This window comes from Drosophila simulans, chromosome 2L (assembly GCF_016746395.2).
Source record: "Drosophila simulans strain w501 chromosome 2L, Prin_Dsim_3.1, whole genome shotgun sequence".
NCBI classification, from domain to species: Eukaryota; Metazoa; Arthropoda; class Insecta; order Diptera; family Drosophilidae; genus Drosophila; species Drosophila simulans.
Genome location: NC_052520.2, coordinates 22,275,966 through 22,348,054, shown reverse-complemented (window position 1 = coordinate 22,348,054; position 72,089 = coordinate 22,275,966).

Below are 72,089 nucleotides of genomic sequence, written 5' to 3'. Positions count from 1 at the left end.
GACGTTCATACGGACAGACGGACAGTTGGAAAGACGGATCGACTCGGCTATTGATCCTGATCTATATGTATAGTCGGAAACCCTTCCTTCTGCCTGTTACATACTTTTCAACGAATCTCGTATACCCTTTTACTCTACGAGTAAGGGGTATAACAACCATCCCGATTGCGGCCAATAATCAAAATAAATATATGGTACAATTTTTCTTTCATTATATGGTTAAACTTGCTGAATTAATTTCAGAAGTTCGATTTCCAAGTATGATTTTGATAAAATAAAAAGTGTAATTGTGTTATAATTTGTATTTATGTCTGTTTGTGCTTATGTAAATTCTTCATAATACCGCATACTATGTCTCTTTGATTAGATTAAAACTAAATTCGTCAGTAATTTTTGGCTTTTGCTTTTTGGCGTCAGAATACCACATACCATACCTGGGTTTGAACTCCGGCCGGCGGTAGTGCTCTACTGACTGGGGTGTCGGAGCTCTACTCACTCCACTACCGCCGGCGGCAATGGCATAGCATTCTGGGATAAACTTGAATTTCGTCTGATTTGAAAATAATTTCGCAGCCTACTTATAAAATATAGCTTTCCTGGAAATAAAAATCGAGCTATAAATACTTAAAGCGCAACTGAAAGCATTATGTCATAAGTACACGTATCGCGTTCGAGCAAGTGGAGCCGGTCTTTTATATGAGCCATTGACAGATCGCCTATGAGGTAATGAACATAACCAGCCTTTTGAAGATGTTTAGAATTATTTGAAATCTTTATATATAAGTTAAGACACTGCAGTTTCCCTGGTGTTGTGAACCCGACGACTCGCTGGTTGACCCTTTCCCTCCTTGAGCATTCCTTCCCCCTTACGCCCTCCCGCTTTTAACAACCCAACTCACGCCACTAAAAGCGACTGTCGACAATCACATGTTGGTCTTTCGATCCAATTCAATTTGCTGACAAACAAAAAGTCGCTCATTCGCTCGACCGACCGAATTGCGCAACGAGCGCAGACATGGCCGAAAAGTCTGATCAGCACTTAAACTGGGCTGGTAGAAATATCCAGCGGTCAGTTACAATTAAACTGGAAACGGGTCAACAGAACTTTCAGATGAATAAAACATTATATTGTCAAAACCTATTCCTCCGAGACTTTAAATTGAAGTCATTGTTTTCCAAGGATACAACGCCGAATATTCTCCGGAACCTTAGGTATTATCGGCGCGGGCATGCGGCAGAAGTCTACCAATATGGGACGACTTAGCTGGTGCCCGAACAGGCACGTTTTTTTTTGAAAGAACGTTATTTATAGAGACATTTTGGAATTTTTTTTAGGTGTGCAATGAGTGTGTGTAAAGTGCAAAAATGAAAAAATATCAAATTAAAGAAAGCAAATGTACAAATTAAAGTAAGAAATTTTGAAAAGTGGTTCCTCGATAGTACAGTGGGGACCAGGTTTCAATTCCCCGTCGGGAAAACCAAATTTTTGAAAGTGACAAAATTTGAAACGAGAATGGATGTTTAACAGTAAATATAAAAGTTTAAGTTAGAAGTAGTCAACAAACATTGCATTGTTTAATAACAAAAGAGAGAATGCTGTTGTCGAGTTCCTTGACTATCAGATATCCTTTACGCAGCTAGTGTGAATGCGAACGCGAAATTTCCTGATTTTTCTGGGATATCGATAGATATTTGGGGGAAAAAAATAAGGAATAAAATGAACAAATTTAAAAATTGTTCAAAAATGTGGGAGTGGCAGTTTTGGGCGGTTTTTGTGGCGTTGAGTGGACGTGGCAAAAATTCTTTTTGGAAATCGATAGAAATTTACAAGATTAATAGAAATGTGCATCAACACATTTATCAAAAGTGTGGGGGTGGCAGTTTTGTGCGGCTTGTGGGTGTTAGAGTGGGCGTGGTAACATGGGTGCCCTAGGTCCTTGTCTCTAGAATTCAGAATGCTGAATCTTCAAATTCTAGCTATTATAGTTCCTGAGATTTCGACGTTCATACGGACAGACGGACAGTTGGAAAGACGGATCGACTCGGCTATTGATCCTGATCTATATGTATAGTCGGAAACCCTTCCTTCTGCCTGTTACATACTTTTCAACGAATCTCGTATACCCTTTTACTCTACGAGTAAGGGGTATAACAACCATCCCGATTGCAACCAATAATCAAAATAAATATATGGTACAATTTTTCTTTCATTATATGGTTAAACTTGCTGAATTAATTTCAGAAGTTCGATTTCCAAGTATGACTTTGATAAAATAAAAAGTGCAATTGTGTTATAATTTGTATTTATGTCTGTTTGTGCTTATGTAAATTCTTCATAATACCGCATACTATGTCTGTGATTGATTAGGTTAATACTTAATTCGCCAGTAATTTTTGGCTTTTGCTTTTTAGCTTCAGAATACCACATACCATAAAACCTGGGTTTGAACTTCGGCCGGCGGTAGTGCAATGGCATAGCATCCACTACCGCCGGCGGTAGTGGAGTGAGTAGAGCTCCGACACCCCAGTCAGTAGAGCACTACCGCCGGCGGCAATGGCATAGCTTCCTGGAATAAACTTGAATTTCGTCTGATTTGAAAATAATTTCGCAGCATTCTTTTCCCCCTTACGCCCTCCCGCTTTTAACAACCCAACTCACACCACTAAAAGCGACTGCTACAGGTACAAAAGGCAAGCCATTTTTTAACTAGTGGTGGTATTATCAAAATAGCATCTCTGTATCTTCCTCCAAATAAGGGTTGGACTAAAAACGATTTTGATCAGCTACTGATCACATTGGGCCCCAAGTTTTTAGCAGGAGGGGATTACAATGCTAAGCACCAATGGTGGGGCAACCTAAGGGCATGCAGTCGAAGAAAACGACTACAAGAGGCCATCATAACTATTTCTAGCGAAGTTCTAGCTACAGGTGAACTTAACTTTTACTCATCTAACACTAGACTGACGCCAACAGTTTTGGACTTTTTTATCGTAAATAAACTTTCAATAGAAACAAAATACGATCTATTTTCTGATCACCTACCTATAGTAGCAACATTAAGCCACACTCCCCAATATAAATCCAGAAAGAAATCCTTACTAGCTTCCGGCTCCTCTATCGAAACATTTAGGAATGTCCTAGACAGAAGCATTAACCTAAACATGGACATAAATTATCCAGAAGACATCGAAGATGCTATAGTGATGTTCATGGACATGAACACTGCGTGTTCCGTGGCTGCGACACTTGCTACACCAGGAAGCAGAAATTCTCCTACCCAGAGTAGACGCAGTGTACTTCCACAAAACGCTTTAATTCTCATACATCTCAAACGAAGAGCTAGACGAGAATTTTCAAGAACAGGAGACGCACGCGCCCACAACATTTACAAAAGGTTATAAAATCGTCTTAACAAAGTTCTGGTGAAAAACAAACAAGACCACTTTGACCAAATGCTGGAAAATGCAAGTCCTGATGCATCGACTAATTACTCGCTGTGGAAACTCACGAATAACCTTAAAAGACAAGTTATTCCAAAGGCTCCCATCAGAAATCCGGCTGGTGGTTGGTGCGGCTCCAGTCAGGAGAAGGCCGATATCTTTGCAAGCAGCTTAGAGGATAGATTTAAGCCACTGAATCTTACTCCGGCAGAATACCGAGACAGGGTGCAAACTCTCTTGGACCAACCTTTTCAAATGGCCCTTCCCACAAACCCTGTTACTTTGGAAGAGGTAGTAACGCAAATCAAAAAGCTCAAACCTAAAAAATCGCCTGGTGAGGACCTCCTAGATAACAGGACGCTCAAACTCCTTCCCATCAAATCTGTACTTTTCTTAGTCCTACTGTTCATTAGCGCTCTAAGGCTGGGACACTTTCAAGCAAATGGAAATCAGCAATCATAACGATGATTCCGAAGCCTGGAAAGCAACCCACTGAAGTAGATGCATATAGGCCCCTTAGTCTTCTACTCGCGCTAGGGAAACTGTTGGAAAGGGTAATATTAGAACGCATCCTCAAACTTTTAAGCGTGAGCCAAGCTCTTCCAAAGTGGCAGTTCGGTTTCCAAAAAAGTCATGGCACTCCAGAACAGCTTCACCGAGTGACAAACTTTGCTTTGAAGGCAATGGAGGACAAGATGTATACAACAGCTGTATTCATGGATATACAACAAGCCTTTGATAGAGTTTGGCATGATGGTCTTCTAAGAAAGCTTAAGACCATTTTTACGCCACAGCTATTTTTTCTTATCAAAAGCTTTCTATCGAACAGACAGTTCAGTGTGGTTGTCGATGGCGACAAATCGTCTACGCGTACAATCTCAGCAGGCGTACCCCAAGGCAGTGTTTTAGGCCCGACTCTTTATTCGCTGTATACTTCTGATATGCCGGATTCCTTGTGCTGTACAGAAGTTGAAGACGAAAACGTTCTTATTGCAACCTACGCGGATGACACCGCGGTAATGGTCAGGAGTACAAGCATAAGTGATGCAACCAGGAGCCTACAGGAATATGTGACGGCCTTCGGGAAGTGGGCAACGGAATGGAATATCGCATTAATTGCAGCAAATGTGCTTGCGTCACATTCACAAAGAGGCCTTTGAACTGCTCTGGAATTTCCATGCTCGGCTCCACACTTCGACACGAGACCTTCTACAAATACCTCGGGGTGATTTTAGACAGAGGACTAACGTTTCAAAGACATACGACTATGATCAAGCAAGCAGTACTTTCAAAGGCTGCAAAAATGTCGTGGCTCTTATCGCCGAGAAACAAACTCTCATTGGCAAATAAAGTTCGGCTGTATAAATCCATCCTGACCCCAATTTGGAAGTATGCGTTGCAAATATACGGAATTACGGCCAGAACTAACTTGAATAAAATAAGAGTTGCTCAAAGTAAAGTAGTTAGATCACTATGTAACTCCCCCTGGTACATGAGAACCAGAGATATAGAAAGAGATCTTAATATTCCAAAGAAAGGCGATGTATTCAGGACCCATGCGGAAATGTATATGCGGCGACTAGGTTCCCACCCCAACACCCTGGCGAGAAGGCTTATCCATCCCCCGAAAAAAAGAAGGCTAAAAAGATTCCATCCACATGATCTCTCATTGAGATTATTATAATTATTTGTTCATGGAAAAGAAATCAATTAAATATTGTTAGAATAACTTAATTTATAAAGTAATGTATAAGTAATGTTTATATTGGTATGCCTATGCTGTAAAATTTTATGTAAAACCTGGTCAAGTTGCCACATAGGTAGCAGTAAACTTGTTTAATTCCAATTAATAAAATTAAAAAAAAAAAAAAAAAAAGAACTGTGTGTAAAGTGCAAAAATAAAAAAATATCAAACTCGATAGTACAGTGGGGACCAGGTTTCGATTCCCCGTTGGGAAAACCAAATTTTTGAAAGTGCCTAAATTTGAAACGAGAATGGATGTTTAACAGTAAATATAAAAGTTTAAGCTAGAAGTTGTCAACAAACATAGCATTGTTAAATAACAAAAGAGAGAATGCTGTTGTTGAGTTCCTTGACTATCAGATACCCGTTACTCAGCTAGTGTGAATGCGAACGCGAAATTTCCTGATTTTTCTGGGATATCGATAGATATTTGGGGATGATAGATATTTTGGGGAGGAAATGAGGAATAAAATGAACAAATTTAAAAATTGTTCAAAAATGTGGGAGTGGCAGTTTTGGGCGGTTTTTGTGGCGTTGAGTGGACGTGGCAAAAATTCTTTTTTTGAAATCGATAGAAATTTACAAGATTAATAGAAAGGTGCATCAATACATTTATCAAAAGTGTGGGGGTGGCAGTTTTGTGCGGTTTGTGGGCGTTAGAGTGGGCGTGGTAAAATGGGTGCCCTAGGTCCTTGTCTCTAGCATTCAGAATGCTGAATCTTAAAATTCTAGCTATTATAGTTCCTGAGATTTCGACGTTCATACGGACAGACGGACAGTTGGAAAGACGGATCGACTCGGCTATTGATCCTGATCTATATGTATAGTCGGAAACCCTTCCTTCTGCCTGTTACATACTTTTCAACGAATCTCGTATACCCTTTTAATCTACGAGTAAGGGGTATAACAACCATCCCGATTGCGGCCAATAATCAAAATAAATATATGGTACAATTTTTCTTTCATTATATGGTTAAACTTGCTGAATTAATTTCAGAAGTTCGATTTCCAAGTATGATTTTGATAAAATAAAAAGTGTAATTGTGTCATAATTTGTATTTATGTCTGTTTGTGCTTATGTAAATTCTTCATAATACCGCATACTATGTCTCTTTGATTAGATTAAAACTAAATTCGTCAGTAATTTTTGGCTTTTGCTTTTTGGCTTCAGAATACCTGGGTTTGAACTTCGGCCGGCGGTAGTGCTCTACTGACTGGGGTGTCGGAGCTCTACTCACTCCACTACCGCCGGCGGCAATGTCATAGCATCCTGGGATAAACTTGAATTTCGTCTGATTTGAAAATAATTTCGCAGCCTACTTATAAAAAGCTTTCCTGGAAATAAAAATCAAGCTATAAATACTTAAAGCACAACTGAAAGCATTATGTCATAAGTACACGTATCGCGTTCGAGAAAGTGGACAGATCGCCTATGAGGTAATGAACATAACCAACCTATTTAAGATGTTTGGAATTATTTGAAATGTTTATATAAGTTAACACGCGCAAGCTTAAGTTTGCTGACAACGCTGCTACGCCGGATGCCGTCGCGACAAAGTTGCAGCCGAAACCAGAAACCCGCACGCGCAAGCTGCCTGACTGCCCGTTGCAGACGCTGACTCAACATTCAGCCGACTTTCCAGCGGCAGCGGCGGCTTCGTGGTCCGGCGGAGCTGGCCCTAAGTTTTAGTTTTTAATTTTGTTCTCCAAAGGTTCTTACATACCAGAAATAAAAACAAATAAAGTTACTTGCTAAAAAAGACTTATTTCAATTGGCGCCCACACGGAAAGTAACCCAGTTACTCTAACTCTTCGAGCTAACGCAAAGAGTCGCGGTACGGTTCAATAAAGTGAATAACAAAATCAACAAGTGAACAGTTACTCTATTATCTAACCGAAATAACTCTTCGAGCTAAAGCAAAGAGTTGCGGTATGATTTAATAAAGTAAACAAAAAACACAACAAATCCAATTTTGTGGAAAAAAAAACCCAAAAATAGTGCAAAAATACGCACACAACAAATACAAAAAAATTAAGAACCCCAGCCAAAGAGCTGAGCGAGTAAAAAAAATCAAATCAACAAGTACGAGCGGCCGACGGGAAACAGCATATCGCAGCGGCCACCACACCACTTGATCGAAGTTCGAATTTCATATATAAAAAAAATGTAAGTGAGATGTTCATTTTTATTTTTCGAATAAAGTAAATAAAATGCTCAGAGCTGTCAGTGTGAGATCTCAGTGTTTATAAAAACAAACTTAAATAAATTTCTGCCTGTTGCAATAAAGCGTTAAAGAACCTCTATAAGCTTAAACAAAAAATTAATTCCGAAACGATTTGAGTCTTTTTATGTTGCGTCCAGGGCAATACCAAAACAGAGCGGGCGACAGTAGTGGCGACGAACTAATACCCTCATACTTAGAGCGGACTTTAGAACAATCAAAAAAAATGAATGCTGAACAGGTTGCCCGAATGGAGGCAAAGGTGCAGGCAGCCCTTGAGCAACAAGCCCGATTATTTGACGAAAAGATAGCCTCCCTGACAAACCAGCTTGGTAAAGCTAGAGTTTCTGCACCACAGATAGAAATTTTCCAAGAAGCTGAAATAGTGCCAGGGACCCGCTGCGATGAGCCCTTAGATCTAGCAAAGTCCATCCCCGAGTTCGGCGGAAAGATAGAAAACTATGTTTCGTGGAGGCAAGCCGCTTCCGCAGCCTATAAAGTCTTCGAACCATACAGCGGCACCTCAAGACACTACCAGGCAGTAGCTATAATCAGAAACAAAGTAAGGGGACCAGCAGATGCTGTGCTGGCATCATTCAACACAGTGTTGAATTTTAAAGCCATTATTGCTAGGTTAGATTTTACATACGCGGACAAGACACCGGTTCACGTAATCCAACAGCAACTAAGCACTCTTCAGCAGGGCAACTTGCCACTAATACAATATTTCGACGAAGTCGAAAAAAAACTCACACTATTGACAAATAAAACACTAATGACGCACGACTCCGTCGCAGCAGCTATATTAAACGAAAAATTTAGAAACGACGCGCTTCACGTTTTCGTCTCAGGATTAAAAAAATCCCTGAAGTGGGCAGTCTTCCCGGCGCAACCCATAGATCTCCCCTCAGCCTTAGCTCTAGCCCAAGAGGCTGAATCAAGCAATGAGAGAGGCTATTTCGCAGCAAATTTTGCAAGACACCTTGAGGAAAAACCCCAAAAACAAAATTCGCCAAAGGGTCAGAACTGGCGTCAGAACGCCCAACAGGCAAAGGAAGAAAATCCTCAAAACAGGAATCCCTACTTCCAAAAGAACCAAAAAGACAGAAATGACCAGCAAAACCCAAATAGCGCAAAACAGCGATTTAACAACCAAAAGTCCCAAGGGCGGGGTCCCGAGCCAATGGAGGTAGATTCCTCCTCGCGCTCCAGGCAACCCACACAGGGTTACTGGAACAATCAAAGGTACGGCGACCAGTCCATGAGGACCCAACAAAACCTAAATCATCTACCCCAAGAAGAGAGTAGCGGTGACTACGAGTCACGATCACAGCATGAAACGACACAGGTTGAGGACGATTTGTCCGAAGTCGAAAGCTGTAATTTTTTAGCGGAAGCTCCCTGCTTCCGTTCATAAGACGAACGGTTGCAGGGCGAATTATCAGACTTCTGATAGACACAGGGGCCTCAAAAAATTATATAAAACCCCTTCCCGAACTGGCACATTGGGTGCCAGTTGACAGCCCTTTTCAAGTCAAATCAATTCATGGGCACACTAAGATCGAGCAGAAATGCCCCATCCACCTTTTCGGTGTAAAGTCCTATTTTTTCATGCTAGAGTCACTTAATGACTTTGATGGCATAATTGGCCTTGACCTGTTAAAACAGATCAATGCCCAAATAGATCTGACAAACAACGTCATTAAACATGACCATGGGATGGAAGAAATCGAGTTCACTAAATGTCAACAGGTGAACCATATTCAAATTAATGACGCAGATGTCCCTCCTGCTATCAGACCCACTTTTGATAGTATGATCAAAAAAATGGTAAAGGCATTTGCGGACGTTAACGAGTCCCTACCGTACAACATAAATACGGTTGCCACCATACCAACGGATGACGAACCAGTTTACTCAAAACTGTATCCGTATCCAAAGGGCGTGTCTGACTTTGTCAATGCAGAGGTTAAACAACTTCTAGCGAATGGCATAATACGACCGTCAAAGTCCCCTTACAATAACCCGATATGGGTCGTCGACAAAAAAGGCATCGACGAAGCGGGTCACAAACAAAAGCGTCTGGTTATTGATTTTAGGAAACTAAATCATAAGACAACCGACGACAAATACCCTATCCCATCCATTTCGACTATATTGTCAAATTTGGGCGAGGCCCAGTATTTCACTACGCTGGACCTCAAGTCAGGGTTTCACCAAATCGAATTGGCTGAAAGAGACAGGAAAAAGACAGCGTTCTCTGTCAACAACGGGAAGTACGAGTTTTGTAGACTCCCCTTCGGGCTGAGAAATGCCCCAAGTATTTTTCAACGAGCCATCGATGATGTGCTCCGCGAACAAATTGGTAGGATATGTTATGTTTACGTCGACGACGTAATAATTTTCTCCAAGTCCAAAGAAGACCACGTCAGAGACATTGAGTGGGTCTTGAAAAACCTTAGGGACGCAGGCATGCGGGTGTCTCAAGAAAAATCCAAGTTTTTTAAAAAAAACGTGGAATACTTGGGATTTACAGTGTGCAGAGGCGGGATTCAGTCCTCGCCCGATAAAATTAAGGCTATTAAGGACTTTCCCCCACCAAAAACCCTATTCGCTCTAAGGTCATTTTTAGGTCTAGCACGCTATTATAGCTGCTTTATAACGGGCTTCGCCAACATCGCAAGGCCCCTAACAGATATCTTGAAAGGCGAAAATGGCAAAGTAAGTGCCAACTACTCAAGAAAGGTGATAATCGAGTTGTCACCAGAGCAGAATGAAGCCTTCGATAGGCTAAAAAATATACTGGCCTCCGAAGATGTAATGTTGTCCTACCCAAATTACAAGAAGCCTTTTGACCTCACAACAGACGCGTCTGGCTGCGGACTGGGAGCGGTACTGTCTCAAGACGGCCGCCCGATAACAATGATCTCGCGAACACTGCGAGGTAACGAGGTAAATTTTGCCACAAATGAGCGTGAGCTTCTCGCCATTGTATGGGCACTTAAGAACCTCAGAAATTACCTGTATGGTGTTAAGAATCTTAACATTCATACAGACCACCAGCCATTAACCTTTTCGGTATCGGACAAAAACCCGAATGCCAAAATAAAGCGTTGGAAAGCCTTCATTGATGAGCACAACGCAAACATAATTTATAAACCCGGAAAAGAGAACTTGGTAGCAGACGCTCTGTCTCGCCAAAATGTCAACGCACTAGAGGACTCAGTAGACTCGGATGTCACCACCATCCACAGCGAAGAATCCCTCACGTATACCATTGAAGCCACAGACAAACCAGTGAATTGTTTCCGGAACCAAATTATTTTGAAAGAAGGAACTATTCCCCAACAGAATACGCTTATTTTGTTTAAGGCAAGAACTCGTCACATACTACATTTTTCTGATCACAGCACATTATTGCAAAGCATTAAAGATGCAGTAAATGCTGACGTAGTCAACGCAATTCATTGCGAGCTACCCATACTGGCTTTCATCCAACACGGACTGGTTATGGCATTCCCTTCCACCACCTTTAGATATTGCAAGAACTTGGTAACAGACATTGTAAACCCAATGGAACAGAGGGAAATTGCGACGGCCGAACATAATCGCGCGCACAGAGCAGCCCAAGAAAATGCGAAACAAATACTTAGGGACTACTTTTTTCCAAAAATGGGTCACTTAACATCAGAAATAGCTGCAAACTGTAGAATTTGTACTATGAGCAAACATGATCGGCACCCAAGAAAGCAGGAATTAGGAAAAACCCCGATACCGTCGTTTGCCGGAGAAATGTTGCACATAGATGTTTACTCCACTGCTGGTAAATATTTTCTAACCTGCATCGATAAGTTTTCCAAGTTTGCAGTAGTACAGCCTATACGGTCTCGCGCAATTGTGGATATAAAAGCTCCACTTTTGCAACTTTTGAACATGTTCCCCGAAACAAAGGCAATTTACTGCGACAACGAGAAATCCTTGAACTCGGAAACTATTAAATCAATGCTCAGCAATAACTTTGGCATCGTGATTTCAAACGCCCCACCCTTGCATAGTCTCTCTAATGGACAAGTCGAGCGGTTCCATGGCACTCTTGGGGATATAGCACGCTCTTATAAGTTGGAAACACGAGTAGAGGACACTGTCGAAAACATTCTCTTTGCAACTATAAAGTACAACAGGTCAATTCATTCGGTGACAAACGAGAGACCCATAGACGTAATTCACGCAGCCTCCAAAGATAGTACAGTGCAGATCAAAGAAAAAATTGCATCAGCACAGCAAAAGACACTTGACCAAATGAATAAAAAAAAGATCTATAAGTCGTATTTGGTAGGCGATCGGGTTTGGATAAAAAACAATAAGAGACTAGGAAATAAACTATCACCCCTATTCACAGAGGGTATAGTGGAAGCAGATCTAGGTACGACGGTTCTTATTAAAGGAAGGGTGGTCCATAAGGACAATCTTAAATAGGCTCTTGACATTTGAAAAATCATGACAACTATTTTTAACTAATTACATTTTTATTTAGGTTGTATCTTTTCAGTTTAATAATAGCAGCCATGACCTTGACCGAAGCGACATTGAGACTCAACGACTACTCCCACGCGGACTACATACCTATAGTTGACGGAGACGTAACAATCTGGGACTCGTACACTTATTTGGGACACACGACGAACTTGACATCGTTCGAAACTTACATCGACGAGACATGGAAATTAATAGACAAACTACCCAAAGACCATATGAGACAGGTACTGAAAACGGACGTACAGCACATAGCCACTTTAATAACTTCCCTGACCGTTCATCACCGACAAGCACGTAGCATTAACATGATAGGTAGTGCCCTTAAGGCAATTGCAGGAACCCCAGATTTTGATGACTGGGAACAAATAAAATTCAAACAAAATCAGTTAATAGAATCCGAAAGTAAGCAGATAGAGATCAACACTAAATTCCAAGCAAGACTCAATGACGTTTCAAGGGCCCTCAATGCAATTTTGAAACCAGATGCAGAGGTCGAACATTTTTATGCAACTATTTTGGCAAAGAATAGAATGATAATTACAAACCTCGAGGACTTAATCCTCACTGTTACACTTGCAAAAATAAATTTAATCAGCCCCCTTATACTAGACAGCATCGACATTAAAGAATTATTAAATGAACAACTCACCAATACTAGTATAACCGACCTTTTAGAGGTCTCCCATATAAAAGCTTTTCAAAATTCTGAATTATTGTACTTTCTGATCAAATATCCCAAACCTCTGTTAAGCTGTAAAAATAGATATCCTTCCTGTCCAGCATAATAACATAATATTAGATCTAGAAGAGGGTAATACGGTGGCCGACTGCGGAACAAAGACCTTCGCTGTACGTGACTGCGCTGCTACTGTGAGCACCACTTTCTGCAGAAGACTACAAAATACTTCATGCGCTCAACAACTGGTATCTGGAACTGTCGCTCACTGTGCCACACGCCCCGGTCACCTGGCGCCCGTGATAGTAATCGGAGAGGGTATTGCAGTAATAAACAACGCGACCATGAATGTAGTGGACAGCACTGGACACAAACAGATAATCGCGGGAACTTTCCTCGCGACTTACGACGATTACGTCTCACTAAATGGCACCCGTTACGTGAACCACCGAGGCATCCTGAAGAAGAAACCTGCTGTATCCACGTCAGCCGTGGTCAACGTCACCCTTTTCAGAGAACATCTGAGCCTCCCATTTCTACATGACCTAACCATGAAGAATCTCCGACATATCGGGGATCTTAGAACAGGATTATCTTCACGATCGTATGGCGGCTTAGCACTCATCGCCCTATTCCTACTCCTCCTGGGCACCTGGAAATTGTACCAGTGCAGAATGGGAAAGAAGAAACCCGAGGACGCGTTTCAAACTAGTAGGGGAGGAGTTAACACGCGCAAGCTTAAGTTTGCTGACAACGCTGCTACGCCGGATGCCGTCGCGACAAAGTTGCAGCCGAAACCAGAAACCCGCACGCGCAAGCTGCCTGACCGCCCGTTGCAGACGCTGACTCAACATTCAGCCGACTTTCCAGCGGCAGCGGCGGCTTCGTGGTCCGGCGGAGCTGGCCCTAAGTTTTAGTTTTTAATTTTGTTCTCCAAAGGTTCTTACATACCAGAAATAAAAACAAATAAAGTTACTTGCTAAAAAAGACTTATTTCAATTTATATAAGTTAAGACACTGCAGTTTCCCTGGTGTTGTGAGCCCGACGACTCGCTGGTTGACCCTTTCCCTCCTTGAGCATTCCTTTCCCCCTTACGCCCTCCCGCTTTTAACAACCCAACTCACACCACTTAAAGCGACGGCTACAGGTAGTAACAACAAAAGGCAAGCCAATCAGAAGTTGGTCTTCCGATCCAATTCAATTTGCTGACAAACAAAAAGTCGCTCATTCGCTTGACCGACCGAATTGCACAACGAGCGCAGACATGGCCGAAAAGTCTGATCAGCACTTAAACTGGGCTGGTAGAAATATCCAGCGGTCAGTTACAATTAAACTGGAAACGGGTAAACAGAATTTTCAGCTGAATAAAACATTATATTGTCAAAACCTATTCCTCCGAGACTTTAAATTGAAGTCATTGTTTTCCAAGGATACAACGCCGAATATTCTCCGAAACCTAAGGTATTATCGGCGCGGGCATGCGGCAGAAGTCGACCAATATGGGACGACTTAGCTGGTGCCCGAACAGGCACGTTTTTTTTTTTGAAAGAACGGTATTTATACAGACATTTTGGAATTTTTTTTTAGGTGTGCAATGAGTGTGTGTAATGTGCAAAACTAAAAAAATATCAAATTAAAGAAAGCAAATGTACAAATTAAAGTAAGAAATTTTGAAAAGTGGTTCCTCGATAGTACAGTGGGGACCAGGTTTCAATTCCCCGTCGGGAAAACCAAATTTTTGAAAGTGACAAAATTTTGAACGAGAATGGATGTTTAACAGTAAATATAAAAGTTTAAGTTAGAAGTAGTCAACAAACATTGCATTGTTTAATAACAAAAGAGAGAATGCTGTTGTCGAGTTCCTTGACTATCAGATATCCGTTACGCAGCTAGTGTGAATGCGAACGTGAAATTTCCTGATTTTTCTGGGATATCGATAGATATTTGGGGAAAAAAAATAAGGAATAAAATGAACAAATTTAAAAATTGTTCAAAAATGTGGGAGTGGCAATTTTGGGCGGTTTTTGTGGCGTTGAGTGGACGTGGCAAAAATTCTTTTTGGAAATCGATAGAAATTTACAAGATTAATAGAAAGGTGCATCAATACATTTATCAAAAGTGTGGGGGTGGCAGTTTTGTGCGGTTTGTGGGCGTTAGAGTGGGCGTGGTAAAATGGGTGCCCTAGGTCCTTGTCTCTAGCATTCAGAATGCTGAATCTTAAAATTCTAGCTATTATAGTTCCTGAGATTTCGACGTTCATACGGACAGACGGACAGTTGGAAAGACGGATCGACTCGGCTATTGATCCTGATCTACCATATATGTATAGTCGGAAACCCTTCCTTCTGCCTGTTACATACTTTTCAACGAATCTCGTATACCCTTTTACTCTACGAGTAAGGGGTATAACAACCATCCCGATTGCGGCCAATAATCAAAATAAATATATGGTACAATTTTTCTTTCATTATATGGTTAAACTTGCTGAATTAATTTCAGAAGTTCGATTTCCAAGTATGATTTTGATAAAATAAAAAGTGTAATTGTGTCATAATTTGTATTTATGTCTGTTTGTGCTTATGTAAATTCTTCATAATACCGCATACTATGTCTCTTTGATTAGATTAAAACTAAATTCGTCAGTAATTTTTGGCTTTTGATTTTTGGCTTCAGAATACCTGGGTTTGAACTTCGGCCGGCGGTAGTGCTCTACTGACTGGGGTGTCGGAGCTCTACTCACTCCACTACCGCCGGCGGCAATGTCATAGCATCCTGGGATAAACTTGAATTTCGTCTGATTTGAAAATAATTTCGCAGCCTACTTATAAAAAGCTTTCCTGGAAATAAAAATCAAATCAATATCGCGTTCGAGCAAGTGGAGCCGGTCTTTTATATGAGCCATTGACAGATCGCCTATGAGGTAATGAACATAACCAACCTATTGAAGATGTTTGGAATTATTTGAAATGTTTATATATAAGTTAAGACACTGCAGTTTCCCTGGTGTTGTAAGCCCGACGACTCGCTGGTTGACCCTTTCCCTCCTTGAGCATTCCTTCCCCCTTACGCCCTCCCGCTTTTAACAACCCAACTCACACCACTTAAAGCGACGGCTACAGGTAGTAACAACAAAAGGCAAGCCAATCAGAAGTTGGTCTTCCGATCCAATTCAATTTGCTGACAAACAAAAAGTCGCTCATTCGCTCGACCGACCGAATTGCACAATGAGCGCAGACATGGCCGAAAAGTCTGATCAGCACTTAAACTGGGCTGGTAGAAATATCCAGCGGTCAGTTACAATTAAACTGGAAACGGGTAAACAGGATTTTCAGCTGAATAAAACATTATATTGTCAAAACCTATTCCTCCGAGACTTTAAATTGAAGTCATTGTTTTCCAAGGATACAACGCCGAATATTCTCCGAAACCTAAGGTATTATCGGCGCGGGCATGCGGCAGAAGTCGACCAATATGGGACGACTTAGCTGGTGCCCGAACAGGCACGTTTTTTTTTTTGAAAGAACGGTATTTATACAGACATTTTGGAATTTTTTTTTAGGTGTGCAATGAGTGTGTGTAATGTGCAAAAATAAAAAAATATCAAATTAAAGAAAGCAAATGTACAAATTAAAGTAAGAAATGTTGAAAAGTGGTTCCTCGATAGTACAGTGGGGACCAGGTTTCAATTCCCCGTCGGGAAAACCAAATTTTTGAAAGTGACAAAATTTGAAACGAGAATGGATGTTTAACAGTAAATATAAAAGTTTAAGTTAGAAGTAGTCAACAAACATTGCATTGTTTAATAACAAAAGAGAGAATGCTGTTGTCGAGTTCCTTGACTATCAGATATCCGTTACGCAGCTAGTGTGAATGCGAACGCGAAATTTCCTGATTTTTCTGGGATATCGATAGATATTTGGGAAAAAAAAATGAGGAATAAAATGAACAAATTTAAAAATTGTTCAAAAATGTGGGAGTGGCAGTTTTGGGCGGTTTTTGTAGCGTTGAGTGGACGTGGCAAAAATTATTTTTGGAAATCGATAGAAATTTACAAGATTAATAGAAATGTGCATCAACACATTTATCAAAAGTGTGGGGGTGGCAGTTTTGTGCGGCTTGTGGGTGTTAGAGTGGGCGTGGTAACATGGGTGCCCTAGGTCCTTGTCTCTAGAATTCAGAATGCTGAATCTTAAAATTCTAGCTATTATAGTTCCTGAGATTTCGACGTTCATACGGACAGACGGACAGTTGGAAAGACGGATCGACTCGGCTATTGATCCTGATCTATATGTATAGTCGGAAACCCTTCCTTCTGCCTGTTACATACTTTTCAACGAATCTCGTATACCCTTTTACTCTACGAGTAAGGGGTATAACAACCATCCCGATTGCGGCCAATAATCAAAATAAATATATGGTACAATTTTTCTTTCATTATATGGTTAAACTTGCTGAATTAATTTCAGAAGTTCGATTTCCAAGTATGATTTTGATAAAATAAAAAGTGTAATTGTGTTATAATTTGTATTTATGTCTGTTTGTGCTTATGTAAATTCTTCATAATACCGCATACTATGTCTCTTTGATTAGATTAAAACTAAATTCGTCAGTAATTTTTGGCTTTTGCTTTTTGGCGTCAGAATACCACATACCATACCTGGGTTTGAACTTCGGCCGGCGGTAGTGCAATGGCATAGCATCCACTACCGCCGGCGGTAGTGGAGTGAGTAGAGCTCCGACACCCCAGTCAGTAGAGCACTACCGCCGGCGGCAATGGCATAGCTTCCTGGAATAAACTTGAATTTCGTCTGATTTGAAAATAATTTCGCAGCATTCCTTTCCCCCTTACGCCCTACCGCTTTTAACAACCCAACTCACACCACTAAAAGCGACTGCTACAGGTACAAAAGGCAAGCCATTTTTTAACTAGTGGTGGTATTATCAAAATAGCATCTCTGTATCTTCCTCCAAATAAGGGTTGGACTAAAAACGATTTTGATCAGCTACTGATCACATTGGGCCCCAAGTTTTTAGCAGGAGGGGATTACAATGCTAAGCACCAATGGTGGGGCAACCTAAGGGCATGCAGTCGAAGAAAACGACTACAAGAGGCCATCATAACTATTTCTAGCGAAGTTCTAGCTACAGGTGAACTTACCTTTTACTCATCTAACACTAGACTGACGCCAACAGTTTTGGACTTTTTTATCGTAAATAAACTTTCAATAGAAACAAAATACGATCTATTTTCTGATCACCTACCTATAGTAGCAACATTAAGCCGCACTCCCCAATATAAATCCAGAAAGAAATCCTTACTAGCTTCCGGCTCCTCTATCGAAACATTTAGGAATGTCCTAGACAGAAGCATTAACCTAAACATGGACATAAATTATCCAGAAGACATCGAAGATGCTATAGTGATGTTCATGGACAAAATTCCGTGGCTGCGACACTTGCTACACCAGGAAGCAGAAATTCTCCTACCCAGAGTAGACGCAGTGTACTTCCACAAAACGCTTTAGTTCTCATACATCTCAAACGAAGAGCTAGACGAGAATTTTCCAGAACAGGAGACGCACGCGCCCACAACATTTACAAAAGGTTATAAAATCGTCTTAACAAAGTTCTGGTGAAAAACAAACAAGACCACTTTGACCAAATGCTGGAAAATGCAAGTCCTGATGCATCGACTAATTACTCGCTGTGGAAACGCACGAATAACCTTAAAAGACAAGTTATTCCAAAGGCTCCCATCAGAAATCCGGCTGGTGGTTGGTGCGGCTCCAGTCAGGAGAAGGCCGATATCTTTGCAAGCAGCTTAGAGGATAGATTTAAGCCACTGAATCTTACTCCGGCAGAATACCGAGACAGGGTGCAAACTCTCTTGGACCAACCTTTTCAAATGGCCCTTCCCACAAACCCTGTTACTTTGGAAGAGGTAGTAACGCAAATCAAAAAGCTCAAACCTAAAAAATCGCCTGGTGAGGACCTCCTAGATAACAGGACGCTCAAACTCCTTCCCATCAAATCTGTACTTTTCTTAGTCCTACTGTTCATTAGCGCTCTAAGGCTGGGACACTTTCAAGCAAATGGAAATCAGCAATCATAACGATGATTCCGAAGCCTGGAAAGCAACCCACTGAAGTAGATGCATATAGGCCCATTAGTCTTCTACTCGCGCTAGGGAAAATGTTGGAAAGGGTAATATTAGAACGCATCCTCAAACTTTTAAGCGTGAGCCAAGCTCTTCCAAAGTGGCAGTTCGGTTTCCAAAAAAGTCATGGCACTCCAGAACAGCTTCACCGAGTGACAAACTTTGCTTTGAAGGCAATGGAGGACAAGATGTATACAACAGCTGTATTCATGGATATACAACAAGCCTTTGATAGAGTTTGGCATGATGGTCTTCTAAGTAAGCTTAAGACCATTTTTACGCCACAGCTATTTCTTCTTATCAAAAGCTTTCTATCGAACAGACAGTTCAGTGTGGTTGTCGATGGCGACAAATCGTCTACGCGTACAATCTCAGCAGGCGTACCCCAAGGCAGTGTTTTAGGCCCGACTCTTTATTCGCTGTATACTTCTGATATGCCGGATTCCTTGTGCTGTACAGAAGTTGAAGACGAAAACGTTCTTATTGCAACCTACGCGGATGACACCGCGGTAATGGTCAGGAGTACAAGCATAAGTGATGCAACCAGGAGCCTACAGGAATATGTGACGGCCTTCGGGAAGTGGGCAACGGAATGGAATATCGCATTAATTGCAGCAAATGTGCTTGCGTCACATTCACAAAGAGGCCTTTGAACTGCTCTGGAATTTCCATGCTCGGCTCCACACTTCGACACGAGACCTTCTACAAATACCTCGGGGTGATTTTGGACAGAGGACTAACGTTTCAAAGACATACGACTATGATCAAGCAAGCAGTACTTTCAAAGGCTGCAAAAATGTCGTGGCTCTTATCGCCGAGAAACAAACTCTCATTGGCAAATAAAGTTCGCCTGTATAAATCCATCCTGACCCCAATTTGGAAGTATGCGTTGCAAATATACGGAATTACGGCCAGAACTAACTTGAATAAAATAAGAGTTGCTCAAAGTAAAGTAGTTAGATCACTATGTAACTCCCCCTGGTACATGAGAACCAGAGATATAGAAAGAGATCTTAATATTCCAAAGAAAGGCGATGTATTCAGGACCCATGCGGAAATGTATATGCGGCGACTAGGTTCCCACCCCAACACCCTGGCGAGAAGGCTTATCCATCCCCCGAAAAAAAGAAGGCTAAAAAGATTCCATCCACATGATCTCCCATTGAGATTATTATAATTATTTGTTCATGGAAAAGAAATCAATTAAATATTGTTAGAATAACTTAATTTATAAAGTAATGTATAAGTAATGTTTATATTGGTATGCCTATGCTGTAAAATTTTATGTAAAACCTGGTCAAGTTGCCACATAGGTAGCAGTAAACTTGTTTAATTCCAATTAATAAAATTAAAAAAAAAAAAAAAAAAAAGAACTGTGTGTAAAGTGCAAAAATAAAAAAATATCAAACTCGATAGTACAGTGGGGACCAGGTTTCGATTCCCCGTTGGGAAAACCAAATTTTTGAAAGTGCCTAAATTTGAAACGAGAATGGATGTTTAACAGTAAATATAAAAGTTTAAGCTAGAAGTTGTCAACAAACATAGCATTGTTAAATAACAAAAGAGAGAATGCTGTTGTTGAGTTCCTTGACTATCAGATACCCGTTACTCAGCTAGTGTGAATGCGAACGCGAAATTTCCTGATTTTTCTGGGATATCGATAGATATTTGGGGATGATAGATATTTTGGGGAGGAAATGAGGAATAAAATGAACAAATTTAAAAATTGTTCAAAAATGTGGGAGTGGCAGTTTTGGGCGGTTTTTGTGGCGTTGAGTGGACGTGGCAAAAATTCTTTTTGGAAATCGATAGAAATTTACAAGATTAATAGAAAGGTGCATCAATACATTTATCAAAAGTGTGGGGGTGGCAGTTTTGTGCGGTTTGTGGGCGTTAGAGTGGGCGTGGTAAAATGGGTGCCCTAGGTCCTTGTCTCTAGCATTCAGAATGCTGAATCTTAAAATTCTAGCTATTATAGTTCCTGAGATTTCGACGTTCATACGGACAGACGGACAGTTGGAAAGACGGATCGACTCGGCTATTGATCCTGATCTATATGTATAGTCGGAAACCCTTCCTTCTGCCTGTTACATACTTTTCAACGAATCTCGTATACCCTTTTAATCTACGAGTAAGGGGTATAACAACCATCCCGATTGCGGCCAATAATCAAAATAAATATATGGTACAATTTTTCTTTCATTATATGGTTAAACTTGCTGAATTAATTTCAGAAGTTCGATTTCCAAGTATGATTTTGATAAAATAAAAAGTGTAATTGTGTCATAATTTGTATTTATGTCTGTTTGTGCTTATGTAAATTCTTCATAATACCGCATACTATGTCTCTTTGATTAGATTAAAACTAAATTCGTCAGTAATTTTTGGCTTTTGCTTTTTGGCTTCAGAATACCTGGGTTTGAACTTTGGCCGGCGGTAGTGCTCTACTGACTGGGGTGTCGGAGCTCTACTCACTCCACTACCGCCGGCGGCAATGTCATAGCATCCTGGGATAAACTTGAATTTCGTCTGATTTGAAAATAATTTCGCAGCCTACTTATAAAAAGCTTTCCTGGAAATAAAAATCAAGCTATAAATACTTAAAGCGCAACTAAAAGCATTATGTCATAAGTACACGTATCGCGTTCGAGCAAGTGGAGCCGGTCTTTTATATGAGCCATTGACAGATCGCCTATGAGGTAATGAACATAACCAACCTATTGAAGATGTTTGGAATTATATGAAATGTTTATATATAAGTTAAGTCACTGCAGTTTCCCTGGTGTTGTGAGCCCGACGACTCGCTGGTTGACCCTTTCCCTCCTTTAGCATTCCTTTCCCCCTTACGCCCTCCCGCTTTTAACAACCCAACTCACACCACTAAAAGCGACTGCTACAGGTAGTAACAACAAAAGGCAAGCCAGTCAGAAGTTGGTCTTCCGATCCAATTCAATTTGCTGACAAACCAAAAGTCGCTTATTCGCTCGACCGACCGAATTGTGAAACGAGCGCAGACATGGCCGAAAAGTCTGATCAGCACTTAAACTGGGCTGGTAGAAATATCCAGCGGTCAGTTACAATTAAACTGGAAACGGGTAAACAGAACATTCAGCTGAATAAAACATTATATTGTCAAAACCTATTCCTCCGAGACTTTAAATTGAAGTCATTGTTTTCCAAGGATAAAACGCCGAATATTCTCCGAAACCTAAGGTATTAACGGCGCGGGCATGCGGCAGAAGTCGACCAATATGGGACGACTTAGCTGGTGCCCGAACAGGCACGTTTTTTTTTTTGAAAGAACGGTATTTATACAGACATTTTGGAATTTTTTTTTAGGTGTGCAATGAGTGTGTGTAATGTGCAAAAATAAAAAAATACCAAATTAAAGAAATCAAATGTACAAATTAAAGTAAGAAAATTTGAAAAGTGGTTCCTCGATAGTACAGTGGGGACCAGGTTTCAATTCCCCGTCGGGAAAACCAAATTTTTGAAAGTGCCAAAATTTGAAACGAGAATGGATGTTTAACAGTAAATATAAAAGTTTAAGTTAGAAGTAGTCAACAAACATTGCATTGTTAAATAACAAAAGAAAGAATGCTGTTGTCGAGTTCCTTGACTATCAGATATCGGAAAGATATCCGAATGCGAACGCGAAATTTCCTGATTTTTCTGGGATATCGATAGATATTTGGGGAAAAAAAATGAGGAATAAAATGAACAAAATTAAAAATTGTTCAAAAATGTGGGAGTGGCAGTTTTGGGCGGTTTTTGTGGCGTTGAGTGGACGTGGCAAAAATTATTTTTGGAAATAGATAGAAATTTACAAGATTAATAGTAATGTGCATCAACACATTTATCAAAAGTGTGGGGGTGGCAGTTTTGTGCGGTTTGTGGGCGTTAGAGTGGGCGTGGTAACATGGGTGCCCTAGGTGCTTGTCTCTAGAATTCAGAATGCTGAATCTTAAAATTCTAGCTCTTATAGTTCCTGAGATTTCGACGTTCAAACGGACAGACGGACAGTTGGAAAGACGGATCGACTCGGCTATTGATCCTGATCTATATGTATAGTCGGAAACCCTTCCTTCTGCCTGTTACATACTTTTCAACGAATCTCGTATACCCTTTTACTCTACGAGTAAGGGGTATAACAACCATCCCGATTGCGGCCAATAATCAAAATAAATATATGGTACAATTTTTCTTTCATTATATGGTTAAACTAGCTGAATTAATTTCAGAAGTTCGATTTCCAAGTATGATTTTGATAAAATAAAAAGTGTAATTGTGTTATAATTTGTATTTATGTCTGTTTGTGCTTATGTAAATTCTTCATAATACCGCATACTATGTCTCTTTGATTAGATTAAAACTAAATTCGTCAGTAATTTTTGGCTTTTGATTTTTGGCTTCAGAATACCTGGGTTTGAACTTCGGCCGGCGGTAGTGCTCTACTGACTGGGGTGTCGGAGCTCTACTCACTCCACTACCGCCGGCGGCAATGGCATAGCATCCTGGGATAAGCTTGAATTTCGTCTGATTTGAAAATAATTTCGCAGCCTACTTATAAAAAGCTGCTGAATCTTAAAATTCTAGCTATTATAGTTCCTGAGATTTCGACGTTCATACGGACAGACGGACAGTTGGAAAGACGGATCGACTCGGCTATTGATCCTGATCTATATGTATAGTCGGAAACCCTTCCTTCTGCCTGTTACATACTTTTCAACGAATCTCGTATACCCTTTTAATCTACGAGTAAGGGGTATAACAACCATCCCGATTGCGGCCAATAATCAAAATAAATATATGGTACAATTTTTCTTTCATTATATGGTTAAACTTGCTGAATTAATTTCAGAAGTTCGATTTCCAAGTATGATTTTGATAAAATAAAAAGTGTAATTGTGTTATAATTTGTATTTATGTCTGTTTGTGCTTATGTATATTCTTCGTAATACCGCATACTATGTCTCTTTGATTAGATTAAAACTAAATTCGTCAGTAATTTTTGGCTTTTGCTTTTTGGCTTCAGAATACCACATACCATACCTGGGTTTGAACTCCGGCCGGCGGTAGTGCTCTACTGACTAGGGTGTCGGAGCTCTACTCACTCCACTACCGCCGGCGGCAATGGCATAGCATCCTGGGATAAGCTTGAATTTCGTCTGATTTGAAAATAATTTCGCAGCCTACTTATAAAAAGCTGCTGAATCTTAAAATTCTAGCTATTATAGTTCCTGAGATTTCGACGTTCATACGGACAGTTGGAAAGACGGATCGACTCGGCTATTGATCCTGATCTATATGTATAGTCGGAAACCCTTCCTTCTGCCTGTTACATAATTTTCAACGAATCTCGTATACCCTTTTACTCTACGAGTAAGGGGTATAACAACCATCCCGATTGCGGCCAATAATCAAAATAAATATATGGTACAATTTTTCTTTCATTATATGGTTAAACTTGCTGAATTAATTTCAGAAGTTCGATTTCCAAGTATGATTTTGATAAAATAAAAAGTGTAATTGTGTTATAATTTGTATTTATGTCTGTTTGTGCTTATGTATATTCTTCGTAATACCGCATACTATGTCTCTTTGATTAGATTAAAACTAAATTCGTCAGTAATTTTTGGCTTTTGCTTTTTGGCTTCAGAATACCACATACCATACCTGGGTTTGAACTCCGGCCGGCGGTAGTGCTCTACTGACTAGGGTGTCGGAGCTCTACTCACTCCACTACCGCCGGCGGCAATGGCATAGCATCCTGGGATAAGCTTGAATTTCGTCTGATTTGAAAATAATTTCGCAGCCTACTTATAAAAAGCTGCTGAATCTTAAAATTCTAGCTATTATAGTTCCTGAGATTTCGACGTTCATACGGACAGACGGACAGTTGGAAAGACGGATCGACTCGGCTATTGATCCTGATCTATATGTATAGTCGGAAACCCTTCCTTCTGCCTGTTACATACTTTTCAACGAATCTCGTATACCCTTTTAATCTACGAGTAAGGGGTATAACAACCATCCCGATTGCGGCCAATAATCAAAATAAATATATGGTACAATTTTTCTTTCATTATATGGTTAAACTTGCTGAATTAATTTCAGAAGTTCGATTTCCAAGTATGATTTTGATAAAATAAAAAGTGTAATTGTGTCATAATTTGTATTTATGTCTGTTTGTGCTTATGTAAATTCTTCATAATACCGCATACTATGTCTCTTTGATTAGATTAAAACTAAATTCGTCAGTAATTTTTGGCTTTTGCTTTTTGGCTTCAGAATACCACATACCATACCTGGGTTTGAACTCCGGCCGGCGGTAGTGCTCTACTGACTGGGGTGTCGGATCTCTACTCACTCCACTACCGCCGGCGGCAATGGCATAGCATCCTGGGATAAACTTGAATTTCGTCTGATTTGAAAATAATTTCGCAGCCTACTTATAAAAAGCTTTCCTGGAAATAAAAATCAAATCAATAAATACTTAAAGCGCAACTGAAAGCATTATGTCATAAGTACACGTATCGCGTTCGAGCAAGTGGAGCCGGTCTTTTATATGAGCCATTGACAGATCGCCTATGAGGTAATGAACATAACCAACCTATTGAAGATGTTTGGAATTATTTGAAATGTTTATATATAAGTTAAGTCACTGCAGTTTCCCTGGTGTTGTGAGCCCGACGACTCGATGGTTGACCCTTTCCCTCCTTGAGCATTCCTTTCCCCCTTACGCCCTCCCGCTTTTAACAACCCAACTCACACCACTAAAAGCGACTGCTACAGGTAGTAACAACAAAAGGCAAGCCATTTTTTTAACTAGTGGTGGTATTACCAAAATAGCTTCTCTGTATCTTCCTCCAAATAAGGGTTGGACTAAAAACGATTTTGATCAGCTACTGATCACATTGGGCCCCAAGTTTTTAGCAGGAGGGGATTACAATGCTAAGCACCAATGGTGGGGCAACCTAAGGGCATGCAGTCGAAGAAAACGACTACAAGAGGCCATCATAACTATTTCTAGCGAAGTTCTAGCTACAGGTGAACTTACCTTTTACTCATCTAACACTAGACTGACGCCAACAGTTTTGGACTTTTTTATCGTAAATAAACTTTCAATAGAAACAAAATACGATCTATTTTCTGATCACCTACCTATAGTAGCAACATTAAGCCGCACTCCCCAATATAAATCCAGAAAGAAATCCTTACTAGCTTCCGGCTCCTCTATCGAAACATTTAGGAATGTCCTAGACAGAAGCATTAACCTAAACATGGACATAAATTATCCAGAAGACATCGAAGATGCTATAGTGATGTTCATGGACAAAATTCCGTGGCTGCGACACTTGCTACACCAGGAAGCAGAAATTCTCCTACCCAGAGTAGACGCAGTGTACTTCCACAAAACGCTTTAGTTCTCATACATCTCAAACGAAGAGCTAGACGAGAATTTTCCAGAACAGGAGACGCACGCGCCCACAACATTTACAAAAGGTTATAAAATCGTCTTAACAAAGTTCTGGTGAAAAACAAACAAGACCACTTTGACCAAATGCTGGAAAATGCAAGTCCTGATGCATCGACTAATTACTCGCTGTGGAAACGCACGAATAACCTTAAAAGACAAGTTATTCCAAAGGCTCCCATCAGAAATCCGGCTGGTGGTTGGTGCGGCTCCAGTCAGGAGAAGGCCGATATCTTTGCAAGCAGCTTAGAGGATAGATTTAAGCCACTGAATCTTACTCCGGCAGAATACCGAGACAGGGTGCAAACTCTCTTGGACCAACCTTTTCAAATGGCCCTTCCCACAAACCCTGTTACTTTGGAAGAGGTAGTAACGCAAATCAAAAAGCTCAAACCTAAAAAATCGCCTGGTAAGGACCTCCTAGATAACAGGACGCTCAAACTCCTTCCCATCAAATCTGTACTTTTCTTAGTCCTACTGTTCATTAGCGCTCTAAGGCTGGGACACTTTCAAGCAAATGGAAATCAGCAATCATAACGATGATTCCGAAGCCTGGAAAGCAACCCACTGAAGTAGATGCATATAGGCCCATTAGTCTTCTACTCGCGCTAGGGAAAATGTTGGAAAGGGTAATATTAGAACGCATCCTCAAACTTTTAAGCGTGAGCCAAGCTCTTCCAAAGTGGCAGTTCGGTTTCCAAAAAAGTCATGGCACTCCAGAACAGCTTCACCGAGTGACAAACTTTGCTTTGAAGGCAATGGAGGACAAGATGTATACAACAGCTGTATTCATGGATATACAACAAGCCTTTGATAGAGTTTGGCATGATGGTCTTCTAAGTAAGCTTAAGACCATTTTTACGCCACAGCTATTTCTTCTTATCAAAAGCTTTCTATCGAACAGACAGTTCAGTGTGGTTGTCGATGGCGACAAATCGTCTACGCGTACAATCTCAGCAGGCGTACCCCAAGGCAGTGTTTTAGGCCCGACTCTTTATTCGCTGTATACTTCTGATATGCCGGATTCCTTGTGCTGTACAGAAGTTGAAGACGAAAACGTTCTTATTGCAACCTACGCGGATGACACCGCGGTAATGGTCAGGAGTACAAGCATAAGTGATGCAACCAGGAGCCTACAGGAATATGTGACGGCCTTCGGGAAGTGGGCAACGGAATGGAATATCGCATTAATTGCAGCAAATGTGCTTGCGTCACATTCACAAAGAGGCCTTTGAACTGCTCTGGAATTTCCATGCTCGGCTCCACACTTCGACACGAGACCTTCTACAAATACCTCGGGGTGATTTTGGACAGAGGACTAACGTTTCAAAGACATACGACTATGATCAAGCAAGCAGTACTTTCAAAGGCTGCAAAAATGTCGTGGCTCTTATCGCCGAGAAACAAACTCTCATTGGCAAATAAAGTTCGCCTGTATAAATCCATCCTGACCCCAATTTGGAAGTATGCGTTGCAAATATACGGAATTACGGCCAGAACTAACTTGAATAAAATAAGAGTTGCTCAAAGTAAAGTAGTTAGATCACTATGTAACTCCCCCTGGTACATGAGAACCAGAGATATAGAAAGAGATCTTAATATTCCAAAGAAAGGCGATGTATTCAGGACCCATGCGGAAATGTATATGCGGCGACTAGGTTCCCACCCCAACACCCTGGCGAGAAGGCTTATCCATCCCCCGAAAAAAAGAAGGCTAAAAAGATTCCATCCACATGATCTCCCATTGAGATTATTATAATTATTTGTTCATGGAAAAGAAATCAATTAAATATTGTTAGAATAACTTAATTTATAAAGTAATGTATAAGTAATGTTTATATTGGTATGCCTATGCTGTAAAATTTTATGTAAAACCTGGTCAAGTTGCCACATAGGTAGCAGTAAACTTGTTTAATTCCAATTAATAAAATTAAAAAAAAAAAAAAAAAAAAGAACTGTGTGTAAAGTGCAAAAATAAAAAAATATCAAACTCGATAGTACAGTGGGGACCAGGTTTCGATTCCCCGTTGGGAAAACCAAATTTTTGAAAGTGCCTAAATTTGAAACGAGAATGGATGTTTAACAGTAAATATAAAAGTTTAAGCTAGAAGTTGTCAACAAACATAGCATTGTTAAATAACAAAAGAGAGAATGCTGTTGTTGAGTTCCTTGACTATCAGATACCCGTTACTCAGCTAGTGTGAATGCGAACGCGAAATTTCCTGATTTTTCTGGGATATCGATAGATATTTGGGGATGATAGATATTTTGGGGAGGAAATGAGGAATAAAATGAACAAATTTAAAAATTGTTCAAAAATGTGGGAGTGGCAGTTTTGGGCGGTTTTTGTGGCGTTGAGTGGACGTGGCAAAAATTCTTTTTGGAAATCGATAGAAATTTACAAGATTAATAGAAAGGTGCATCAATACATTTATCAAAAGTGTGGGGGTGGCAGTTTTGTGCGGTTTGTGGGCGTTAGAGTGGGCGTGGTAAAATGGGTGCCCTAGGTCCTTGTCTCTAGCATTCAGAATGCTGAATCTTAAAATTCTAGCTATTATAGTTCCTGAGATTTCGACGTTCATACGGACAGACGGACAGTTGGAAAGACGGATCGACTCGGCTATTGATCCTGATCTATATGTATAGTCGGAAACCCTTCCTTCTGCCTGTTACATACTTTTCAACGAATCTCGTATACCCTTTTAATCTACGAGTAAGGGGTATAACAACCATCCCGATTGCGGCCAATAATCAAAATAAATATATGGTACAATTTTTCTTTCATTATATGGTTAAACTTGCTGAATTAATTTCAGAAGTTCGATTTCCAAGTATGATTTTGATAAAATAAAAAGTGTAATTGTGTCATAATTTGTATTTATGTCTGTTTGTGCTTATGTAAATTCTTCATAATACCGCATACTATGTCTCTTTGATTAGATTAAAACTAAATTCGTCAGTAATTTTTGGCTTTTGCTTTTTGGCTTCAGAATACCTGGGTTTGAACTTCGGCCGGCGGTAGTGCTCTACTGACTGGGGTGTCGGAGCTCTACTCACTCCACTACCGCCGGCGGCAATGTCATAGCATCCTGGGATAAACTTGAATTTCGTCTGATTTGAAAATAATTTCGCAGCCTACTTATAAAAAGCTTTCCTGGAAATAAAAATCAAGCTATAAATACTTAAAGCGCAACTAAAAGCATTATGTCATAAGTACACGTATCGCGTTCGAGCAAGTGGAGCCGGTCTTTTATATGAGCCATTGACAGATCGCCTATGAGGTAATGAACATAACCAACCTATTGAAGATGTTTGGAATTATATGAAATGTTTATATATAAGTTAAGTCACTGCAGTTTCCCTGGTGTTGTGAGCCCGACGACTCGCTGGTTGACCCTTTCCCTCCTTTAGCATTCCTTTCCCCCTTACGCCCTCCCGCTTTTAACAACCCAACTCACACCACTAAAAGCGACTGCTACAGGTAGTAACAACAAAAGGCACCCCAGTCAGAAGTTGGTCTTCCGATCCAATTCAATTTGCTGACAAACCAAAAGTCGCTTATTCGCTCGACCGACCGAATTGTGAAACGAGCGCAGACATGGCCGAAAAGTCTGATCAGCACTTAAACTGGGCTGGTAGAAATATCCAGCGGTCAGTTACAATTAAACTGGAAACGGGTAAACAGAACTTTCAGCTGAATCAAACATTATATTGTCAAAACCTATTCCTCCGAGACTTTAAATTGAAGTCATTTTTTTCCAAGGATACAACGCCGAATATTCTCCGAAACCTAAGGTATTATCGGCGCGGGCATGCGGCAGAAGTCGACCAATATGGGACGACTTAGCTGGTGCCCGAACAGGCACGTTTTTTTTTTTGAAAGAACGGTATTTATACAGACATTTTGGAATTTTTTTTTAGGTGTGCAATGAGTGTGTGTAATGTGCAAAAATAAAAAAATATCAAATTAAAGAAATCAAATGTACAAATTAAAGTAAGAAAATTTGAAAAGTGGTTCCTCGATAGTACAGTGGGGACCAGGTTTCAATTCCCCGTCGGGAAAACCAAATTTTTGAAAGTGCCAAAATTTGAAACGAGAATGGATGTTTAACAGTAAATATAAAAGTTTAAGTTAGAAGTAGTCAACAAACATTGCATTGTTTAATAACAAAAGAGAGAATGCTGTTGTCGAGTTCCTTGACTATCAGATATCCGTTACGCAGCTAGTGTGAATGCGAACGCGAAATTTCCTGATTTTTCTGGGATATCGATAGATATTTGGGGAAAAAAAATGAGGAATAAAATGAACAAAATTAAAAATTGTTCAAAAATGTGGGAGTGGCAGTTTTGGGCGGTTTTTGTGGCGTTGAGTGGACGTGGCAAAAATTATTTTTGGAAATAGATAGAAATTTACAAGATTAATAGTAATGTGCATCAACACATTTATCAAAAGTGTGGGGGTGGCAGTTTTGTGCGGTTTGTGGGCGTTAGAGTGGGCGTGGTAACATGGGTGCCCTAGGTGCTTGTCTCTAGAATTCAGAATGCTGAATCTTAAAATTCTAGCTATTATAGTTCCTGAGATTTCGACGTTCAAACGGACAGACGGACAGTTGGAAAGACGGATCGACTCGGCTATTGATCCTGATCTATATGTATAGTCGGAAACCCTTCCTTCTGCCTGTTACATACTTTTCAACGAATCTCGTATACCCTTTTACTCTACGAGTAAGGGGTATAACAACCATCCCGATTGCGGCCAATAATCAAAATAAATATATGGTACAATTTTTCTTTCATTATATGGTTAAACTTGCTGAATTAATTTCAGAAGTTCGATTTCCAAGTATGATTTTGATAAAATAAAAAGTGTAATTGTGTTATAATTTGTATTTATGTCTGTTTGTGCTTATGTATATTCTTCGTAATACCGCATACTATGTCTCTTTGATTAGATTAAAACTAAATTCGTCAGTAATTTTTGGCTTTTGCTTTTTGGCTTCAGAATACCACATACCATACCTGGGTTTGAACTCCGGCCGGCGGTAGTGCTCTACTGACTAGGGTGTCGGAGCTCTACTCACTCCACTACCGCCGGCGGCAATGGCATAGCATCCTGGGATAAGCTTGAATTTCGTCTGATTTGAAAATAATTTCGCAGCCTACTTATAAAAAGCTGCTGAATCTTAAAATTCTAGCTATTATAGTTCCTGAGATTTCGACGTTCATACGGACAGACGGACAGTTGGAAAGACGGATCGACTCGGCTATTGATCCTGATCTATATGTATAGTCGGAAGCCCTTCCTTCTGCCTGTTACATAATTTTCAACGAATCTCGTATACCCTTTTACTCTACGAGTAAGGGGTATAACAACCATCCCGATTGCGGCCAATAATCAAAATAAATATAATGGTACAATTTTTCTTTCATTATATGGTTAAACTTGCTGAATTAATTTCAGAAGTTCGATTTCCAAGTATGATTTTGATAAAATAAAAAGTGTAATTGTGTCATAATTTGTATTTATGTCTGTTTGTGCTTATGTAAATTCTTCATAATACCGCATACTATGTCTCTTTGATTAGATTAAAACTAAATTCGTCAGTAATTTTTGGCTTTTGCTTTTTGGCTTCAGAATACCACATACCATACCCGGGTTTGAACTCCGGCCGGCGGTAGTGCTCTACTGACTGGGGTGTCGGAGCTCTACTCACTCCACTACCGCCGGCGGCAATGGCATAGCATCCTGGGATAAACTTGAATTTCGTCTGATTTGAAAATAATTTCGCAGCCTACTTATAAAAAGCTTTCCTGGAAATAAAAATCAAGCTATAAATACTTAAAGCGCAACTGAAAGCATTATGTCATAAGTACACGTATCGCGTTCGAGCAAGTGGAGCCGGTCTTTTATATGAGCCATTGACAGATCGCCTATGAGGTAATGAACATAACCAACCTATTGAAGATGTTTGGAATTATTTGAAATGTTTATATATAAGTTAAGTCACTGCAGTTTCCCTGGTGTTGTGAGCCCGACGACTCGCTGGTTGACCCTTTCCCTCCTTGAGCATTCCTTTCCCCCTTACGCCCTCCCGCTTTTAACAACCCAACTCACACCACTAAAAGCGACTGCTACAGGTAGTAACAACAAAAGGCAAGCCAATCAGAAGTTGGTCTTCCGATCCAATTCAATTAGCTGACAAACAAAAAGTCGCTCATTCGCTCGACCGACCGAATTGCGCAACGAGCGCAGACATGGCCGAAAAGTCTGATCAGCACTTATACTGGGCTGGTAGAAATATCTAGCGGTCAGTTACAATTAAACTGGAAACGGGTAAACAGAACTTTCAGCTGAATAAAACATTATATTGTCAAAACCTATTCCTCCGAGACTTTAAATTGAAGTCATTTTTTCCAAGGATACAACGGCGAATATTCTCCGAAACCTAAGGTATTATCGGCGCGGGCATGCGGCAGAAGTCGACCAATATGGGACGACTTAGCTCGTGCCCGAACAGGCACGTTGAGTGGACGTGGCAAAAATTATTTTTGGAAATCGATAGAAATTTACAAGATTAATAGAAATGTGCATCAACACATTTATCAAAAGTGTGGGGGTGGCAGTTTTGTGCGGTTTGTGGGCGTTAGAGTGGGCTTTGTAACATGGGTGCCCTAGGTCCTTGTCTCTAGAATTCAGAATGCTGAATCTTAAAATTCTAGCTATTATAGTTCCTGAGATTTCGACGTTCATACGGACAGTTGGAAAGACGGATCGACTCGGCTATTGATCCTGATCTATATGTATAGTCGGAAACCCTTCCTTCTGCCTGTTACATAATTTTCAACGAATCTCGTATACCCTTTTACTCTACGAGTAAGGGGTATAACAACCATCCCGATTGCGGCCAATAATCAAAATAAATATAATGGTACAATTTTTCTTTCATTATATGGTTAAACTTGCTGAATTAATTTCAGAAGTTCGATTTCCAAGTATGATTTTGATAAAATAAAAATTGTAATTGTGTCATAATTTGTATTTATGTCTGTTTGTGCTTATGTAAATTCTTCATAATACCGCATACTATGTCTCTTTGATTAGATTAAAACTAAATTCGTCAGTAATTTTTGGCTTTTGCTTTTGGGCTTCAGAATACCACATACCATACCCGGGTTTGAACTCCGGCCGGCGGTAGTGCTCTACTGACTGGGGTGTCGGAGCTCTACTCACTCCACTACCGCCGGCGGCAATGGCATAGCATCCTGGGATAAACTTGAATTTCGTCTGATTTGAAAATAATTTCGCAGCCTACTTATAAAAAGCTTTCCTGGAAATAAAAATCAAGCTATAAATACTTAAAGCGCAACTGAAAGCATTATGTCATAAGTACACGTATCGCGTTCGAGCAAGTGGAGCCGGTCTTTTATATGAGCCATTGACAGATCGCCTATGAGGTAATGAACATAACCAACCTATTGAAGATGTTTGGAATTATTTGAAATGTTTATATATAAGTTAAGTCACTGCAGTTTCCCTGGTGTTGTGAGCCCGACGACTCGCTGGTTGACCCTTTCCCTCCTTGAGCATTCCTTTCCCCCTTACGCCCTCCCGCTTTTAACAACCCAACTCACACCACTAAAAGCGACTGCTACAGGTAGTAACAACAAAAGGCAAGCCAATCAGAAGTTGGTCTTCCGATCCAATTTAATTAGCTGACAAACAAAAAGTCGCTCATTCGCTCGACCGACCGAATTGCGCAACGAGCGCAGACATGGCCGAAAAGTCTGATCAGCACTTAAACTGGGCTGGTAGAAATATCCAGCGGTCAGTTACAATTAAACTGGAAACGGGTAAACAGAACTTTCAGCTGAATAAAACATTATATTGTCAAAACCTATTCCTCCGAGACTTTAAATTGAAGTCATTGTTTTCCAAGGATAAAACGCCGAATATTCTCCGAAACCTAAGGTATTAACGGCGCGGGCATGCGGCAGAAGTCGACCAATATGGGACGACTTAGCTGGTGCCCGAACAGGCACGTTTTTTTTTTTTGAAAGAACGGTATTTATACAGACATTTTGGAATTTTTTTTTAGGTGTGCAATGAGTGTGTGTAAAGTGCAAAAATAAAAAAATATCAAATTAAAGAAAGCAAATGTACAAATTAAAGTAAGAAATTTTGAAAAGTGGTTCCTCGATAGTACAGTAGGGACCAGGTTTTAATTCCCCGTCGGGAAAACCAAATTTTTGAAAGTGCCAAAATTTGAAACGAGAATGGATGTTTAACAGTAAATATAAAAGTTTAAGTTAGAAGTAGTCAACAAACATTGCATTGTTAAATAACAAAAGAAAGAATGCTGTTGTCGAGTTCCTTGACTATCAGATATCGGAAAGATATCCGAATGCGAACGCGAAATTTCCTGATTTTTCTGGGATATCGATAGATATTTGGGAAAAAAAATGAGGAATAAAATGAACAAATTTAAAAATTGTTCAAAAATGTGGGAGTGGCAGTTTTGGGCGGTTTTTGTGGCGTTGAGTGGACGTGCCAAAAATTTTTTTTGGAAATCGATAGAAATTTACAAGATTAATAGAAATGTGCATCAACACATTTATCAAAAGTGTGGGGGTGGCAGTTTTGTGCGGCTTGTGGGTGTTAGAGTGGGCGTGGTAACATGGGTGCCCTAGGTCCTTGTCTCTAGAATTCAGAATGCTGAATCTTAAAATTCTAGCTATTATATTTTGTGGCGTTGAGTGGACGTGGCAAAAATTATTTTTGGAAATCGATAGAAATTTACAAGATTAATAGAAATGAGCATCAACACATTTATCAAAAGTGTGGGGGTGGCAGTTTTGTGCGGTTTGTGGGCGTTAGAGTGGGCGTGGTAACATGGGTGCCCTAGGTCCTTGTCTCTAGAATTCAGAATGCTGAATCTTAAAATTCTAGCTATTATAGTTCCTGAGATTTCGACGTTCATACGGACAGACGGACAGTTGGAAAGACGGATCGACTCGGCTATTGATCCTGATCTATATGTATAGTCGGAAACCCTTCCTTCTGCCTGTTACATACTTTTCAACGAATCTCGTATACCCTTTTACTCTACGAGTAAGGGGTATAACAACCATCCCGATTGCGGCCAATAATCAAAATAAATATATGGTACAATTTTTCTTTCATTATATGGTTAAACTTGCTGAATTAATTTCAGAAGTTCGATTTCCAAGTATGATTTTGATAAAATAAAAAGTGTAATTGTGTCATAATTTGTATTTATGTCTGTTTGTGCTTATGTAAATTCTTCATAATACCGCATACTATGTCTCTTTGATTAGATTAAAACTAAATTCGTCAGTAACTTTTGGCTTTTGCTTTTTGGCTTCAGAATACCACATACCATACCTGGGTTTGAACTCCGGCCGGCGGTAGTGCTCTACTGACTGGGGTGTCGGAGCTCTACTCACTCCACTACCGCCGGCGGCAATGTTATAGCATCCTGGGATAAACTTGAATTTCGTCTGATTTGAAAATAATTTCGCAGCCTACTTATAAAAAGCTTTCCTGGAAATAAAAATCAAGCTATAAATACTTAAAGCGCAACTGAAAGCATTATGTCATAAGTACACGTATCGCGTTCGAGCAAGTGGAGCCGGTCTTTTATATGAGCCATTGACAGATCGCCTATGAGGTAATGAACATAACCAACCTATTGAAGATGTTTGGAATTATTTGAAATGTTTATATATAAGTTAAGACACTGCAGTTTCCCTGGTGTTGTGAGCCCGACGACTCGCTGGTTGACCCTTTCCCTCCTTGAGCATTCCTTTCCCCCTTACGCCCTCCCGCTTTTAACAACCCAACTCACACCACTAAAAGCGACTGCTACAGGTAGTAACAACAAAAGGCAAGCCAATCAGAAGTTGGTCTTCCGATCCAATTCAATTTGCTGACAAAACAAAAGTCGCTTATTCGCTCGACCGACCGAATTGTGCAACGAGCGCAGACATGGCCGAAAAGTCTGATCAGCACTTAAACTGGGCTGGTAGAAATATCCAGCGGTCAGTTACAATTAAACTGAAAACGGGTAAACAGAACTTTCAGCTGAATAAAACATTATATTGTCAAAACCTATTCCTCTGAGACTTTAAATTGAAGTCATTGTTTTGCAAGGATACAACGCCGAATATTCTCCGAAACCTAAGGTATTATCGGCGCGGGCATGCGGCAGAAGTCGACCAATATGGGACGACTTAGCTGGTGCCCGAACAGGCACGTTGAGTGGACGTGGCAAAAATTATTTTTGGAAATCGATAGAAATTTACAAGATTAATAGAAATGTGCATCAACACATTTATCAAAAGTGTGGGGGTGGCAGTTTTGTGCGGTTTGTGGGCGTTAGAGTGGGCGTGGTAACATGGGTGCCCTAGGTCCTTGTCTCTAGAATTCAGATTCAGCATTCTTAAAATTCTAGCTATTATAGTTCCTGAGATTTCGACGTTCATACGGACAGACGGACAGTTGGAAAGACGGATCGACTCGGCTATTGATCCTGATCTATATGTATAGTCCTTTTACTCTACGAGTAAGGGGTATAACAACCATCCCGATTGCGGCCAATAATCAAAATAAATATAATGGTACAATTTTTCTTTCATTATATGGTTAAACTTGCTGAATTAATTTCAGAAGTTCGATTTCCAAGTATGATTTTGATAAAATAAAAAGTGTAATTGTGTCATAATTTGTATTTATGTCTGTTTGTGCTTATGTAAATTCTTCATAATACCGCATACTATGTCTCTTTGATTAGATTAAAACTAAATTCGTCAGTAATTTTTGGCTTTTGCTTTTTGGCTTCAGAATACCACATACCATACCCGGGTTTGAACTCCGGCCGGCGGTAGTGCTCTACTGACTGGGGTGTCGGAGCTCTACTCACTCCACTACCGCCGGCGGCAATGGCATAGCATCCTGGGATAAACTTGAATTTCGTCTGATTTGAAAATAATTTCGCAGCCTACTTATAAAAAGCTTTCCTGGAAATAAAAATCAAGCTATAAATACTTAAAGCGCAACTGAAAGCATTATGTCATAAGTACAGCCGGTCTTTTATATGAGCCATTGACAGATCGCCTATGAGGTAATGAACATAACCAACCTATTGAAGATGTTTGGAATTATTTGAAATGTTTATATATAAGTTAAGACACTGCAGTTTCCCTGGTGTTGTGAGCCCGACGACTCGCTGGTTGACCCTTTCCCTCCTTGAGCATTCCTTTCCCCCTTACGCCCTCCCGCTTTTAACAACCCAACTCACACCACTAAAAGCGACTGCTACAGGTAATAACAACAAAAGGCAAGCCAATCAGAAGTTGGTCTTCCGATCCAATTCAATTTGCTGACAAAACAAAAGTCGCTTATTCGCTCGACCGACCGAATTGTGCAACGAGCGCAGACATGGCCGAAAAGTCTGATCAGCACTTAAACTGGGCTGGTAGAAATATCCAGCGGTCAGTTACAATTAAACTGAAAACGGGTAAACAGAACTTTCAGCTGAATAAAACATTATATTGTCAAAACCTATTCCTCTGAGACTTTAAATTGAAGTCATTGTTTTGCAAGGATACAACGCCGAATATTCTCCGAAACCTAAGGTATTATCGGCGCGGGCATGCGGCAGAAGTCGACCAATATGGGACGACTTAGCTGGTGCCCGAACAGGCACGTTGAGTGGACGTGGCAAAAATTATTTTTGGAAATCGATAGAAATTTACAAGATTAATAGAAATGTGCATCAACACATTTATCAAAAGTGTGGGGGTGGCAGTTTTGTGCGGTTTGTGGGCGTTAGAGTGGGCGTGGTAACATGGGTGCCCTAGGTCCTTGTCTCTAGAATTCAGATTCAGCATTCTTAAAATTCTAGCTATTATAGTTCCTGAGATTTCGACGTTCATACGGACAGACGGACAGTTGGAAAGACGGATCGACTCGGCTATTGATCCTGATCTATATGTATAGTCCTTCTGCCTGTTACATAATTTTCAACGAATCTCGTATACCCTTTTACTCTACGAGTAAGGGGTATAACAACCATCCCGATTGCGGCCAATAATCAAAATAAATATAATGGTACAATTTTTCTTTCATTATATGGTTAAACTTGCTGAATTAATTTCAGAAGTTCGATTTCTAAGTATGATTTTGATAAAATAAAAAGTGTAATTGTGTTATAATTTGTATTTATGTCTGTTTGTGCTTATGTAAATTCTTCATAATACCGCATACTATGCCTCTTTGATTAGATTAAAACTAAATTCGTCAGTAATTTTTGGCTTTTGCTTTTTGGCTTCAGAATACCACATACCATACCTGGGTTTGAACTCCGGCCGGCGGTAGTGCTCTACTGACTGGGGTGTCGGAGCTCTACTCACTCCACTACCGCCGGCGGCAATGGCATAGCATCCTGGGATAAGCTTGAATTTCGTCTGATTTGAAAATAATTTCGCAGCCTACTTATAAAAAGCTTTCCTGGAAATAAAAATCAAGCTATAAATACTTAAAGCGCAACTGAAAGCATTATGTCATAAGTACACGTATCGCGTTCGAGCAAGTGGAGCCGGTCTTTTATATGAGCCATTGACAGATCGCCTATGAGGTAATGAACATAACCAACCTATTGAAGATGTTTGGAATTATTTGAAATGTTTATATATAAGTTAAGTCACTGCAGTTTCCCTGGTGTTGTGAGCCCGACGACTCGCTGGTTGACCCTTTCCCTCCTTGAGCATTCCTTTCCCCCTTACGCCCTCCCGCTTTTAACAACCCAACTCACACCACTAAAAGCGACTGCTACAGGTAGTAACAACAAAAGGCAAGCCAATCAGAAGTTGGTCTTCCGATCCAATTCAATTTGCTGACAAACCAAAAGTCGCTTATTCGCTCGACCGACCGAATTGTGCAACGAGTGCAGACATGGCCGAAAAGTCTGATCAGCACTTAAACTGGGCTGGTAGAAATATCCAGCGGTCAGTTACAATTAAACTGGAAACGGGTAAACAGAACTTTCAGCTGAATAAAACATTATATTGTCAAAACCTATTCCTCCGAGACTTTAAATTGAAGTCATTGTTTTCCAAGGATACAACGCCGAATATTCTCCGAAACCTAAGGTATTATCGGCGCGGGCATGCGGCAGAAGTCGACCAATATGGGACGACTTAGCTGGTGCCCGAACAGGCACGTTGAGTGGACGTGGCAAAAATTATTTTTGGAAATCGATAGAAATTTACAAGATTAATAGAAATGTGCATCAACACATTTATCAAAAGTGTGGGGGTGGCAGTTTTGTGCGGTTTGTGGGCGTTAGAGTGGGCGTGGTAACATGGGTGCCCTAGGTCCTTGTCTCTAGAATTCAGAATGCTGAATCTTAAAATTCTAGCTATTATAGTTCCTGAGATTTCGACGTTCATACGGACAGACGGACAGTTGGAAAGACGGATCGACTCGGCTATTGATCCTGATCTATATGTATAGTCGGAAACCCTTCCTTCTGCCTGTTACATACTTTTCAACGAATCTCGTATACCCCTTTACTCTACGAGTAAGGGGTATAACAACCATCCCGATTGCGGCCAATAATCAAAATAAATATATGGTACAATTTTTCTTTCATTATATGGTTAAAACTTGCTGAATTAATTTCAGAAGTTCGATTTCCAAGTATGATTTTGATAAAATAAAAAGTGAAATTGTGTCATAATTTGTATTTATGTCTGTTTGTGCTTATGTAAATTCTTCATAATACCGCATACTATGTCTCTTTGATTAGATTAAAACTAAATTCGTCAGTAATTTTTGGCTTTTGCTTTTTGGCTTCAGAATACCACATACCATACCTGGGTTTGAACTCCGGCCGGCGGTAGTGCTCTACTGACTGGGGTGTCGGAGCTCTACTCACTCCACTACCGCCGGCGGCAATGGCATAGCATCCTGGGATAAACTTGAATTTCGTCTGATTTGAAAATAATTTCGCAGCCTACTTATAAAAAGCTTTCCTGGAAATAAAAATCAAGCTATAAATACTTAAAGCGCAACTGAAAGCATTATGTCATAAGTACACGTATCGCGTTCGAGCAAGTGGAGCCGGTCTTTTATATGAGCCATTGACAGATCGCCTATGAGGTAATGAACATAACCAACCTATTGAAGATGTTTGGAATTATTTGAAATGTTTATATATAAGTTAAGACACTGCAGTTTCCCTGGTGTTGTGAGACCGACGACTCGCTGGTTGACCCTTTCCCTCCTTGAGCATTCCTTTCCCCCTTACGCCCTCCCGCTTTTAACAACCCAACTCACACCACTAAAAGCGACTGCTACAGGTAGTAACAACAAAAGGCAAGCCAATCAGAAGTTGGTCTTCCGATCCAATTCAATTTGCTGAAAAACAAAAAGGCGCTCATTCGCTCGACCGACCGAATTGCGCAACGAGCGCAGACATGGCCGAAAAGTCTGATCAGCACTTAAACTGGGCTGGTAGAAATATCCAGCGGTCAGTTACAATTAAACTGGAAACGGGTAAACAGAACATTCAGCTGAATAAAACATTATATTGTCAAAACCTATTCCTCCGAGACTTTAAATTGAAGTCATTGTTTTCCAAGGATAAAACGCCGAATATTCTCCGAAACCTAAGGTATTAACGGCGCGGGCATGCGGCAGAAGTCGACCAATATGGGACGACTTAGCTGGTGCCCGAACAGGCACGTTTTTTTTTTTTAAAGAACGGTATTTATACAGACATTTTGGAATTTTTTTTAGGTGTGCAATGAGTGTGTGTAAAGTGCAAAAATAAAAAAATATCAAATTAAAGAAAGCAAATGTACAAATTAAAGTAAGAAATTTTGAAAAGTGGTTCCTCGATAGTACAGGAAGTTTAAGTGCTGATCAGACATGGCCGAAAAGTCTGATCAGCACTTAAACTGGGCTGGTAGAAATATCCAGCGGTCAGTTACAATTAAACTGGAAACGGGTAAACAGAACATTCAGCTGAATAAAACATTATATTGTCAAAACCTATTCCTCCGAGACTTTAAATTGAAGTCATTGTTTTCCAAGGATAAAACGCCGAATATTCTCCGAAACCTAAGGTATTAACGGCGCGGGCATGCGGCAGAAGTCGACCAATATGGGACGACTTAGCTGGTGCCCGAACAGGCACGTTTTTTTTTTTGAAAGAACGGTATTTATACAGACATTTTGGAATTTTTTTTAGGTGTGCAATGAGTGTGTGTAAAGTGCAAAAATAAAAAAATATCAAATTAAAGAAAGCAAATGTACAAATTAAAGTAAGAAATTTTGAAAAGTGGTTCCTCGATAGTACAGTGGGGACCAGGTTTCAATTCCCCGTCGGGAAAACCAAATTTTTGAAAGTGCCAAAATTTGAAACGAGAATGGATGTTTAACAGTAAATATAAAAGTTTAAGTTAGAAGTAGTCAACAAACATTGCATTGTTTAATAACAAAAGAAAGAATGCTGTTGTCGAGTTCCTTGACTATCAGATATCGGAAAGATATCCGAATGCGAACGCGAAATTTCCTGATTTTTCTGGGATATCGATAGATATTTGGGAAAAAAAATGAGGAATAAAATGAACAAATTTAAAAATTGTTCAAAAATGTGGGAGTGGCAGTTTTGGGCGGTTTTTGTGGCGTTGAGTGGACGTGGCAAAAATTATTTTTGGAAATCGATAGAAATTTACAAGATTAATAGAAATGTGCATCAACACATTTATCAAAAGTGTGGGGGTGGCAGTTTTGTGCGGTTTGTGGGCGTTAGAGTGGGCGTGGTAACATGGGTGCCCTAGGTCCTTGTCTCTAGAATTCAGAATGCTGAATCTTAAAATTCTAGCTATTATAGTTCCTGAGATTTCGACGTTCATACGGACAGACGGACAGTTGGAAAGACGGATCGACTCGGCTATTGATCCTGATCTATATGTATAGTCGGAAACCCTTCCTTCTGCCTGTTACATAATTTTCAACGAATCTCGTATACCCTTTTACTCTACGAGTAAGGGGTATAACAACCATCCCGATTGCGGCCAATAATCAAAATAAATATAATGGTACAATTTTTCTTTCATTATATGGTTAAACTTGCTGAATTCATTTCAGAAGTTCGATTTCCAAGTATGATTTTGATAAAATAAAATGTGTAACTGTGTTATAATTTGTATTTATGTCTGTTTGTGCTTATGTAAATTCTTCATAATACCGCATACTATGTCTCTTTGATTAGATTAAAACTAAATTCGTCAGTAACTTTTGGCTTTTGCTTTTTGGCTTCAGAATACCACATACCATACCTGGGTTTGAACTCCGGCCGGCGGTAGTGCTCTACTGACTGGGGTGTCGGAGCTCTACTCACTCCACTACCGCCGGCGGCAATGGCATAGCATCCTGGGATAAGCTTGAATTTCGTCTGATTTGAAAATAATTTCGCAGCCTACTTATAAAAAGCTGCTGAATCTTAAAATTCTAGCTATTATAGTTCCTGAGATTTCGACGTTCATACGGACAGACGGACAGTTGGAAAGACGGATCGACTCGGCTATTGATCCTGATCTATATGTATAGTCGGAAACCCTTCCTTCTGCCTGTTACATAATTTTCAACGAATCTCGTATACCCTTTTACTCTACGAGTAAGGGGTATAACAACCATCCCGATTGCGGCCAATAATCAAAATAAATATAATGGTACAATTTTTCTTTCATTATATGGTTAAACTTGCTGAATTAATTTCAGAAGTTCGATTTCCAAGTATGATTTTGATAAAATAAAAATTGTAATTGTGTCATAATTTGTATTTATGTCTGTTTGTGCTTATGTAAATTCTTCATAATACCGCATACTATGTCTCTTTGATTAGATTAAAACTAAATTCGTCAGTAATTTTTGGCTTTTGCTTTTGGGCTTCAGAATACCACATACCATACCCGGGTTTGAACTCCGGCCGGCGGTAGTGCTCTACTGACTGGGGTGTCGGAGCTCTACTCACTCCACTACCGCCGGCGGCAATGGCATAGCATCCTGGGATAAACTTGAATTTCGTCTGATTTGAAAATAATTTCGCAGCCTACTTATAAAAAGCTTTCCTGGAAATAAAAATCAAGCTATAAATACTTAAAGCGCAACTGAAAGCATTATGTCATAAGTACACGTATCGCGTTCGAGCAAGTGGAGCCGGTCTTTTATATGAGCCATTGACAGATCGCCTATGAGGTAATGAACATAACCAACCTATTGAAGATGTTTGGAATTATTTGAAATGTTTATATATAAGTTAAGTCACTGCAGTTTCCCTGGTGTTGTGAGCCCGACGACTCGCTGGTTGACCCTTTCCCTCCTTGAGCATTCCTTTCCCCCTTACGCCCTCCCGCTTTTAACAACCCAACTCACACCACTAAAAGCGACTGCTACAGGTAGTAACAACAAAAGGCAAGCCAATCAGAAGTTGGTCTTCCGATCCAATTCAATTAGCTGACAAACAAAAAGTCGCTTATTCGCTCGACCGACCGAATTGCGCAACGAGCGCAGACATGGCCGAAAAGTCTGATCAGCACTTAAACTGGGCTGGTAGAAATATCCAGCGGTCAGTTACAATTAAACTGGAAACGGGTAAACAGAACTTTCAGCTGAATAAAACATTATATTGTCAAAACCTATTCCTCCGAGACTTTAAATTGAAGTCATTGTTTTCCAAGGATAAAACGCCGAATATTCTCCGAAACCTAAGGTATTAACGGCGCGGGCATGCGGCAGAAGTCGACCAATATGGGACGACTTAGCTGGTGCCCGAACAGGCACGTTTTTTTTTTTTGAAAGAACGGTATTTATACAGACATTTTGGAATTTTTTTTTAGGTGTGCAATGAGTGTGTGTAAAGTGCAAAAATAAAAAAATATCAAATTAAAGAAAGCAAATGTACAAATTAAAGTAAGAAATTTTGAAAAGTGGTTCCTCGATAGTACAGTAGGGACCAGGTTTTAATTCCCCGTCGGGAAAACCAAATTTTTGAAAGTGCCAAAATTTGAAACGAGAATGGATGTTTAACAGTAAATATAAAAGTTTAAGTTAGAAGTAGTCAACAAACATTGCATTGTTAAATAACAAAAGAAAGAATGCTGTTGTCGAGTTCCTTGACTATCAGATATCGGAAAGATATCCGAATGCGAACGCGAAATTTCCTGATTTTTCTGGGATATCGATAGATATTTGGGAAAAAAAATGAGGAATAAAATGAACAAATTTAAAAATTGTTCAAAAATGTGGGAGTGGCAGTTTTGGGCGGTTTTTGTGGCGTTGAGTGGACGTGCCAAAAATTTTTTTTGGAAATCGATAGAAATTTACAAGATTAATAGAAATGTGCATCAACACATTTATCAAAAGTGTGGGGGTGGCAGTTTTGTGCGGCTTGTGGGTGTTAGAGTGGGCGTGGTAACATGGGTGCCCTAGGTCCTTGTCTCTAGAATTCAGAATGCTGAATCTTAAAATTCTAGCTATTATATTTTGTGGCGTTGAGTGGACGTGGCAAAAATTATTTTTGGAAATCGATAGAAATTTACAAGATTAATAGAAATGAGCATCAACACATTTATCAAAAGTGTGGGGGTGGCAGTTTTGTGCGGTTTCTGGGCGTTAGAGTGGGCGTGGTAACATGGGTGCCCTAGGTCCTTGTCTCTAGAATTCAGAATGCTGAATCTTAAAATTCTAGCTATTATAGTTCCTGAGATTTCGACGTTCATACGGACAGACGGACAGTTGGAAAGACGGATCGACTCGGCTATTGATCCTGATCTATATGTATAGTCGGAAACCCTTCCTTCTGCCTGTTACATACTTTTCAACGAATCTCGTATACCCTTTTACTCTACGAGTAAGGGGTATAACAACCATCCCGATTGCGGCCAATAATCAAAATAAATATATGGTACAATTTTTCTTTCATTATATGGTTAAACTTGCTGAATTAATTTCAGAAGTTCGATTTCCAAGTATGATTTTGATAAAATAAAAAGTGTAATTGTGTTATAATTAGTATTTATGTCTGTTTGTGCTTATGTAAATTCTTCGTAATACCGCATACTATGTCTCTTTGATTAGATTAAAACTAAATTCGTCAGTAATTTTTGGCTTTTGCTTTTTGGCTTCAGAATACCACATACCATACCTGGGTTTGAACTCCGGCCGGCGGTAGTGCTCTACTGACTGGGGTGTCGGAGCTCTACTCACTCCACTACCGCCGGCGGCAATGGCATAGCATCCTGGGATAAACTTGAATTTCGTCTGATTTGAAAATAATTTCGCAGCCTACTTATAAAAAGCTTTCCTGGAAATAAAAATCAAGCTATAAATACTTAAAGCGCAACTGAAAGCATTATGTCATAAGTACACGTATCGCGTTCGAGCAAGTGGAGCCGGTCTTTTATATGAGCCATTGACAGATCGCCTATGAGGTAATGAACATAACCAACCTATTGAAGATGTTTGGAATTATTTGAAATGTTTATATATAAGTTAAGACACTGCAGTTTCCCTGGTGTTGTGAGCCCGACGAACGGCTGGTTGACCCTTTCCCTCCTTGAGCATTCCTTTCCCCCTTACGCCCTCCCGCTTTTAACAACCCAACTCACACCACTAAAAGCGACTGCTACAGGTAGTAACAACAAAAGGCAAGCCAATCAGAAGTTGGTCTTCCGATCCAATTCAATTAGCTGACAAACAAAAAGTCGCTTATTCGCTCGACCGACCGAATTGCGCAACGAGCGCAGACATGGCCGAAAAGTCTGATCAGCACTTAAACTGGGCTGGTAGAAATATCCAGCGGTCAGTTACAATTAAACTGGAAACGGGTAAACAGAACTTTCAGCTGAATAAAACATTATATTGTCAAAACCTATTCCTCCGAGACTTTAAATTGAAGTCATTGTTTTCCAAGGATAAAACGCCGAATATTCTCCGAAACCTAAGGTATTAACGGCGCGGGCATGCGGCAGAAGTCGACCAATATGGGACGACTTAGCTGGTGCCCGAACAGGCACGTTTTTTTTTTTTGAAAGAACGGTATTTATACAGACATTTTGGAATTTTTTTTTAGGTGTGCAATGAGTGTGTGTAAAGTGCAAAAATAAAAAAATATCAAATTAAAGAAAGCAAATGTACAAATTAAAGTAAGAAATTTTGAAAAGTGGTTCCTCGATAGTACAGTAGGGACCAGGTTTTAATTCCCCGTCGGGAAAACCAAATTTTTGAAAGTGCCAAAATTTGAAACGAGAATGGATGTTTAACAGTAAATATAAAAGTTTAAGTTAGAAGTAGTCAACAAACATTGCATTGTTAAATAACAAAAGAAAGAATGCTGTTGTCGAGTTCCTTGACTATCAGATATCGGAAAGATATCCGAATGCGAACGCGAAATTTCCTGATTTTTCTGGGATATCGATAGATATTTGGGAAAAAAAATGAGGAATAAAATGAACAAATTTAAAAATTGTTCAAAAATGTGGGAGTGGCAGTTTTGGGCGGTTTTTGTGGCGTTGAGTGGACGTGCCAAAAATTTTTTTTGGAAATCGATAGAAATTTACAAGATTAATAGAAATGTGCATCAACACATTTATCAAAAGTGTGGGGGTGGCAGTTTTGTGCGGCTTGTGGGTGTTAGAGTGGGCGTGGTAACATGGGTGCCCTAGGTCCTTGTCTCTAGAATTCAGAATGTATATGTATAGTCGGAAACCCTTCCTTCTGCCTGTTACATACTTTTCAACGAATCTCGTATACCCTTTTACTCTACGAGTAAGGGGTATAACAACCATCCCGATTGCGGCCAATAATCAAAATAAATATATGGTACAATTTTTCTTTCATTATATGGTTAAACTTGCTGAATTAATTTCAGAAGTTCGATTTCCAAGTATGATTTTGATAAAATAAAAAGTGTAATTGTGTTATAATTAGTATTTATGTCTGTTTGTGCTTATGTAAATTCTTCGTAATACCGCATACTATGTCTCTTTGATTAGATTAAAACTAAATTCGTCAGTAATTTTTGGCTTTTGCTTTTTGGCTTCAGAATACCACATACCATACCTGGGTTTGAACTCCGGCCGGCGGTAGTGCTCTACTGACTGGGGTGTCGGAGCTCTACTCACTCCACTACCGCCGGCGGCAATGGCATAGCATCCTGGGATAAACTTGAATTTCGTCTGATTTGAAAATAATTTCGCAGCCTACTTATAAAAAGCTTTCCTGGAAATAAAAATCAAGCTATAAATACTTAAAGCGCAACTGAAAGCATTATGTCATAAGTACACGTATCGCGTTCGAGCAAGTGGAGCCGGTCTTTTATATGAGCCATTGACAGATCGCCTATGAGGTAATGAACATAACCAACCTATTGAAGATGTTTGGAATTATTTGAAATGTTTATATATAAGTTAAGACACTGCAGTTTCCCTGGTGTTGTGAGCCCGACGACTCGCTGGTTGACCCTTTCCCTCCTTGAGCATTCCTTTCCCCCTTACGCCCTCCCGCTTTTAACAACCCAACTCACACCACTAAAAGCGACTGCTACAGGTAGTAACAACAAAAGGCAAGCCAATCAGAAGTTGGTCTTCCGATCCAATTCAATTTGCTGACAAAACAAAAGTCGCTTATTCGCTCGACCGACCGAATTGTGCAACGAGCGCAGACATGGCCGAAAAGTCTGATCAGCACTTAAACTGGGCTGGTAGAAATATCCAGCGGTCAGTTACAATTAAACTGAAAACGGGTAAACAGAACTTTCAGCTGAATAAAACATTATATTGTCAAAACCTATTCCTCTGAGACTTTAAATTGAAGTCATTGTTTTCCAAGGATACAACGCCGAATATTCTCCGAAACCTAAGGTATTATCGGCGCGGGCATGCGGCAGAAGTCGACCAATATGGGACGACTTAGCTGGTGCCCGAACAGGCACGTTGAGTGGACGTGGCAAAAATTATTTTTGGAAATCGATAGAAATTTACAAGATTAATAGAAATGTGCATCAACACATTTATCAAAAGTGTGGGGGTGGCAGTTTTGTGCGGTTTGTGGGCGTTAGAGTGGGCGTGGTAACATGGGTGCCCTAGGTCCTTGTCTCTAGAATTCAGAATGCTGAATCTTAAAATTCTAGCTATTATAGTTCCTGAGATTTCGACGTTCATACGGACAGACGGACAGTTGGAAAGACGGATCGACTCGGCTATTGATCCTGATCTATATGTATAGTCCTTCTGCCTGTTACATAATTTTCAACGAATCTCGTATACCCTTTTACTCTACGAGTAAGGGGTATAACAACCATCCCGATTGCGGCCAATAATCAAAATAAATATAATGGTACAATTTTTCTTTCATTATATGGTTAAACTTGCTGAATTAATTTCAGAAGTTCGATTTCCAAGTATGATTTTGATAAAATAAAAAGTGTAATTGTGTCATAATTTGTATTTATGTCTGTTTGTGCTTATGTAAATTCTTCATAATACCGCATACTATGTCTCTTTGATTAGATTAAAACTAAATTCGTCAGTAATTTTTGGCTTTTGCTTTTTGGCTTCAGAATACCACATACCATACCCGGGTTTGAACTCCGGCCGGCGGTAGTGCTCTACTGACTGGGGTGTCGGAGCTCTACTCACTCCACTACCGCCGGCGGCAATGGCATAGCATCCTGGGATAAACTTGAATTTCGTCTGATTTGAAAATAATTTCGCAGCCTACTTATAAAAAGCTTTCCTGGAAATAAAAATCAAGCTATAAATACTTAAAGCGCAACTGAAAGCATTATGTCATAAGTACAGCCGGTCTTTTATATGAGCCATTGACAGATCGCCTATGAGGTAATGAACATAACCAACCTATTGAAGATGTTTGGAATTATTTGAAATGTTTATATATAAGTTAAGACACTGCAGTTTCCCTGGTGTTGTGAGCCCGACGACTCGCTGGTTGACCCTTTCCCTCCTTGAGCATTCCTTTCCCCCTTACGCCCTCCCGCTTTTAACAACCCAACTCACACCACTAAAAGCGACTGCTACAGGTAGTAACAACAAAAGGCAAGCCAATCAGAAGTTGGTCTTCCGATCCAATTCAATTTGCTGACAAAACAAAAGTCGCTTATTCGCTCGACCGACCGAATTGTGCAACGAGCGCAGACATGGCCGAAAAGTCTGATCAGCACTTAAACTGGGCTGGTAGAAATATCCAGCGGTCAGTTACAATTAAACTGAAAACGGGTAAACAGAACTTTCAGCTGAATAAAACATTATATTGTCAAAACCTATTCCTCTGAGACTTTAAATTGAAGTCATTGTTTTGCAAGGATACAACGCCGAATATTCTCCGAAACCTAAGGTATTATCGGCGCGGGCATGCGGCAGAAGTCGACCAATATGGGACGACTTAGCTGGTGCCCGAACAGGCACGTTGAGTGGACGTGGCAAAAATTATTTTTGGAAATCGATAGAAATTTACAAGATTAATAGAAATGTGCATCAACACATTTATCAAAAGTGTGGGGGTGGCAGTTTTGTGCGGTTTGTGGGCGTTAGAGTGGGCGTGGTAACATGGGTGCCCTAGGTCCTTGTCTCTAGAATTCAGATTCAGCATTCTTAAAATTCTAGCTATTATAGTTCCTGAGATTTCGACGTTCATACGGACAGACGGACAGTTGGAAAGACGGATCGACTCGGCTATTGATCCTGATCTATATGTATAGTCCTTCTGCCTGTTACATAATTTTCAACGAATCTCGTATACCCTTTTACTCTACGAGTAAGGGGTATAACAACCATCCCGATTGCGGCCAATAATCAAAATAAATATAATGGTACAATTTTTCTTTCATTATATGGTTAAACTTGCTGAATTAATTTCAGAAGTTCGATTTCTAAGTATGATTTTGATAAAATAAAAAGTGTAATTGTGTTATAATTTGTATTTATGTCTGTTTGTGCTTATGTAAATTCTTCATAATACCGCATACTATGCCTCTTTGATTAGATTAAAACTAAATTCGTCAGTAATTTTTGGCTTTTGCTTTTTGGCTTCAGAATACCACATACCATACCTGGGTTTGAACTCCGGCCGGCGGTAGTGCTCTACTGACTGGGGTGTCGGAGCTCTACTCACTCCACTACCGCCGGCGGCAATGGCATAGCATCCTGGGATAAGCTTGAATTTCGTCTGATTTGAAAATAATTTCGCAGCCTACTTATAAAAAGCTGCTGAATCTTAAAATTCTAGCTATTATAGTTCCTGAGATTTCGACGTTCATACGGACAGACGGACAGTTGGAAAGACGGATCGACTCGGCTATTGATCCTGATCTATATGTATAGTCGGAAACCCTTCCTTCTGCCTGTTACATAATTTTCAACGAATCTCGTATACCCTTTTACTCTACGAGTAAGGGGTATAACAACCATCCCGATTGCGGCCAATAATCAAAATAAATATAATGGTACAATTTTTCTTTCATTATATGGTTAAACTTGCTGAATTCATTTCAGAAGTTCGATTTCCAAGTATGATTTTGATAAAATAAAAAGTGTAATTGTGTTACAATTTGTATTTATGTCTGTTTGTGCTTATGTAAATTCTTCATAATACCGCATACTATGTCTCTTTGATTAGATTAAAACTAAATTCGTCAGTAATTTTTGGCTTTTGCTTTTTGGCTTCAGAATACCACATACCATACCTGGGTTTGAACTCCGGCCGGCGGTAGTGCTCTACTGACTGGGGTGTCGGAGCTCTACTCACTCCACTACCGCCGGCGGCAATGTTATAGCATCCTGGGATAAACTTGAATTTCGTCTGATTTGAAAATAATTTCGCAGCCTACTTATAAAAAGCTTTCCTGGAAATAAAAATCAAGCTATAAATACTTAAAGCGCAACTGAAAGCATTATGTCATAAGTACACGTATCGCGTTCGAGCAAGTGGAGTCGGTCTTTTATATGAGCCATTGACAGATCGCCTATGAGGTAATGAACATAACCAACCTATTGAAGATGTTTGGAATTATTTGAAATGTTTATATATAAGTTAAGTCACTGCAGTTTCCCTGGTGTTGTGAGCCCGACGACTCGCTGGTTGACCCTTTCCCTCCTTGAGCATTCCTTTCCCCCTTACGCCCTCCCGCTTTTAACAACCCAACTCACACCACTAAAAGCGACTGCTACAGGTAGTAACAACAAAAGGCAAGCCAATCAGAAGTTGGTCTTCCGATCCAATTCAATTTGCTGACAAACCAAAAGTCGCTTATTCGCTCGACCGACCGAATTTTGCAACGAGTGCAGACATGGCCGAAAAGTCTGATCAGCACTTAAACTGGGCTGGTAGAAATATCCAGCGGTCAGTTACAATTAAACTGGAAACGGGTAAACAGAACTTTCAGCTGAATAAAACATTATATTGTCAAAACCTATTCCTCCGAGACTTTAAATTGAAGTCATTGTTTTCCAAGGATACAACGCCGAATATTCTCCGAAACCTAAGGTATTATCGGCGCGGGCATGCGGCAGAAGTCGACCAATATGGGACGACTTAGCTGGTGCCCGAACAGGCACGTTGAGTGGACGTGGCAAAAATTATTTTTGGAAATCGATAGAAATTTACAAGATTAATAGAAATGTGCATCAACACATTTATCAAAAGTGTGGGGGTGGCAGTTTTGTGCGGTTTGTGGGCGTTAGAGTGGGCGTGGTAACATGGGTGCCCTAGGTCCTTGTCTCTAGAATTCAGAATGCTGAATCTTAAAATTCTAGCTATTATAGTTCCTGAGATTTCGACGTTCATACGGACAGACGGACAGTTGGAAAGACGGATCGACTCGGCTATTGATCCTGATCTATATGTATAGTCGGAAACCCTTCCTTCTGCCTGTTACATACTTTTCAACGAATCTCGTATACCCCTTTACTCTACGAGTAAGGGGTATAACAACCATCCCGATTGCGGCCAATAATCAAAATAAATATATGGTACAATTTTTCTTTCATTATATGGTTAAAACTTGCTGAATTAATTTCAGAAGTTCGATTTCCAAGTATGATTTTGATAAAATAAAAAGTGAAATTGTGTCATAATTTGTATTTATGTCTGTTTGTGCTTATGTAAATTCTTCATAATACCGCATACTATGTCTCTTTGATTAGATTAAAACTAAATTCGTCAGTAATTTTTGGCTTTTGCTTTTTGGCTTCAGAATACCACATACCATACCTGGGTTTGAACTCCGGCCGGCGGTAGTGCTCTACTGACTGGGGTGTCGGAGCTCTACTCACTCCACTACCGCCGGCGGCAATGGCATAGCATCCTGGGATAAACTTGAATTTCGTCTGATTTGAAAATAATTTCGCAGCCTACTTATAAAAAGCTTTCCTGGAAATAAAAATCAAGCTATAAATACTTAAAGCGCAACTGAAAGCATTATGTCATAAGTACACGTATCGCGTTCGAGCAAGTGGAGCCGGTCTTTTATATGAGCCATTGACAGATCGCCTATGAGGTAATGAACATAACCAACCTATTGAAGATGTTTGGAATTATTTGAAATGTTTATATATAAGTTAAGACACTGCAGTTTCCCTGGTGTTGTGAGACCGACGACTCGCTGGTTGACCCTTTCCCTCCTTGAGCATTCCTTTCCCCCTTACGCCCTCCCGCTTTTAACAACCCAACTCACACCACTAAAAGCGACTGCTACAGGTAGTAACAACAAAAGGCAAGCCAATCAGAAGTTGGTCTTCCGATCCAATTCAATTTGCTGAAAAACAAAAAGGCGCTCATTCGCTCGACCGACCGAATTGCGCAACGAGCGCAGACATGGCCGAAAAGTCTGATCAGCACTTAAACTGGGCTGGTAGAAATATCCAGCGGTCAGTTACAATTAAACTGGAAACGGGTAAACAGAACATTCAGCTGAATAAAACATTATATTGTCAAAACCTATTCCTCCGAGACTTTAAATTGAAGTCATTGTTTTCCAAGGATACAACGCCGAATATTCTCCGAAACCTAAGGTATTATCGGCGCGGGCATGCGGCAGAAGTCGACCAATATGGGACGACTTAGCTGGTGCCCGAACAGGCACGTTTTTTTTTTTGAAAGAACGGTATTTATACAGACATTTTGGAATTTTTTTTAGGTGTGCAATGAGTGTGTGTAAAGTGCAAAAATAAAAAAATATCAAATTAAAGAAAGCAAATGTACAAATTAAAGTAAGAAATTTTGAAAAGTGGTTCCTCGATAGTACAGTGGGGACCAGGTTTCAATTCCCCGTCGGGAAAACCAAATTTTTGAAAGTGCCAAAATTTGAAACGAGAATGGATGTTTAACAGTAAATATAAAAGTTTAAGTTAGAAGTAGTCAACAAACATTGCATTGTTAAATAACAAAAGAAAGAATGCTGTTGTCGAGTTCCTTGACTATCAGATATCGGAAAGATATCCGAATGCGAACGCGAAATTTCCTGATTTTTCTGGGATATCGATAGATATTTGGGAAAAAAAATGAGGAATAAAATGAACAAATTTAAAAATTGTTCAAAAATGTGGGAGTGGCAGTTTTGGGCGGTTTTTGTGGCGTTGAGTGGACGTGGCAAAAATTATTTTTGGAAATCGATAGAAATTTACAAGATTAATAGAAATGAGCATCAACACATTTATCAAAAGTGTGGGGGTGGCAGTTTTGTGCGGCTTGTGGGTGTTAGAGTGGGCGTGGTAACATGGGTGCCCTAGGTCCTTGTCTCTAGAATTCAGAATGCTGAATCTTAAAATTCTAGCTTATGTAAATTCTTTGTGCTTATGTAAATTCTTCATAATACCGCATACTATGTCTCTTTGATTAGATTAAAACTAAATTCGTCAGTAATTTTTGGCTTTTGCTTTTTGGCTTCAGAATACCACATACCATACCTGGGTTTGAACTCCGGCCGGCGGTAGTGCTCTACTGACTGGGGTGTCGGAGCTCTACTCACTCCACTACCGCCGGCGGCAATGGCATAGCATCCTGGGATAAACTTGAATTTCGTCTGATTTGAAAATAATTTCGCAGCCTACTTATAAAAAGCTTTCCTGGAAATAAAAATCAAGCTATAAATACTTAAAGCGCAACTGAAAGCATTATGTCATAAGTACACGTATCGCGTTCGAGCAAGTGGAGCCGGTCTTTTATATGAGCCATTGACAGATCGCCTATGAGGTAATGAACATAACCAACCTATTGAAGATGTTTGGAATTATTTGAAATGTTTATATATAAGTTAAGACACTGCAGTTTCCCTGGTGTTGTGAGACCGACGACTCGCTGGTTGACCCTTTCCCTCCTTGAGCATTCCTTTCCCCCTTACGCCCTCCCGCTTTTAACAACCCAACTCACACCACTAAAAGCGACTGCTACAGGTAGTAACAACAAAAGGCAAGCCAATCAGAAGTTGGTCTTCCGATCCAATTCAATTTGCTGAAAAACAAAAAGGCGCTCATTCGCTCGACCGACCGAATTGCGCAACGAGCGCAGACATGGCCGAAAAGTCTGATCAGCACTTAAACTGGGCTGGTAGAAATATCCAGCGGTCAGTTACAATTAAACTGGAAACGGGTAAACAGAACATTCAGCTGAATAAAACATTATATTGTCAAAACCTATTCCTCCGAGACTTTAAATTGAAGTCATTGTTTTCCAAGGATAAAACGCCGAATATTCTCCGAAACCTAAGGTATTAACGGCGCGGGCATGCGGCAGAAGTCGACCAATATGGGACGACTTAGCTGGTGCCCGAACAGGCACGTTTTTTTTTTTTAAAGAACGGTATTTATACAGACATTTTGGAATTTTTTTTAGGTGTGCAATGAGTGTGTGTAAAGTGCAAAAATAAAAAAATATCAAATTAAAGAAAGCAAATGTACAAATTAAAGTAAGAAATTTTGAAAAGTGGTTGCTCGATAGTACAGGAAGTTTAAGTGCTGATCAGACATGGCCGAAAAGTCTGATCAGCACTTAAACTGGGCTGGTAGAAATATCCAGCGGTCAGTTACAATTAAACTGGAAACGGGTAAACAGAACATTCAGCTGAATAAAACATTATATTGTCAAAACCTATTCCTCCGAGACTTTAAATTGAAGTCATTGTTTTCCAAGGATACAACGCCGAATATTCTCCGAAACCTAAGGTATTATCGGCGCGGGCATGCGGCAGAAGTCGACCAATATGGGACGACTTAGCTGGTGCCCGAACAGGCACGTTGAGTGGACGTGGCAAAAATTATTTTTGGAAATCGATAGAAATTTACAAGATTAATAGAAATGTGCATCAACACATTTATCAAAAGTGTGGGGGTGGCAGTTTTGTGCGGTTTGTGGGCGTTAGAGTGGGCGTGGTAACATGGGTGCCCTAGGTCCTTGTCTCTAGCATTCAGAATGCTGAATCTTAAAATTCTAGCTATTATAGTTCCTGAGGTTTCGACGTTCATACGGACAGACGGACAGTTGGAAAGACGGATCGACTCGGCTATTGATCCTGATCTATATGTATAGTCGGAAACCCTTCCTTCTGCCTGTTACATACTTTTCAACGAATCTCGTATACCCTTTTACTCTACGAGTAAGGGGTATAACAACCATCCCGATTGCGGCCAATAATCAAAATAAATATATGGTACAATTTTTCTTTCATTATATGGTTAAACTTGCTGAATTAATTTCAGAAGTTCGATTTCCAAGTATGATTTTGATAAAATAAAAAGTGTAATTGTGTCATAATTTGTATTTATGTCTGTTTGTGCTTATGTAAATTCTTCATAATACCGCATACTATGTCTCTTTGATTAGATTAAAACTAAAGTGTGGGGGTGGCAGTTTTGTGCGGTTTGTGGGTGTTAGAGTGGGCGTGGTAACATGGGTGCCCTAGGTCCTTGTCTCTAGCATTCAGAATGCTGAATCTTAAAATTCTAGCTATTATAGTTCCTGAGGTTTCGACGTTCATACGGACAGACGGACAGTTGGAAAGACGGATCGACTCGGCTATTGATCCTGATCTATATGTATAGTCGGAAACCCTTCCTTCTGCCTGTTACATACTTTTCAACGAATCTCGTATACCCCTTTACTCTACGAGTAAGGGGTATAACAACCATCCCGATTGCGGCCAATAATCAAAATAAATATATGGTACAATTTTTCTTTCATTATATGGTTAAACTTGCTGAATTAATTTCAGAAGTTCGATTTCCAAGTATGATTTTGATAAAATAAAAAGTGTAATTGTGTTATAATTTGTATTTATGTCTGTTTGTGCTTATGTAAATTCTTCATAATACCGCATACTATGTCTCTTTGATTAGATTAAAACTAAATTCGTCAGTAATTTTTGGCTTTTGCTTTTTGGCTTCAGAATACCACATACCATACATGGGTTTGAACTCCGGCCGGCGGTAGTGCTCTACTGACTGGGGTGTCGGAGCTCTACTCACTCCACTACCGCCGGCGGCAATGGCATAGCATCCTGGGATAAACTTGAATTTCGTCTGATTTGAAAATAATTTCGCAGCCTACTTATAAAAAGCTTTCCTGGAAATAAAAATCAAGCTATAAATACTTAAAGCGCAACTGAAAGCATTATGTCATAAGTACACGTATCGCGTTCGAGCAAGTGGAGCCGGTCTTTTATATGAGCCATTGACAGATCGCCTATGAGGTAATGAACATAACCAACCTATTGAAGATGTTTGGAATTATTTGAAATGTTTATATATAAGTTAAGTCACTGCAGTTTCCCTGGTGTTGTGAGACCCCGTTGTGGTTGACCCTTTCCCTCCTTGAGCATTCCTTTCCCCCTTACGCCCTCCCGCTTTTAACAACCCAACTCACACCACTAAAAGCGACTGCTACAGGTAGTAACAACAAAAGGCAAGCCAATCAGAAGTTGGTCTTCCGATCCAATTCAATTTGCTGAAAAACAAAAAGGCGCTCATTCGCTCGACCGACCGAATTGCGCAACGAGCGCAGACATGGCCGAAAAGTCTGATCAGCACTTAAACTGGGCTGGTAGAAATATCCAGCGGTCAGTTACAATTAAACTGGAAACGGGTAAACAGAACTTTCAGCTGAATAAAACATTATATTGTCAAAACCTATTCCTCCGAGACTTTAAATTGAAGTCATTGTTTTCCAAGGATACAACGCCGAATATTCTCCGAAACCTAAGGTATTATCGGCGCGGGCATGCGGCAGAAGTCGACCAATATGGGACGACTTAGCTGGTGCCCGAACAGGCACGTTGAGTGGACGTGGCAAAAATTATTTTTGGAAATCGATAGAAATTTACAAGATTAATAGAAATGAGCATCAACACATTTATCAAAAGTGTGGGGGTGGCAGTTTTGTGCGGCTTGTGGGTGTTAGAGTGGGCGTGGTAACATGGGTGCCCTAGGTCCTTGTCTCTAGAATTCAGAATGCTGAATCTTAAAATTCTAGCTATTATAGTTCCTGAGATTTCGACGTTCATACGGACAGACGGACAGTTGGAAAGACGGATCGACTCGGCTATTGATCCTGATCTATATGTATAGTCGGAAACCCTTCCTTCTGCCTGTTACATACTTTTCAACGAATCTCGTATACCCTTTTACTCTACGAGTAAGGGGTATAACAACCATCCCGATTGCGGCCAATAATCAAAATAAATATATGGTACAATTTTTCTTTCATTATATGGTTAAACTTGCTGAATTAATTTCAGAAGTTGGATTTCCAAGTATGATTTTGATAAAATAAAAAGTGTAATTGTGTTATAATTTGTATTTATGTCTGTTTGTGCTTATGTAAATTCTTCATAATACCGCATACTATGTCTCTTTGATTAGATTAAAACTAAATTCGTCAGTAATTTTTGGCTTTTGCTTTTTGGCTTCAGAATACCACATACCATACCTGGGTTTGAACTCCGGCCGGCGGTAGTGCTCTACTGACTGGGGTGTCGGAGCTCTACTCACTCCACTACCGCCGGCGGCAATGGCATAGCATCCTGGGATAAACTTGAATTTCGTCTGATTTGAAAATAATTTCGCAGCCTACTTATAAAAAGCTTTCCTGGAAATAAAAATCAAGCTATAAAGTGCTCACAGAGACTTGGTTAAAGCCGGAGATACTTAACTCCGAAGTCTTCCCAGGTATGTACACTATATATAGGTTTGACCGTCCCTCCAGACGGGGAGGTGGAGTCTTAATTGCGGTTAGATCTACCCTCGCGTCGGAGGAGTTACTTTTGGACGATTCCCGTAACTCGGAATTCGTATGTGTAAAGCTGTCTTTTTCCGACAGATCAGTTTATATTACGTGCTCCTATATTCCGCCATCTTCTGAATTCCCAGAATATCAGAATCATCTGTCCGCTATCCAGTCCATCTTGAATAAACTTTCTGACAGGGACCAATTGGTAGTTCTAGGTGATTTTAATATACCTGGCACAATGTGGTCCTCAGAAGAACAATCGAATATCCTTCTCCCCTTAGCACAACATGACTTTATTGACGGCTTGCTCGACTTATCCCTGTCGTAAGTTAATTATATTCCAAATTCTCTTGGTCGACTTTTGGATCTATGTTTTGTAACAAGTCCTGAAAGTGTGTTTCTGTCCAGGGTAGTACCTCTTACTCAACCTGAAGATCAATATCATCCTACTTTCGAGGTGGAAGTCGACTTAGGTACGGTATTAAAAGTAAATTCAGAGAAGTCAACAAATCGAATTCCCTGTTTTCGCAAGGCAAATTTTCGGAGGCTAAACAATTTTATAGCTGGCTTTAATTGGTCCGATCTTTACTCCTGCAACATAATGGCGGATGCGATTAATATGTTTTATACCGCAATTAAATCATTTTTTTACTCTTGTGTTCCGATGTACTATCCGTCAATCTCTAAACCTCCTTGGTTTAATAAAGAGTTGACACACCTAAGAAATGTAAAGTCCAGACTCTATATGAAATTTAAAAATACCGGTTCTCAGTCCATCCTTTGTAAATATCTAAGCGCTCGGTTAAACTTTACCGTGCTTAATGCTCAGTGCTACAAAAATTATTTAAACCGTTGTAAGTTCCAGTTTGCACAGGATCCGAAACAGTTTTATAATTTCGTTAGCACTAAGCGAAAAACAAGTTCTTACCCTTCCTCGCTATTTTTTGAAAACACTACGGTTACATCGGATCAGGCAATAGCCGATCCATTCGCCAAGTTTTTTCAAACAACATATTCAACTTTACCTCATTCCGAACAGCCATACTCTTATGCGGTATCTAAGTCGAACCTAATATTTTGCCCCACTATAAACGAAAGCTCACTGCTTAACGATCTTCAGCGTGTTAAACCGGTCTATTCGCCAGGTCCCGATGGAATCCCTGGCTGTGTGCTCAGATTCTGTGCGGAAGCCTTGTGCAAGCCTCTACTGAAACTGTTTACCTTATCTTTGGAATCTTCACAATTCCCTCATATATGGAAGAAGTCCTTTGTGATTCCTCTTCACAAAAAAGGTAGCAAACTGGATGCAAGCAATTACAGAGGAATCTCTAAATTGTCGGCTATCCCAAAACTTTTCGAAAATGTTATCACTCCTCATTTGCAGCACCTTTGTAGATCAATCATATCACCGTGTCAACACGGTTTTATGAAACGCAGATCTACAACCACTAATCTCTTGGAGCTAACTTCTTTCGTAATACAGGGTTTCAAAAATAATCTTCAAACAGATGTCATCTACACTGACTTCAGTAAAGCATTTGACTCTGTTAATCATTACCTTCTAATAAAAAAACTTGACCTTATAGGTTTCCCTGTTGATCTTCTAAATTGGATTTCAAGCTATCTGAATGGCAGGACACAACAAGTCCTCTTTAAAAATTCGTTATCTTCTATTCTCCGAGTCACATCCGGTGTCCCACAAGGGAGCCATCTTGGTCCGCTTCTTTTTACCTTATTCATTAACGACCTCCCCTTAATAATAAAACATTCGCGTGTACTTATGTACGCAGACGATGTTAAATTATGCCTCCAGTACAAGGACACTTCTTGCCATTTGGACTTACAATCCGATCTAGACCGATTTCAAATATGGTGCCGTGATAACATATTAGACTTAAATAGCTCCAAGTGTAAAGTTATGACCTTTTGTCGTGCAAACCCAATACGCACGACTTACACTCTAAGTGGGTGCTCTCTGGACAGAATAACACGAGTTGATGATCTTGGTGTTCTTCTGGACCCAAAACTAAAATTTTCTGACCATATTTCGTCTATTGTCAATAAGGCCAGGGGTGTGCTTGGTTTTATAAAAAGGTGGTCCAAGGAATTTGATGACCCTTACTTGACTAAAACTTTATTTATTTCGTTAGTCCGTCCGATTCTCGAGTACGGATCACCTGTTTGGAGTCCACAATACGCAGTCCACTCGGACCGCATTGAATCGATCCAAAAAAACTTCTTACTTTTTGCCTTGCGGCGCCTAAATTGGGATGCAAACCATATATTACCTCCTTATTCCAGTAGACTACTTTTAATTAATTTACCATCCCTAGCTAACCGTAGAACTATGCTTGGAACAGTCTTTATTTGTATGCTTATTCGTGGGGATGTTGAGAGTCCCGACTTGATTAGTCGGCTTAACTTCTCGGTTCCAAGTAGAGTCACTAGAAACTATATACCCCTTATCTTAAATCATTGTAGATCTAATTATGAGTTGCATGACCCTTACAGAGTTTTATGTTCTGACTATAATAGACTTTATCCTATTATCTGTAATCTTGACTCTCTGCCGCTATTAAAGCAATCCATTTTATCTTTTCTATTACATAATTAGATCTTACTAACACTAATATTTAACATAGTTATTAATTTCCTCGTTCCTATTCTATTTTTTATATCGCGTCTATATCTTCTCGCGAATCGAGCCGTACGATACACGGCAGCGCCCCTCGGTCGGTTGGGCGGGAGGTGTGGCCGTGGGACCCGTGCGAAAAAAAAAAACAAAAAAAAAAAAACAAATACTTAAAGCGCAACTGAAAGCATTATGTCATAAGTACACGTATCGCGTTCGAGCAAGTGGAGCCGGTCTTTTATATGAGCCATTGACAGATCGCCTATGAGGTAATTTACATAACCAACCTATTGAAGATGTTTGGAATTATTTGAAATGTTTATATATAAGTTAAGACACTGCAGTTTCCCTGGTGTTGTAAGCCCGACGACTCGCTGGTTGACCCTTTCCCTCCTTGAGCATTCCTTTCCCCCTTACGCCCTCCCGCTTTTAACAACCCAACTCACACCACTAAAAGCGACTGCTACAGGTAGTAACAACAAAAGGCAAGCCAATCAGAAATTGGTCTTCCGATCCAATTCAATTTGCTGACAAACAAAAAGTCGCTCATTCGCTCGACCGACAGAATTGGGCAACGAGCGCAAACATGGCCGAAAAGTCTGATCAGCACTTAAACTGGGCTGGTAGAAATATCCAGCGGTCAGTTACAATTAAACTGGAAACGGGTAAACAGAACATTCAGCTGAATAAAACATTATATTGTCAAAACCTATTCCTCCGAGACTTTAAATTGAAGTCATTGTTTTCCAAGGATACAACGCCGAATATTCTCCGAAACCTAAGGTATTATCGGCGCGGGCATGCGGCAGAAGTCGACCAATATGAAACGACTTAGCTGGTGCCCGAACAGGCACGTTTTTTTTTTGAAAGAACGGTATTTATACAGACATTTTGGAATTTTTTTTTTAGGTGTGCAATGAGTGTGTGTAATGTGCAAAAATAAAAAAATATCAAATTAAAGAAAGCAAATGTACAAATTAAAGTAAGAAATTTTGAAAAGTGGTTCCTCGATAGTACAGTGGGGACCAGGTTTCAATTCCCCGTCGGGAAAACCAAATTTTTGAAAGTTCCAAAATTTGAAACGAGACTGGATGTTTAACAGTAAATATAAAAGTTTAAGTTAGAAGTAGTCAACAAACATTGCATTGTTTAATAACAAAAGAGAGAATGCTGTTGTCGAGTTCCTTGACTATCAGATATCGGAAAGATATCCGAATGCGAACGCGAAATTTGCTGATTTTTCTGGGATATCGATAGATATTTCGGAAAAAAATAATGAATAAAATGAACAAATTTAAAAATTGTTCAAAAATGTGGGAGTGGCAGTTTTGGGCGGTTTTTGTGGCGTTGAGTGGACGTGGCAAAAATTATTTTTGGAAATCGATAGAAATTTACAAGATTAATAGAAATGTGCATCAACACATTTATCAAAAGTGTGGGGGTGGCAGTTTTGTGCGGCTTGTGGGTGTTAGAGTGGGCGTGGTAACATGGGTGCCCTAGGTCCTTGTCTCTAGAATTCAGAAAGCTGAATCTTAAATTTCTAGCTTTTTTTTTTTTTTTTTCCCCCTTTAATAAATACATAGTTACTATTTTTAAGGTTTCAAAAGGAATCGTTCAGTAATTCCTCTGAACTTAACCTAATGTGTGATAAATATAAATGAGACCAAGTGGTATCTTAATTATAAAGTACAAAAGAAAGGAAGATCTAGACTAGTTATCAATTACTTAAAATGTAATATGTTATGTTATCCTCCGGGTAAGGAGATCGCTGGGGTGTACCCTCTTCAGTCTTCGGAGGGAGATGGGATCAGCTAGGATAGTTGCTAGTCGGTTCGGGTGGGCCATAAGGCTGTCGGCATAACGGCTGCTGTGGAAATTATTCTGGTCCCCAAAAAGGGTAACTTTCAGATCTCTTTCGATGACCATGTTCGTCACGTACCAGGGGAGCCCAGATGCGTGACGTGCAGCTCTCGACTGGACCACACGGAGCCTATTAAGCTGGGATTTGGCGGCAGTTCCCCACACCTGGATGGCATAACTCCACGTTGGAGCGAGAATGGCTTTGATTAAAAGAGCCTTAGAGCTCATTTGAAGTTTGCTGGAGTGGAAGAGCCAGTCGAGCTTTTTTAGCTTCGCCAGTGACTTAGATTTGACCGACGTGATGTGGGCCCTCCAGGTCAGTCTCCGATCTAGATGAACTCCTAGGTAGCAGTGCGAACTAGCATTGGTGATAGGGCTTCCATCGAAGGTCAGATCTGTGCAGGTTCCGGGTCGCAGGGAAAAAGTTACACAGGCTGACTTTGAGGAGTTAATGGCCACATTCCATTTGGCAGTCCATTTTTCGATTGCGTGCAGCCATTCCTGGACTGCGTTGGAGGCAGTTTGCAGTGAGGGATGAGACGCTAGCATGGCAGTGTCATCGGCGTAAGTGGCCAGGAGCAGCTGAGCCGGGGGGACTTCGGCGTTGTTTGCGGGAGATGGCATGTCAGCAGTGTACAGGGTGTATAGGAAGGGCCCAAGAACACTTCCCTGTGGAACTCCTGCGTGAATCTCTTCCAGGCTGGATCGAGCATCACGCACTGCAACGTCGAACGTCCGATTAGAGATGAACGATCTCAGGATGGCATAGTAGGGAGCAGGAAGGAGAGTTTTCATCTTGTATAGAAGGCCCTCATGCCACACCTTGTCAAACGCTTGCTTCACGTCTAGAAAGACGCCGACCGTGTAGAGTTTGTGCTCGAAGCCATGCGTCACCTGGTTTACCAGTCGATGTATTTGTTCAGGGCAGCCGTGGGACTTCCTGAAACCAAATTGGTGTGGAGGTATGTGGTTCACTACTTGCGGCAGTTCCATCAGGCGGGCTAAGAGTATTCTCTCAAAAATCTTTGAGAATGTTGATAGTGATGATCAACATGATGATACATGCTCGCTTCCATTGCCTTGGAAAGTGCCCTAGCCTTAGCATGGCATTAAAAATTTTTACTAAGGCTAGGGCTCCTTTGCGTGGCAGAGACTTCGAAGCACGGTTGTCGATGCTATCGTAAGCAGGGGTTTTCTTAATGTGTAGCGCCTTCAGCTGCATCATGACTTCCTGCGGAGTGGTATGCCTAATGGGGCGAGCCGGTATAGTCGGAGCGTCCAGAAAATTATTGATTTCTACGCGGTTTGAGTCGTCTGTTAGGTTGAAGGGCAAGAAGGTGGAGGTCAGGTGCAAAGCAAATGCCCTCGCTTTTTCATCGTCCGTCTTGAGCCAGAGGCCACTTTGACTCAGGACGGGAGATTGAAACATCGGCTGCCTCTTGATATTTCTTGTGAGCCTCCATAACGAGAAGTTGCTGTTGTTATCTGGGCCAATACCCTCAAGCAGGGTATCCAGATTTTCTCGTCGGGTCCTGGCTAGCAAACGATGCAGTCTGTTTGTGGTACTAGAGTATAGCTGTTTGATGCTCGGATCTCCTGTGGCGATATACCGTCTCCTGAGACGCCTTTTGTGGGAGAGCAGCTCCCTAGCCTCCAAGCTCAAGATGGGAGCCCTCCTAGCGGTCGTGTGACGAGCTTGTTGTGGGGGAGGTGTGGCCCTTTTGAATAGCTGAGCGTCTTCATCCAGCACAAACAGCAGGGGGAGATGGTCAGACGACAGTTCTGTCAGGGTTTGCACGTTGATTTCTTGCTGTCTGAATCCTTTGGAGATCACGAAATCAATGGCACTTGGAGTGACACTTGTTCGAAAGGGATAGCAAGATCGGAGAACAGCACCCTGCCTCTAGTGCACATCCTGTAGTTTCCCCACCATGTGTGCTTTGCGTTCCAATCACCTGCCGCTAGGAACTTTGTGCCAAATTGAGAGATGATCAGCTCAACGTCAGCCTCCGTCCACCTGAGGTTAGGAGGGCAGTATACTGAGGCAATGTTAAAAGTACCCCTGCTTGCCGTCAGCTGGATAACTGCTGCCTGGATGTGATTTTCCGACAGGGTGGAGAAGAGTTGATGGGAGATGAGTGATCTAATAAGGATCGCCGCACCTCCGCAACGGCTGTCATCCGGGTGGTTGGCAGTGTGGAGGGTAAAGCCAGGAACTCTGAAAGTGGACCGGGAAACGAAGTGGGTTTCCGACAGCAGGAGGATGTCGATTTCGTGAAGCTCGATGAAGGCGAGGATCTCATTGGTCTTCGAGGAGGCCCCATTGGCATTCCAAGCTGCTATCTTAAGAGGACCCATTTTGAGCAGCATGAGGGAAGGTGCGATTTTGCATGAGCAGTTGCATTAGTGTTTCAACTAGTGACATCATCCTGTCAAGCCTAGAAAACAGCTGTTCCAGCTTGGACTTAAGGGTGGCGCTTGCAGGGGGGACAGTAACGGCAGGCTTGACGACGGGCTGACTTCCTCTGACTATACTAGCAAAGGAAGGCTTACCAGACATAAGGACTGGTGGACTGGGTTGGTGTACTCCTCTTGCAGGACCAAAAACAGAGGGTTCATTGACTTTCCGTTGATGTTTGCGGTTAGAAGCCTCTAGCAGGTATTTTTTGCAACCTTTAAAGTTTGCTGCATGGGGGCCGCCACAGTGAAAACAGAATCTGGCCTCGTCCTGTTCCAGCTTGCACTCTGCAGTGTGGTGATTTTCTCCGCATTCTCTGCAAATATAGTGCCGAGAACAATATGCCTTGGTATGACCATAGCCTTGGCACCTGTGGCATTGAATCGGTTCCGATTGCTTACGGGGTTTCTCCCAAGTTACCCTATGCCTGCAGACAACCGGTATGCCCTTTACTTGATTGTTGTTCTCAGCTTTTTTGAGGTCAATGAACCTCATATTAAGAGGAAGAGAGGTAGCCTTGTTGCGCGGAGTATAAATCCGTACAACGTTATGTCCTTCGTTCTGGAGGGCTGCGATGATATCCTCCGATGGGACTACGTGGTGAATATTGCGCATGACAATCTTGTAGGGTCGGTCCTCCGGTAGCTGATGGTGATGGAAAAGGGATCCTTTGTCGAGAAAGTGCCGGGCCACCAGCCTGTAGCTTTCTGGGGAGTTGCACTGAGCAGCGCAATCTTCCGAATTCAGGGCCTTGATTGTATAGGAGTCTCCCACAAGAGCGTCCAGCTCACCGCGAAATGATGTGAAGTTCACCACATTGGGAAACATCATTCTAGGTACCTTAGAGTGACGGCTTGATTTCAGGGCTGGTACAGTTTGGTGAGCACCTTTCAGCTGTTGTTTTTGTCCTGCTTTCCTTGCGGCACGGTTGAGGGCGGTATTCGAGGAGCATGGCTCGACGTTGTCACTCGAAGATTCCTCGCCCAGGACCATATCTTCCTCGTCGCTAAGGGCTTGGAAGCGATTGGCAGTGATTTCTGCCGGCTTATCAGACGCCACCTTTTTTACCATTTTAGGGGAGAGGACCGCACCTGCTCTCTTTATAATTCCTCTATTCCTAGATTTAAAGGAGACATCCTGCCAGCCGGTGGCAGATTGTGGCTTCGCAAATGAGCTGACAGATCCACTGTTGTGAGTTGTACTGGCAGTAGTAGAGCATACGTTGCCGCTCAAGGAGGAGGTGAATATGTACGCAGACGAGATAGTCGAGCTGGTGGTGGTCAGTGTGAAGGTCGAGCTGCAGTAGGTATTAGAAATACTGGTAGTAGTGAAGGCTGGATCTTCACTTAGCCAGCTCTTTGTCAATTCCTTCCGTATCTCTTTAGGGCCAGCGCCAGCAATTAGCTTCATCGACTCATAATCGATAGATTTTTGCTGTGGATCGTTATCCATATTCTCTAACCAGCTAAAAACTTACAGTTCAAGCAGCAGAGTGTCTAAGACACAAGCGAACGCGTGGCCGCTGGGCAGCGGAGCCCCACTTCGTGCAAACAAATTCACAGTCTTTATTATAAGTTAAAGATGTTAAGTTCCACTACAATATCACTGATAGCGACTTAAGGGTCACTATTAACAATTTGTGCCACTATTTTGGATTTGATTTTAGTTTATAAATTCACGAACAAAAACTATAAACTCTGACCTACTGCTTGACAGCTAGCTCCAAACACATATGAAATTTCTAGCTATTATAGTTCCTGAGATTTCGACGTTCATACGGACAGACGGACAGTTGGAAAGACGGATCGACTCGGCTATTGATCCTGATCTATATGTATAGTCGGAAACCCTTCCTTCTGCCTGTTACATACTTTTCAACGAATCTCGTATACCCTTTTACTCTACGAGTAAGGGGTATAACAACCATCCCGATTGCGGCCAATAATCAAAATAAATATATGGTACAATTTTTCTTTCAGTATATGGTTGAACTTGCTGAATTAATTTCAGAAGTTCGATTTCCAAGTATGATTTTGATAAAATAAAAAGTGTAATTGTGTGAGCCATTGACAGATCGCCTATGAGGTAATTTACATAACCAACCTATTGAAGATGTTTGGAATTATTTGAAATGTTTCTATATAAGTTAAGACACTGCAGTTTCCCTGGTGTTGTAAGCCCGACGACTCGCTGGTTGACCCTTTCCCTCCTTGAGCATTCCTTTCCCCCTTACGCCCTCCCGCTTTTAACAACCCAACTCACACCACTAAAAGCGACTGCTACAGGTAGTAACAACAAAAGGCAAGCCAATGAGAAGTTGGTCTTCCGATCCAATTCAATTTGCTGACAAACAAAAAGTCGCTCATTCGCTCGACCGACCGAATTGCGCAACGAGCGCAGACATGGCCGAAAAGTCTGATCAGCACTTAAACTGGGCTGGTAGAAATATCCAGCGGTCAGTTACAATTAAACTGGAAACGGGTAAACAGAACATTCAGCTGAATAAAACATTATATTGTCAAAACCTATTCCTCCGAGACTTTAAATTGAAGTCATTGTTTTCCAAGGATACAACGCCGAATATTCTCCGAAACCTAAGGTATTATCGGCGCGGGCATGCGGCAGAAGTCGACCAATATGGGACGACTTAGCTGGTGCCCGAACAGGCACGTTTTTTTTTTTTGAAAGAACGGTATTTATACAGACATTTTGGAATTTTTTTTTAGGTGTGCAATGAGTGTGTGTGATGTGCAAAAATAAAAAAAAATCAAATTAAAGAAAGCAAATGTACAAATTAAAGTAAGAAATTTTGAAAAGTGGTTCCTCGATAGTACAGTGGGGACCAGGTTTCAATTCCCCGTCGGGAAAACCAAATTTTTGAAAGTGCCAAAATTTGAAACGAGAATGGATGTTTAACAGTAAATATAAAAGTTTAAGTTAGAAGTAGTCAACAAACATTGCATTGTTTAATAACAAAAGAGAGAATGCTGTTGTCGAGTTCCTTGACTATCAGATATCCGTTACGCAGCTAGTGTGAATGCGAACGCGAAATTTCCTGATTTTTCTGGGATATCGATAGATATTTGGGAAAAAAAATGAGGAATAAAATGAACAAATTTAAAAATTGTTCAAAAATGTGGGAGTGGCAGTTTTGGGCGGTTTTTGTGGCGTTGAGTGGACGTGGCAAAAATTATTTTTGGAAATCGATAGAAATTTACAAGATTAATAGAAATGTGCATCAACACATTTATCAAAAGTGTGGGGGTGGCAGTTTTGTGCGGCTTGTGGGTGTTAGAGTGGGCGTGGTAACATGGGTGCCCTAGGTCCTTGTCTCTAGCATTCAGAATGCTGAATCTTAAAATTCTAGCTATTATAGTTCCTGAGGTTTCGACGTTCATACGGACAGACGGACAGTTGGAAAGACGGATCGACTCGGCTATTGATCCTGATCTATATGTATAGTCGGAAACCCTTCCTTCTGCCTGTTACATACTTTTCAACGAATCTCGTATACCCCTTTACTCTACGAGTAAGGGGTATAACAACCATCCCGATTGCGGCCAATAATCAAAATAAATATATGGTACAATTTTTCTTTCATTATATGGTTAAACTTGCTGAATTAATTTCAGAAGTTCGATTTCCATGTATGATTTTGATAAAATAAAAAGTGTAATTGTGTTATAATTTGTATTTATGTCTGTTTGTGCTTATGTAAATTCTTCATAATACCGCATACTATGTCTCTTTGATTAGATTAAAACTAAATTCGTCAGTCATTTTTTGCTTTTTGGCTTCAGAATACCACATACCATACCTGTGTTTGAACTTCGGCCGGCGGTAGTGCTCTACTGACTGGGGTGTCGGAGCTCTACTCATTCTACTACCTCCGGCGGCAATGGCATAGCATCCTGGGATAAACTTGAATTTCGTCTGATTTGAAAATAACTTCGCAGCCTACTTATAAAAAGCTTTCCTGGAAATACAAATCAAGCTATAAATACTTAAAGCGCAACTGAAAGCATTATGTCATAAGTACACGTATCGCGTTCGAGCAAGTGGAGCCGGTCTTTTATATGAGCCATTGACAGATCGCCTATGAGATAATGAACATAACCAACCTATTGAAGATGTTTGGAATTATTTGAAATGTTTATGTATAAGTTAAGACACTGCAGTTTCCCTGGTGTTGTGAGCCCGACGACTCGCTGGTTGACCCTTTCCCTCCTTGAGCATTCCTTTCCCCCTTACGCCCTCCCGCTTTTAACAACCCAACTCACGCCACTAAAAGCGACTGCTACAGGTAGTAACAACAAAAGGCAAGCCAATCAGAAGTTGGTCTTCCGATCCAATTCAATTTGCTGACAAACAAAAAGTCGCTCATTCGATCGACCGACCGAATTGCGCAACGAGCGCAGACATGGCCGAAAAGTCTGATCAGCACTTAAACTGGGCTGGTAGAAATATCCAGCGGTCAGTTACAATTAAACTGGAAACAGGTCAACAGAACTTTCAGCTGAATAAAACATTATATTGTCAAAACCTATTCCCCCGAGACTTTAAATTGAAGTCATTGTTTTCCAAGGATACAACGCCGAATATTCTCCGAAACCTAAGGTATTAACGGCGCGGGCATGCGGCAGAAGTCGACCGATATGGGACGACTTAGCTGGTGCCCGAACAGGCACGTTTTTTTTTTTGAAAGAACGGTATTTATACAGACATTTTGGAATTTTTTTTTTAGGTGTGCAATGAGTGTGTGTAATGTGCCAAAATAAAAAAATATCAAATTAAAGAAAGCAAAATAAAGAAAGCAAATCGTCTATAGCTTTCAAAGCGAACGGTCGTGTTCTTTTTTTTTGCTCCCCGGTTTTTACTTTGTGTTTGTCAAACCAGCCGCGGTTTTTAAAAAATTTTCTTAAATTATCATATATATAAACATAATTTTTAATGATCCGTTCGCTTCGCGAGTGATTCTTTTGTGATTTGTGCAGTAGTTTAAACAAATATACAAAGTAGTTTTGCATTTTTCGTCTCTTTGTTTTGTTTACTCTCCCTTTTTGTGCGTCGCAGTGGTGTTTGGTGTTGTTTTTTGCACATAAACTGCACTTTTCGCTCTCACTCTCTCTCTCTCTCTCTCCTTCGCTCTCCCACACAAAATCTGAATTTCTCAGCGTGCAGACTGCTCTCGTGCGGTTCTTTTAACAGCTGGCTTGAAAGTTTTGGTTTTGTGTTTTCGTGCACGCACAGTGGTCTGATTTCAGTTAAATATGGAAACCGTAAATGTTGTCTGCTTTTATAAAAATTGTTGCCAGGTTATAAAACCTGAGCAGCCAAAAATGACTTGTTGGCTATGTGATAGAATGGTGCATACTAAGTGCGCTGGTTTTAATGGCCGTACAAGTGATGACCTAGCAAAGGGTAAAAATCTAAATTACTGTTGTGATGCTTGCCTTGTGGTTGCGAACGAGATGAAATCGTTTATGCGCCAAACTAAAGGTGGCTTGAAAGAACTGATCAACAGTTTTGGCGTAGCTAGAGATAGTTTTCGTCGAGCCGATGATCTTCTTTCCGCGCTTAATTCACAGTTTAATGGCCTTAAGCTATTAGATGAATCTCCAAAGCGCAAAAAAGCCGCTGGTGGTAGGCTGCCTAAGGCCCCGCAACCACGGGCAAATGATCAACAGGACTCCACAACTGATCAGCTGTCAATCGCAGCAAATCCACATATGCTGCTAAGATCGGCAGCTAAAAAAGATTCGAAGCAATCCGATCAATCAGCTGTGGATGGACCCCACCCTATGATTGCTAAAAATTCCGAATTGTCCGCATTGGTTTCTCAACCAGTGATTCCACCTGTCTCGATTAGTTTACCACCACAAGGGAACATTGAGTCCGGACTACCGGCACAAGTTGGCGCTTCAGAAATACAATGTGCAGCGCCAAAACCCCTCGCGGTGGTTCCACTAAAGAAACAAATTTTTGTTTCTCGGCTTGCCCCTGATCAAACATTGTCGGATGTATTGTCTTATATACAAGACAAAACAAAAGCCGATAATATAAAAGTGGAAAAATTTAACTTCTCTTATGCTAGGGACATATCATCTTTCAAGATAACTGTCCCAAACGAGCTCTTTTCGACCATATGTTCGGGTGATTTTTGGCCGGATAGTATGGTGGTAAAAGAGTTTGAAGCTAAGATCAAAAATAAGAAAAAGGTGCCCGTGGGAATTAAACTTCCCTCACGTGGCCAGACCACTGCACCATCCGCCTCTTCATCTTCTTCCTCTTCAAAAAACTAACTACAAAACTTACTATCTCCTATCAAAATGTTAGAGGCTTGCGTAGCAAATTAATCAAATTGTATTGTGATAGTCTTTCATTTGCATCCCATATTATAGTGCTCACAGAGACTTGGTTAAAGCCGGAGATACTTAACTCCGAAGTCTTCCCAGGTATGTACACTATATATAGGTTTGACCGTCCCTCCAGACGGGGAGGTGGAGTCTTAATTGCGGTTAGATCTACCCTCGCGTCGGAGGAGTTACTTTTGGACGATTCC